The sequence below is a fragment of the Coregonus clupeaformis genome, chromosome 11 (genome assembly GCF_020615455.1).
Source record: "Coregonus clupeaformis isolate EN_2021a chromosome 11, ASM2061545v1, whole genome shotgun sequence".
Taxonomy (NCBI): domain Eukaryota; kingdom Metazoa; phylum Chordata; class Actinopteri; order Salmoniformes; family Salmonidae; genus Coregonus; species Coregonus clupeaformis.
The window spans coordinates 46,797,705-46,869,793 of NC_059202.1; the positions used below are offsets into that span (position 1 = coordinate 46,797,705).

At 42.7% G+C, this 72,089-nt stretch overlaps 1 protein-coding gene, 2 long non-coding RNA genes and 1 other non-coding gene across 5 annotated transcripts; 2 read left to right on the plus strand and 2 right to left on the minus strand.

Annotated features, from left to right (window-relative positions):
• The first annotated feature begins 2,431 nt into the window (after nucleotides 1-2,431).
• LOC121531251 lies at nucleotides 2,432-6,206 on the plus strand. 2 transcript variants are annotated; one of them, XR_005994101.2, is made up of 4 exons: nucleotides 2,432-2,698; nucleotides 3,626-3,674; nucleotides 3,770-3,836; nucleotides 4,958-6,206. It is a non-coding gene; the product is annotated as an uncharacterized LOC121531251 (long non-coding RNA). The 2 variants fall into 2 exon arrangements; XR_005994100.2 differs by having other exon boundaries at nucleotides 5,256-6,206.
• Nucleotides 6,207-28,495: 22,289 nt separating this feature from the next.
• On the plus strand, nucleotides 28,496-29,128 carry LOC121531250. Its single transcript, XR_005994099.1, has 3 exons — nucleotides 28,496-28,764; nucleotides 28,928-28,985; nucleotides 29,077-29,128. It is a non-coding gene; the product is annotated as an uncharacterized LOC121531250 (long non-coding RNA).
• Nucleotides 29,129-29,669: 541 nt separating this feature from the next.
• On the minus strand, nucleotides 29,670-54,940 carry LOC121531460 (eukaryotic translation initiation factor 4 gamma 2-like). The gene is made up of 22 exons (XM_045223599.1): nucleotides 54,759-54,940; nucleotides 54,174-54,292; nucleotides 49,101-49,209; nucleotides 44,027-44,092; nucleotides 43,609-43,734; nucleotides 43,258-43,360; nucleotides 42,981-43,112; nucleotides 42,708-42,774; nucleotides 42,447-42,598; nucleotides 42,144-42,254; nucleotides 41,770-41,952; nucleotides 41,112-41,247; nucleotides 40,688-40,863; nucleotides 40,334-40,447; nucleotides 35,332-35,460; nucleotides 35,004-35,108; nucleotides 34,699-34,914; nucleotides 32,741-32,999; nucleotides 32,301-32,505; nucleotides 31,760-31,995; nucleotides 31,421-31,542; nucleotides 29,670-31,109 (listed from the first exon to the last, which is right to left on the minus strand). The coding sequence occupies exons 1-22, from the start codon at nucleotides 54,938-54,940 to the stop codon at nucleotides 31,044-31,046; spliced, it is 3,114 nt and encodes a 1,037-aa protein (XP_045079534.1). The 3' UTR covers nucleotides 29,670-31,043.
• Nucleotides 35,494-35,647, minus strand: LOC121532398. The gene has a single exon (XR_005994302.1). It is a non-coding gene; the product is annotated as a small nucleolar RNA SNORD97 (small nucleolar RNA).
• Nucleotides 54,941-72,089: the final 17,149 nt, after the last annotated feature.

The window sequence follows — 72,089 nt, forward strand, 5'->3', positions numbered from 1 at the left end:
TTTTTCTGATGATTTAGGTGACCTACACACATTTAAAAAAAGATATGTCCAGCAACAACATGAAGACAGGGGCAGCATATAAGTCAATACCAGAAGCATTTATTGACTGATCTCAAAAGTGTTGGCTTACCAGGGTTGGTGGAGCCCTCAGTTTCATCTTTGCCTCGCAAAGCTAACTCAAACACTCCGCAAAACTTCACACACTGGATTAGCCGGCTGAGGATGTGGTGGTTCTTGCTAATGTCGTAGTAAATATATTTGTTATAGTGAATATGGAATATGATATGTTGAGTAAAATGTTGTGCTAAGATCTATTTGGTCAGGAGCTGGTTATAAGTTCTGTTCCTATCCAATAACAATGGACAAAAGGGTCCTATCTTGTCAGCCTTGTCAGCAGGTGGCCAAGGACAACACCCACGCCATAGGCCTCTCAGTTCTTCCAACTCACGAGTTCTTGCTCTGAGGACACACACACACACAAACACACACACACACACATCATCACTGTTAAACACACACACACACACACACACACATCATCACTGTTAAACACACACACACACACACACACACACACACACACAAAAATCCCCTCTCTTAGGCTGAACATTTGAAGACAGAGAACCCGACTCAGAGCCAATGCAACAGTGACAGTAGCCTGCAGGGGACCTCGCCCAACTCATCAGGACCAATCAGAAGATCAGAACTACTAGATTGAACCTACTTCATTTATTGCATAAAATGTCTGCACACAATGTTTCGGGGCTCTCTTCAGATAATAATAATAATAATAATAATAATAATATGCCATTTAGCAGACGCTTTTATCCAAAGCGACTTACAGTCATGCGTGCATACATTTTTGTGTATGGGTGGTCCCGGGGATCGAACCCACTACCTTGGCGTTACAAGCACCATGCTCTACCAGCTGAGCTACAGAAAGTGGATACTCATGGATGCGCATTGCAATTGTAAAATGTCAACACAATTGGAGACACCACGTCATTTTTGGAGACATGTTATTGACAGTAAACTATTGTAGATGCGACTGCTAACTAAATAAAACATTTTAGCTGGCTAGCTAATCATCTTAGCTAAATGTGGGGCAAACAATTCAGTTATTTACCGTTAATTTGAGGGATTGGGGTGAAAGAAATCGAGTTACATAGTGATACTTTACGATATACTGTATTGACAATATCGCAATATTTTAGCGCTAGTTGGCTGTACCTGCACCAAAACACCATTATTGTTCCTTCATAGCTTGTTCTCAATCTTTTCACATTGGGAGCAAATTTGTTTTCAGCACTTTTATTTCCATGACTGATCAAAACTTCGTTCTCATGGCTTTCTGATCCCTCTGCAACAGACATATGGTGCGCAATAAAATCACAGTATCGAATCGCAATACGTATAGAATCATGAGACTCGCAATGCTGATGCATATATCTTATCGTGAGGTTCCTGGCAATTCCCAGCCCAAGTTCATTTGCCACAACAAATCTCTTCGCTAGCAAACGCGATGTCTTCTCCAAAACGGCAATGTGTCTCCAGCAATGTTTACTTTTTTGACGTTCTATGGCATCTCCACTTTCCAAGCATATATGACCACATGTAATATTTTGGTAAGTGATGCAAATAGTGAACTATGTAGGGCCAGGATGTAAAATATATGTAGCTGCAGCAATTTCTCTTATCTGATATGGTAAGTAATGGGGCTTAATTTATAGCTCCCTAAGAGTTTGACGAACGGGTCCGTGAACGCGATTCCAGATATATTTACCTCTGAATAAACTGCCTTTATTACACCATATCCACATCCAGTAAACTTGTGATTATCAACACTAACCTCATCGTTGTGGCGACGGACAGCTAGCCTGTATCCCTCGTCATCCAGTTGAGTGAGTGGCAATGTCTTTTTCGTTCGTACCAATTTTTGGAAAATCCTCGGGTGTAGGACTTTCCGCCTTTAGTAGAAACCTGTTGAATTATTAAATTTGGTCTGGGAGGTCCTAATTGTTTCGTTGCCAATTTATCTTCATTTGTTCGCCGAATCGCCGACAAAAAGGAACTTCTTTCAAACAATCCACTCTTTTCTCAGTTACGTTCATGGTTACGTAACGTATGACGAAAGCGTAAGTGCAAGCCCACAGACACCCATTGAGATTGTATTGAAGGCTCTGAAATTTGAAAAAAATAGATTTTACATGGGAGTCTATTACAGACTTCTGGGCGATTTTCAACCTGACTGAAATCGCCCCAAAAGGGGGGGGAGCCATTTGAAGCACGACTTTAGCCTGATTCGACATTTAGTGGCAGTGTGGCACTGTGGCAGATCAGACGTATAGATTACAACACTGATAACTACTGTTGCCGTGATATAATTGATTAGAAAAAAAATCCCTTCCTTTTCCCGTTTGGCAGTGCGTCGCCCATATCGCCCTATTGAACAGGCCGCCCCTGAAAGCTATACCTCACGGAACAAGGAGCGAACAACCATCACTGTAGACACAGACCTCAGTTATTTAATGATAGTTATTACAGACAGATCTGGCATTTCTCCGTCTGTAAATTACTACTTACAACACAACTGTCCAAGATAGCTAGCTAGCTACAAAGCTAACTGGCTAGCTACTGTAGCTAGCTAGATAACTTTTGATCCAGTTCGCCAGCAGACCACCACTCGCCAAAGAGACAGGTAAGTCACTTTTGGTTTTAGAACTTTCTAATCATATCTTAAGTTGCTTGGCATGCAATCACACTAGCTACATACAGTATACAGTATTTAGCTAAAAAGACTGTTGATGAATTTGATTGTTTCTTTGTAGCTAGCTATATAGCTTGGTTGTAGGCTACAGTAGGCTAGTACAGTAATGTTACAGTAGCTAGCTACACCTTTACTGAATGACAACAATGTCAACACTGTTCTGTCTAGCTAGTTGGGCTAGACAATGTCAACACTGTTCTGTCTAGCTAGTTGGGCTTAGAAATTGATAAATGAATATATGGAGAAATCACACATTCATGCAGCTGTGGTGGTGTTTTAGCTATCTACCTGCTTTAATAAAAAGTGAAAATACTTCAGCCTTTATCCATACCAGCAGGTCTCCCATTAAAAAAGTGATGTTGACTTCAATGTCCAGGCTCTGTCATAGCCGGCCGCGACCGGGAGACCCATGGGGCGGCGCACAATTGGCCCAGCATCGTCCAGGGTAGGGGAGGGAATGGCCGGCAGGGATGTAGCTCAGTTGGTAGAGCATGGCGTTTGCAACGCCAGGGTTGTGGGTTCGATTCCCACGGGGGGGTATGAAAAATAAAAAAATAATGTATGCATTCACTAACTGTAAGTCGCTCTGGATAAGAGCGTCTGCTAAATGACTAAAATGTAAAATGTAATGGGACAACCAGGTAATTAAAGCTAAAATGTTATGTGCACTCTCACTAGATAGAAGTGTCTGGTTCAGTGGCAGATTTTCAAAAGAAAATAGACAAAGTATCAGCAATTCTCAATCAAATGAGACACACCTGGTCTCATTAATTTACATATGTTACTTAGATTGAGAATGATTTCCATATCTTTTATTGCTCATGGTGTAACTATGTGCTGTTGTTTTTAAACACACAGTAAACCAAAAGCAGCCACCATTACTGTGGGAGCCGGATAGAAAACGGTGGTAAATATCTCATTCAACTTTAATTAAATTCCTAAATGTAATTTACTGTGTGGATATATTTATAATTTATGTATACTTAATGTTAATGTATATAGGTACTCCATTCCCAAACGTGAAGCTGCCTGACCCTTGCATGAAGGACCAGAAAAAAGTTGGCTTAAGGTATGACTTCGTATTAAGTAAAGTCACTCAAGTTCATATTTAGATTTAGAGTGACTGACATGAATTGGAGCATGAACAGGCTTAGTCTACACTCAGGTGGAACAATGGATGTGCAATGCATATCACAGCGGTCGAGAGGTGCGTACATACTTGCAATGTAGCCTACATCCGTAGTTAAACTGGAGTGGTTGTCAGCATGCTTCAGTTCGGCTGGCACCTAGCCGAACTCTGCTAGCCGAACCGTTCGAGTGTGCTAGCATACTCCTTAAAAGATCTTCGCTTGAAAATTTTGAAAAAAGCAGCAATAGGTACTGTTTGTCCATTTTGAGATGCTGTAGCCAGTTATGCACTTCCTCAAAATAGTCAGAATTAATGTAAGATAACTCACGAAATCTGTCATTAATTGACAATTTTGCAGAATAAATCTTAGTCGCGCAATTTTACATCTAACTAAGATGTTTGATGCAGTATTTTTCAATGAAGAAATGTCCATGAAAACGAGATGTCTCTTGTTGAATGACAATAGACTTTATTGAAGAATCCCTACCAATCACCAACGAAGGGGCGTAGACTTCGGCTCCGAACTTCGGCTAGCCTCCAGGAAATTTGTGTGCCCGAACACCTGAAGAAACCCTCACCGCAGTCCAAAACTAACAAAAACGTCACAAAATATAATCATAATATATGCACAAACTCTACCGAACTGTTCGGCTGGGAAGCATTCAGACACCTTAAACCCCAGAGGTTTTGTAACTTCACATGATTAAGCCTATATCTACACCAATCTGAATGTTGAGATTCTTTTTAATGTACACTGTTGATAGTAGTTGATGCCAAAGCGAATCACTGAATGTCCTACTACAAGGACTCGGTCAGTTTGACAAACTTCTGTGTCATATGAACATGCACACACACACCAGGGATTGCCAGAGCGAGTACACTGAGCAGTCGGGAAAAGCTCATATTGTGTGTTTAGGGACTGAATGCAACAAAAAGAAACAGCACAGCGACATGATCACACAGTTCACTCTCTGCCTCTCAATCGCACCATTGCTCGCTCACTCTCACATAGTTTAGCTTTATGATTATTCTCATTTAAGGTCATTGGGGCTCTATTTCAGGAGAGGAATGACATGTATGACATTCTGGCTCTCATCTCTGCTGAGACCAAGCAGCGCAGGCCAAGCTCTAGCAGTGGTCCTCTCTACAAGCTGTCCTGTTCCACTCCCCTTTGGCACCAGCTTCTGCCACAACAAAAGAGGAATTCCTGCTGGATACAAGTCATTGAAATGATATCACACACACATACCTATGTGCGCAGGCACTAACTCATTCTGTCTTACACACACACAACACTTGATTTCGGTGAGTGTATAGTAAAGGCTTTGTCATTAAAATAATATTGGGCCTCTCTTTCAGATCTGCCAAACACACCTCTGCCAGCCACACCACCACTGCCCTTGACAGCTTCTCCACTGGGCCCATCAAGAGAGGAGGTTGTGCGTTCATCTTGGACCACGGCCGATGGACAGAGCCCATTAGAGCTGCCAGTGATGGGCTACTGGCCAAGCACCACGGGGAAGAAGAGATCCTGAAGTGGGTGGATCTGCTCTGCTCTTAACACCAACCCAGAGAAGCTCCTAAAGACACACAGCTATGGCATTATGTTACTGCAGAGTGAAACGCTCAGTGTCCCAGTCATGTACCCTGCCACCTGCACTTACACAGCAGAAGGCCTCACCAATTCAAGTATGCCATTTGAAGATTTTGCTGCCGCTGCCTTCTTTTAATGGGAGCTGGAGGCCTTGAAGCAGAGGGGGGTAGTGAGGAAGAAGTGAACAGAGGAAATAAAAAATCCTCAGAGCAGCATTCCTCCAGGCCGTCTGTAAAGTTTCTGCCACCAGCCGCTAAAACAAGATCTGGCTTTCCCTTATTGGCAGGAAAATATCGAGTTCCTAGCCAAAATGTTTTCCCTGTACCTGGCACAGGTCATTGGAGGGAGCTCCAACAGTCTGCCTTTTATGAGACTGAAAAGCAGAGATGGATGGCGGAGAAGGTGGAGTGACTCTACAGACACACACAGAAATAAATAGGAGCTGGAAGTGGTTTGGACTCGTTTGATTTGTATTTATTTCACAGTTACTGTCCATTCTTTTACATTACTGTACATACATTGTTGTATATCACTGTATATATTATTGTTCATTTCTATTTTGCGCAATTGTTGCACAAAAACCAACATTTTATTCTAATCCAGGTGAATATGTCTTGAATTATAAACACATTTCTATAATTAGTGTGCAAATAAGTTTGTTGTGCTCCAACACTATCATAAATATGGCTTTGATGTCATTAAATTAAACCTCAACATTTATATTGTCTTTATATACATTAAAATGGCAAATGCAACGTTCTCCAAATCGAAGACGTCCTCCAGCGATTTTCTGAAATTTTACTTTTGAAAAGCAATATCCCAACTTTAAATACAACATCTAACATTTTTAACAAGAGCGTTTTTTATACTTTTTAGGCATTCAATGAGTTGGTCTGATGGGAATCTGTGATGTCACCAGCCTCCCCCTTGCTTGAGGAACAATAGAGAACAAAGGGGGGTCGAAGATGGCGATACTTTGAGCGGGTGTATTTTAATGTATGTCCCGATAAACCAGGAAGATTATAATCAATACTTGAGGATTTTAATACTTTTTTGGGGTAAACTGACCCTTACTTATCTGAAGTAACAGAAGGTGATTGGAAAACACGGTGATCACACGACTACATGGGCAGAAGAAACCGAAAAAGGCAAGGCATGGCTGAACAGATGCTAATCACCTCAGGTGCTAGCAGCGAGACAGAAGCATGCAGCCCACGTGAAGACTTTCCAGAACTCATTGCAAAAGACTCCTCCTTTTCGCCACTTACGCCGAGTAAGAGCCCTTCTACCAAATACAGGGCAGTCGAAAATTGTTCTGCCAACCCTGACATTCTCAAGGCAATCTTTGAGAAACTGGCCATCATTGAAAGGACAACAGAGACTACCTCCAAATCAATGTTCTCTCTCAGCCACTGTGCAGCAGCTCCTCAACCAGGTGTCAACCCACAGCGAAAAAAGACTAACAATGGAAGCTGCGACAGAATGTCATTGAAATCCAGCGCCAGCGCCACAGCCGGAGATGGAACCTGAAACTGCATGGGGTGCGAGAAGAAGACAGGGAGAACATACGGAACGTTACCATTGACATCCTCTGCAAAGTAGCACCCAGGATTCGAGACAAGCTCCCGGACGTCGTCGACGTGGTGCACCCACCGCCTGGGAAAACGAAGGGATGACAGATCTCCGTGGACAACCATCATGCGGTTCACAATGAGAATCTACAGAGATGTCGTATGGAAAGAAGCAAAGGAGTCCAGGTTTCTCGTGGAGAATAAACTGCGCATCAAAGAGGCTCTCCCTCCAGAAGATGCTGCTGCAAGAGGAAAACTTTGGCCGGTAGTAAAAAAAAAAAAAAACTAGAGGAGAAGAGAACATCTTTCAGCAGCCCTTTTGCATTTATCGATGGAAAGAAGATCGATTGCCAGGACGTCGAGTGAATGTCATGAGAGTACTGAATGTTTTGAAAACACTGTGCTCAGGTACAGTGAGGAGAACAAGTATTTGATACACTGCCGAATTTGCAGGTTTTCCTACTTACAAAGCATGTAGAGGTCTGTAATTTTTATCATAGGTACACTTCAACTGTGAGAGACGGAATCTAAAACAAAAATCCAGAAAATCACATTGTATGATTTTTAAGTAATTAATTTGCATTTTATTGCATGACATAATTATTTGATCACCTACCAACCAGTAAGAATTTCGGCTCTCACAGACCTGTTCGTTTTTTCTTTAAGAAGCCCTCCTGTTCTCCACTCATTACCTGTATTAACTGCACTTGTTTGAACTCGTTACCTGTATAAAAGACACCTGTCCACACACTCAATCAAACAGACTCCAACCTCTCCACAATGGCCAAGACCAGAGAGCTGTGTAAGTACATCAGGGATAAAATTGTAGACCTGCACAAGGCTGGGATGGGCTACAGGACAATAGGCAAGCAGCTTGGTGAGAAGGCAACAACTGTTGGCGCAATTATTCGAAAATGGAAGAAGTTCAAGATGACGGTCAATCACCCCGGTCTGGGGCTCCATGCAAGATCTCACCTCGTGGGGCATCAATGATCATGAGGAAGGTGAGGGATCAGCCCAGAACTACACGGCAGGACCTGGTCAATGACCTGAAGAGAGCTGGGACCACAGTCTCAAAGAAAACCATTAGTAACACACTACGCCGTCATGGATTAAAATCCTGCAGCACACGCAAGGTCCCCCTGCTCAAGCCAGCGCATGTCCAGGCCCGTCTGAAGTTTGCCAATGACCATCTGGATGATCCAGAGGAGGAATGGGAGAAGGTCATGTGGTCTGATGAGACAAAAATAGAGCTTTTTGGTCTAAACTCCACTCGCCGTGTTTGGAGGAAGAAGAAGGATGAGTACAACCCCAAGAACACCATCCCAACTGTGAAGCATGGAGGTGAAAACATCATTCTTTGGGGATGCTTTTCTGCAAAGGGGACAGGACGACTGCACCGCATTGAGGGGAGGATGGATGGGGCCATGTATCGCGAGATCTTGGCCAACAACCTCCTTCCCTCAGTAAGAGCATTGAAGATGGGTCGTGGCTGGGCCTTCCAGCATGACAACGACCCGAAACACACAGCCAGGACAACTAAGGAGTGGCTCCGTAAGAAGCATCTCAAGGTCCTGGAGTGGCCTAGCCAGTCTCCAGACCTGAACCCAATAGAAAATCTTTGGAGGGAGCTGAAAGTCCGTATTGCCCAGCGACAGCCCCGAAACCTGAAGGATCTGGAGAAGGTCTGTATGGAGGAGTGGGCCAAAATCCCTGCTGCAGTGTGTGCAAACCTGGTCAAGACCTACAGGAAACGTATGATCTCTGTAATTGCAAACAAAGGTTTCTGTACCAAATATTAAGTTCTGCTTTTCTGATGTATCAAATACTTATGTCATGCAATAAAATGCAAATGATTACCGTACTTAAAAATCATACAATGTGATTTTCTGGATTTTTGTTTTAGATTCCGTCTCTCACAGTTGAAGTGTACCTATGATAAAAATGACAGACCTCTACATGCTTTGTAAGTAGGAAAACCTGCTAAATCGGCAGTGTATCAAATACTTGTTCTCCCCACTGTATATATAGCTACATTGACTTGAAAACGTTGTTGTCCTATTCTTTCTAAGTCAAATGAAATCGTTAAGAGTTAGCTAAATTACTCGAGTAATAAGTCGATTGTCATTTTTACATTCACCCCATTTTATATCACCAGGTTCATAAATGTGAATACGGGTTCATCATATTGATCACAACTACCTCGGTTTAGGGTAGTGCAGTTGTTTTTCAAAGCTCAGGTTTCCTTACTAGTTACCTAGCTTACTAGTTCAACTAGTTATCCAGTTATTCATATCACTACACTTTTGTTTTATTATTGTTTTATTTTTTCAGGTTATGCAAGGTTTTGAATTCAATGAACTAAATATTGTTTCTCTAAATGCCAGGAGTTTACGAAACATAACTAAAAGCAAAGCACTTTTTTATTTTGTAAACACTCTAATGCAGATTTCATTCTACTCCAGGAGACACACTCCTGCGATTCAGATTCTAGTTTTTGGAAATCACAATGGGGAAATAATGTTTATTATAGTCACGGGTCTAATCACTCAGCTGGTATTATGATATTGCTTCATAAGTTTAGAGGTGATATTTCAGAGTCTTGTGTGTCCAAAAATGGGAGATGGGTTATATTGCTCTCCAAACTAGATAATGCTGATTTATTATATGCAATGTGTATGGGTACAATTCTCACACCTCAAATAAGACTTTATTTTTGGATCTTGCTGATAAGCTTACTGAGCTGCAAAACAAGTATACAAATGCTTGGCTTATAATAGTTAGAGACTTTAATGAAACACCTGATAACTCTTTAGACAGATTTCCACCTAGAATAGCTCAAAGATCTCAGAATAGTGACATCATCATCTCATTTTGCAGTAAACTGATAGTGGTTGATACATGGCGTTTCTTTAATACAAACTTAAACGAATACACCTGGTGTAATAGGTCAATGATGGTCAGATCCAGAATTGATCTGTTTCTCATTTCTCCCCCACTTATACAGTATGTACAAAAATTAAGTCATAAACATGCTCCTTTCACTGATCATAAAATTATATTATTGAAGTTAGAATGTTCTGAAAAATCCAGTGGCATACGAGGATACTGGAAACGTAATAATTCACTTGTAAATGATCCAGTCTTTAACAAGAGCATAAAGAACTTGATCATAGACTCATTTAATTCCAATGATTTAGAACCAAAGCATGGAAGTAACTGGGAAATATAAAAATTCAAAGTAAGATCTAACGCCATTACACATAGTAAGGAACTAAAGTGCCAAAAATGTTTGAAAGAAGATGAGCTTATGAATAAATTGAATGTTCTTTTAGAAAAAAATAGATACCCTTTCAGCAGAGGAAGAAACAGACTTGAATACATCTTGAGTAGAACTAGATCAAATGTACATTGATTTAGCTAAAGGGGCCTTTATTAGATCTAGAGCTAAATGGGTTGAGGAGGTTGAGAAAAAAACAAGCTATTTTTTTGCTCTTGAAAAAAGGAACTATAAGAGAAATTCTCTTTTCTGCCTTAAATATTGACAATACCTTGTGTAAAAACCCTAAGATCATCTCGAGCGTTGTGTATTCTTTCTGTGAAAATCTGTATAAATCTAATTTTAATGGGATTGAACGTGAACATTTTATGAAACATGGTCATGTTCCAATTATTTCTGATGAGTTCAAGTCCATATGTGAAGATGAGTTTTCTATAGTAGAGATTAGAGATGCGCTTAAGTCTATGAAGAAGGGCAAAGCACCAGGAACAGATTGTCTTTCTGTGGAATTTTATTTACACTTTTGGGAACATTTAGAGGGACCAGTATTCAACATGTTCCAAGAATGCCTAGCTAAGGGTGAGATGATTACTACCACGAAACAAGGGGTTATTTCCTAAAACCTGATAAAGATTCCCTTTTCATAGATAATTGGACACCTCTTACATTATTAAATGCAGATTATAAATTGATAACTTTAGCATATGCTAATAGACTTAAAATGGGCCTAAACCACCTTATTAATGAAACCCAAACTGGTTTCTACATCAGCTGTAACATTAGATTAGTTTTAGACTTGATTGATTATGCTGATTCAATTGACTCAGAGGCTATTATTTTATTCCTCGACTTTTATAAAGCATTTTATACAATTGAACACAAATTCCTAATACATTCGTTGTACACTTTTGGTTTCGAAACTAGCTTTGTCTCTGTTATCAATACGTTTTACAAATATATTAATAGTTATATTATGATTAATCGTAACATCTAAAATATTTAATATTCACCGTAGTGTACGCCAGGGTTGCCCTATTTCAGCCTTCTCTAGAATTACTATCTATTAGAATTTTATACAACCCTGAATTAAAAGGTATTTCAATATTTGGAAAATAAATAAAAATATCTCAATTAGCAGACGATACAGCTCTGTTTCTAAAAGACAAGGATCAAGTTGCTATTGCACTTAATATTATCAAATAATTATCTTCTGCTTCTGGTCTGGAACTTAACTTAAATAAATGTGAAATATTGTCCATACATAACTCAAATTACCAATCTGTTGAGAATATTCCAGCGAAAAACCATATTGTCCTTCAACATCTCAATTTCTCTCAGAGATTAAAGAAAACAAAATCCATCTTTAATAACGGGCTCCAGCGTGACCTCTATTATTGGAAGGGTTTTATTGTCCAACGCAGAGGGTCTGTCATGGTGTCTACTCTGCTCTATCGCTATTTGTAGCTGATCAAACCAGCAAGGATATCAACAAACTTTCCTAGACTTTATATGGAAAAATAAACAAGTCAAACTTAAGAAGTCTGTAATATCAAACCAAAGAGCTGATGGTGGGTTTGAAGTACTAGACTTCATTGATATCAACAATACCTTCAAAGTAAACTGGATAAAAATATGTATGCTTAGCTCTGAATCTATATGGTACTTCAATCCGTGTCATATTTTTATGAAATTGGGTGGTCTTCAATTTTTGTGGAAGTGCAACTATTCTCCAGCAAAATTACCCATCAAACTGTCCAAATTTCATGAACAAGCCCCTTTAGCCTGGAAACTATGTTATGTCCACAACTTCTCCCCATACAAGGCACTTCTGTGGAACAACAAAGATATTGTTGTTAAAAACAAGTCTTTGTTCTTCCCTAAGTGCTTTGAAATAAATTATATATTTGTGCTTGATTTATTTGATAAAGTAGGAAATATAATCTCTTATAGAAAGTTATTGGAAACATACAACTTCCCAATACATTATAAAGAATGTAATTATATATGCAAAGCAATACCTTCAGGACTTACTCAATTAATGAAATCTCATTTGTGTTTTGGAGAACATGTCAAGGTAGATGAACAACTTCTGTTAGAAGGTTGCCTCCTGCTGGACAATAAATGTAATATTACATTCTTAAGATGGACAGATACTCCAATCTCCGCTGTGGAGCTTTGCAGCTCCTTCAGGGTTATCTTTGGTCTCTTTGTTGCCTCTCTGATTAATGCCATCCTTGCCTGGGCTGTGAGTTTTGGTGGGCGGCCCTCTCTTGGAAGGTTTGTTGTGGTGCCATATTCTTTCCATTTTTTAATAATGGATTTAATGGTGCACCGTGGGATGTTCAAAGTTTCTCCACAACTTTGTCCCTGACCTGCTTGGAGAGCTCCTTGGTCCTCATGGTGCCGCTTGCTTGGTGGTGCCCCTTGCTTAGTGGTGTTGCAGACTCTTGGGCCTTTCAGAACAGGTGTATATATACTGAGCTCATGTGACACTTAGATTGCACACAGATGGACTTTATTTAACTAATTATGTGACGTCTGAAGGTAATTGGTTGCACCAGATCGTATTTAGGGGCTTCATAGCAAAGGGGGTGAATACATATGAACGCACCACTTTTCCGTTAAGTATTTTTTTCATTTCACTTCACCAATTTGGACTATTTTGTGTATGTCCATTACATGAAATCCAAATAAAAATCAATTGAAATTACAGGTTGTAATGGAACAAAATAGGACAAACGCCAAGGGGGCTGAATACTTTTGCAAGGCACTTTATATAAGTACCATGTATTATTATTATTATTATTATTATGTAGATCTGAAAGACTTGGATAGGTTTAATGAATATGGTAGTAGTCACAATTCTTCAACTATCCAGTCCTCTCAGATTTAGGGGCTAGGTGTTGTTTTGGGACAGGTGCTATCTGTCTTCTAGCTTCTCTCTCATCCCTGACTCTAACCCTGGTGCAGTTTGATCTCATGTGTCAGATGAACCGATGTGGATGTGGTGGAGGAGTCAGGCGCAGGACACAGAGGCTTCGTCCAACAGACTTTACTAGTCGAAAGTGCAAAAATACAATACACGGCCTCGAAAACAAACAGAGGCGAGTGAATACGTAAACCATGCGTAAACACTAAACAAACAGAGCGTCAACACGCAGCTCCGAAATACAGGCAGACAACAACACACAATCTAACCAATACAAAACAGGGAACTTATAGGACACGTAATCAGAACAAAAACAGACACAGGTGTACAAGACAGACCAAAGCAATCACACCACGAAACATTCAACGGTGGCAGCTAGTACTCCGGGGACGGCGAACGCCGAAGCCTGCCCGAACCAGGAGGAGGAGCAGTCTCGGCCGAAACCGTGACAGTACCCCCCCTTGACGCGGCTCCAGCCGGCGCCGACCCTCGGGGACGGCCAGGAGGACGCGGACCCGGGCGCGTGGGATGCCCACGGTGGAACTCAGTCAGGAGGGATGGATCTAGGATGTCCCTCCCTAGGCACCCAGCACCGTTCCTCCGGACCGTACCCCTCCCACTCCACGAGATACTGGAGACCACTCAGCCGGCGCCTCGAGTCCAAGATGGTCCGGACCCTGTGCGCCGGGGCCCCCTCGATGTCCAAAGGGGGCGGAGGGGTCTCTCCTATCTCATCTTCTTGGAGTGGGCCAGCTACCACCGGCCTGAGAAGAGACACATGGAACGAGGGGTTAATATTCTTGTACTCAATAGGCAGTTGTAACCTGTAACACACCTCGTTCAATCTTCTCAGGACTTTAAAGGGCCCCACAAACCGCCGACCCAGCTTCCGGCAGGGCAGGCGGAGGGGCAGGTTTCGAGTCGAGAGCCAGACTCGATCTCCCGGTGCGTACACCGGTCACTCACTGCGGTGGCGATCGGCGCTCGCCTTTTGTTGATGGATGGCCCGCTGCAGATGGACATGGGCAGCGTCCCACGTCTCCTCCGAGCGCCGAATCCACTCGTCCACCGCAGGGGCCTCGATCTGGCTCTCGTGCCACGGTGCCAGGACCGGCTGATACCCTAAAACACACTGGAAAGGTGTTAAATTGGTGGAGGAGTGGCGGAGAGAGTTCTGGGCCATCTCTGCCCAGGGGATATACCTAGACCACTCCTCCGGCCGGTCCCGGCAATAGGACCTCAGAAACCTACCCACATCCTGGTTGACTCGTTCAACCTGCCCATTGCTCTCTGGGTGGTACCCCGAGGTAAGGCTCACCGAGACCCCCAAAGCGTTCCATGAACGCCCCCCAGACTCTGGAGGTGAACTGGGGACCTCGGTCAGACACAATATCCTCGGGGACCCCATAGTGCCGGAACACGTGGGTAAATAGGGCCTCGGCGGTCTGTAGGGCAGTAGGGAGACCCGGCATTGGGAGGAGACGACAGGCCTTGGAGAACCGATCCACAACGACCAAAATGGTGCTATTCCCCTGGGAAGGGGGTAGGTCGGTTACAAAATCCACCGAGAGGTGGGACCATGGTCGTTGTGGAACGGGCAGGGGATGTAACTTACCCCTGGGCAAATGTCTAGGCGCCTTACACTGGGCGCACACCGAGCAGGAGGAGACATAAACCCTCACATCCTTAGCTAACGTTGGCCACCAGTATTTCACGCTAAGGCAGTGCACTGTCCGGCCAATACCTGGATGTCCAGAGGAGGGTGATGTATGAGCCCAATAAATAAGACGATCACGAACCTCGAGCGGAACGTACGTCCGCCCCACAGGACACTCGGGGGGAGTAGGGTCGGTACGCAGTGCCCGCTCGATTTCCGCATCGACCTCCCATACCACCGGAGCCACCAGACAAGACTCCGGCAGTATGGAAGTAGGCTCTATGGCCCTCTCCTCTGTGTCATACCGCCGGGACAGGGCGTCTGCCTTACCGTTCTGGGACCCTGGGATGTATGTGATCTTAAAAACAAACCGGGTCAGGAACATGTTCCACCTAGCCTGACGAGGGTTCAATCTCCTAGCTGCCCGGATGTACTCCAGGTTACGGTGATCAGTCAGAATGAGGAAAGGGTGTTGAGCCCCCTCAAGCCAATGCCTCCACACCTTTAGGGCCTGGACTACAGCTCACAGCTCCCTGTCCCCAAAGTCATAATTGCGCTCCGCCGAGCTGAGCTTCTTGGAGTAGAACGCACAGGGGCGGAGCTTAGGTGGCGTGCCGGACCGTTGTGACAGGACTGCCCCAATACCGGTCTCGGACGCGTCTACCTCTACTTGGAATGGTAAAGAGGGATCCGGATGCGCCAGCACCGGGGCCGAGGTGAACAGGTTCTTCAGTTTGACAAATGCCCTGTCCGCCTCAGCTGACCACTGCAAACGAACCGGACCCCCCTTTAGCAGGGACGTAATGGGAGCTGCAACCTGTCCAAAGCCCCGGATAAACCTCCGGTAGTAATTAGCAAAACCCAAAAACTGCTGCACCTCTTTTACAGTGGTTGGAGTTTGCCAATTACGCACGGCCGACACACGGTCTACCTCTATCTCCACACCAGACGCGGACAACCGATAACCCAAAAAGGAGACGGACTCCTGGAAGAACAGGCATTTCTCTGCCTTGACATACAAGTCATGCTCCAACAGTCTTCTCAACACTCGGCGCACCAGGGCTACATGCTCGGCTCGTGTAGAAGAGTACACTAGGATGTCGTCGATGTACACTACCACACCCTGCCCATGCATGTCCCGGAAAATCTCGTCAACAAAAGATTGGAAGACTGAAGGAGCATTCATTAACCCGTATGGCATGACGAGATACTCGTAATGACCCGAGGTGGTGCTAAATGCCGTTTTCCATTCATCCCCCTCCCTAATGCGCACCAGATTGTACGCGCTCCTGAGATCCAACTTTGTGAAGAACTGCGCTCCGCGTAATGATTCTGTCATAGTCGCAATCAGTGGAAGAGGGTAACTGTACTTAACCGTGATCTGATTGAGACTACGGTAATCAATACACGGGCGCAAACCCCCGTCCTTCTTCTTCACAAAGAAGAAACTCGAGGAAACCGGGGAAGTGGAGGACCGTATGTATCCCTGTGCCAAGGACTCGGCTATGTATGTCTCCATAGCCGCAGTCTCCTCTTGAGACAGGGGATATACACAGCTCCGCGGAAGTGCCGCTCCTGTTTGGAGATTTATCGCACAGTCCCCCTGTCTATGAGGTGGTAGCCGTGTTGCCCTCGTTTTGCTGAACACAAGTGCTAAGTCCTCATACTCAGGGGGAATGCGCATTGCGGGCACTTGGTTCGGACTCTCTACCGAGGTCGCCCCTAAGGAAACACCTAGACATTTCCCTACACACTGGGCAGACCACTCCATAAGAGCCCTCTGTTGCCACGCAATGGTAGGATCATGGGCGCTTAACCAGGGAAGCCCCCAGCACCACGGGAGTACGCAGGAGAGTCAATCAGATAAAACTGAATGATCTCCTCATGACCCCCCTGCGTCGTCATCTTAAGTGGTGCTGTGACTTCTCTGATCAGCCCCGACCCCAACGGCCGGCTGTCTAGGGCGTGGACAGGAAAGGGGGCTTCTACCGGCCGAAGGGGAATTCCTAACCTATAACAAAATGCACGATCAATAAAATTCCCAGCTGCGCCTGAATCTACTAGCGCCTTATGCTGGGAATGAGGTGCCACCTGTGAAAATCTCACAGGAATACTCATGTGACCAACAGAGAGCTCTGGGTAAGTGGGGCGCCTACTCACCTGAAATGACTCCCCAGTGCGTGACCTGTTGTCCCCTCTCCCAGGAGACCCTCCCCAGCACCTGGCCGCGGTGTGTCCTCCACGGCCACAGTTGGTGCAGGGGATGGCCCCCCTCGGGTTCTCTCTCCTCCTCTCTCTAGCGCCAGCACCCCCGAGCTCCATGGGAATCGGCTCGGAGGTGCTGGAGGGTGGAATGGACGACCCCCACTCGGGACGTCCGCGGGTAGCCAGCAGGGTGTCGAGACGGATGGAGATGTCCACCAACTGGTCGAAGGATAGGTTGGTGTCCCTGCAGGCCAGCTCACGACGAACGTCCTCTCGTAGGGCTACACCGGTAATGGTCGATGAGGGCCCTCTCATTCCACCCCCGCATCCGCCGCTAGAGTCCGGAACTCCAGGGCGAACTACTGTGCGCTCCTCTTCCCCTGTCGGAGGTGGAACAGACGCTCCCCGCCGCCTTTCCCTCAGGTGGGTGATCGAAGACAGCCCTGAAGCGGCGGGAGAACTCCGCGTAGGTGATGGTAGCGGCGTCTATTCCCCTCCATTCGGCGTTGGCCCACTCCAACGCCTTGCCGGATAGACAGGAGATGAGGGCGGAGACGCTCTCGTATCCCGAGGGCGCTGGGTGTAGGGTAGCCAGGTAAAGTTCCACCTGCAGGAGGAACCCCTGACACCTGGCTGCAGAACCGTCATATGCCCTCGGGAGCGAGAGCCGATTGCCCCTGGGTTCCGGTGCTGAGAGAGGAGGACTGGCCGTTGGTGATGGGATGGTGTAAGAAGACGTGGGCACCTCCCCAGTAACCAACCGGCGCAGAGTGTTGGACACCTCGTCCATGGCGGACCCAAGTTGCCGGATCATGGTATCCTGATAGCTGATCCGTTCTTGGGTGTCGCAGCTGCTCCTGCTGACTCCATAGTTGGTGTGTTGTTCTGTCAGATGAACCGATGTGGATGTGGTGGAGGAGTCAGGCGCAGGACACAGAGGCTTCGTCCAACAGACTTTACTAGTCGAAAGTGCAAAAATACAATACACGGCCTCGAAAACAAACAGAGGCGAGTGAATACGTAAACCATGCGTAAACACTAAACAAACAAACAGAGCGTCAACACGCAGCTCCGAAATACAGGCAGACAACAACACACAATCTAACCAATACAAAACAGGGAACTTATAGGACACGTAATCAGAACACAAACAGACACAGGTGTACAAGACAGACCAAAGCAATCACACCACGAAACATTCAACGGTGGCAGCTAGTACTCCGGGGACGGCAAACGCCGAAGCCTGCCCGAACCAGGAGGAGGAGCAGTCTCGGCCGAAACCGTGACATCATGTTAGAAAAAAAAGAGCATTTCTTTGCAATTAATAGTTTGTATGAAGAGAAGGACTCTCCCGACAAGGTTGTTAAAAATATAAATATATTTTGAACCTTTGTATGTTTCCTTTGTATCTACAGTTGAAGTCGGAAGTTTACAAACACCTTAGCCAAATACATTTAAACTCAGGTTTTCACAATTCCTGACATTTAATCCTAATAAACATTCCCTGTTTTAGGTCAGTTAGGATCACCACTTTATTTTAAGAATGTGAAATGTCAGAATAATAGTAGAGAGTGATTTATTTCAGGTTTTTATTTATTTCATCACATTCCCAGTGGGTCAGAAGTATACATACACTCAATTAGTATTTGGTAGCATTGCCTTTAAAATTGTTTAACTTGGGTCAAACGTTTCAGGTACCCTTCCACAAGCTTCCCACAATAAGTTGGGTGAATTTTGGCTCATTCCTCCTGACAGAGCTGGTGTAACTGAGTCAGGTTTGTAGGCCTCCTTGCTCCCACACACTTTTCAGTTCTGCCCACACATTTTGTATAGGATTGAGGTCAGGGCTTTGTGATGGCCACCCCAATACCTTGACTTTGTTGTCCTTAAGCCATTTTGCCACAACTTTGGAAGTATGCTTGGGGTCATTGTCCATTTGGAAGACCCATTTGCGACCAAGCTTTAACTTCCTGACTGTTGTCTTGAGATGTTGCTTCAATATATCCACATCATTTTCCTTCCTCATGATGCCATCTATTTTGTGAAGTGCACCAGTCCCTCCTGCAGCAAAGCACCCCCACAGCATGATGCTGCCACCCCTGTGCTTCACGGTTGGGATGATGTTCTTCGGCTTGCAAGCATCCCCCCTTTTTCCTCCAAACATAATGATGGTCATTATAGCCAAACTGTTCTATTTTTGTTTCATCAGACCAGAGGACATTTCTCCAAAAAGTATGATCTTTGTCCCCATGTGCAGTTGCAAACCGTAGTCTGGCTTTTTTTATGGCGGTTTTGGAGCAGTGGCTTCTTCCTTGCTGAGCGGCCTTTCAGGTTATGTCGATATAGGACTCGTTTTACTGTGGATATAGATACTTTTGTACCTGTTTCCTCCACATCTTCACAAGGTCCTTTGCTGTTGTTCTGGGATTGATTTGCACTTTTCGCACCAAAGTATGTTCATCTCTAGGAGACAGAATGCGTCTCCTTCCTGAGCGGTATGATGGCTGCGTGGTCCCATGGTGTGTATACTTGCGTACTATTGTTTGTACAGATGAACGTGGTACCTTCAGGCGTTTGGAAATTGCTCCCAAGGATGAACCAGAGTTGTGGAGGAATACAATTATTTTTCTTGGCTGATTACTTTTGATTTTCCCATGATGTCAAGCAAAGAGGCACTGAGTTTGAAGGTAGGCCTTGAAATATATCCACAGGTACACCTCCAATTTACTCAAATTATGTCAATTAGCCTATCAGAAGCTTCTAAAGCTGTTTAAAGGCACAGTCAACTTAGTGTATGTAAACTTCTGACCCACTGGAATTGTGATACAGTGAATTATAAACAATTGTTGGAAAAATTACTTGTGTCATGCACAAAGTAGATGTCCTAACCGACTTGCCAAAACTATAGTTTGTTAATAAGAAATGTGTGGAGTGGTTGAAAAACTAGTTTTAATGACTCCAACCTAAGTGTATGTAAACTTCTGACTTCAACTGTATGTTTTGAACATTTATTTTAATATTTTTCAGATTTTAAAGAAATGGGCTCTGTATTATTTACATTTGCATCATTTAGCAGACGCTCTTATACAGAGCGACATACAAATTGGTGCATTCAACTTATGATAGCCAGTGGGACAACCACTTCCTTTTTTTTATGGGGGTGGGGGAAGAAGGATTACTTTTATACTATTCCAGGTATTCCTTAAAGAGGTAGGGTTTCAAGTGTCTCCGGAAGGTGGTCAGTGACTCCGCTGTCCTGGCGTCGTGGGGGAGCTTGTTCCACCATTGGGGTGCCAGAGCAGCGAATAGCTTTGACTGGGCTGAGCGGGAACTGTGCTTCCGTAGAGGTAGGGGAGCTAGCAGGCCAGAGGTGGATGAACGTAGTGCCCTCGTTTGGGTGTAGGGTCTGATCAGAGCCTGAAGGTAAGGAGGTGCCATTCCCCTCACAGCTCCGTAGGCAAGCACCATGGTCTTGTAGTAGATGCGAGCCTCAACTGGAAGCCAGTGGAGTGTGCGGAGGAGCGGGGTGACATGAGAGAACTTGGGAAGGTTGAACACCAGACTGGCTGCAGCGTTCTGGATAAGTTGTAGTGGTTTAATGGCACAGGTTGCAGTAATCCAGACGGGAGATGACAAGTGCCTGGATTAGGACCTGTGCCGCTTTCTGTGTAAGGTAGGGTCGTACTCTGCGAATGTTGTAGAGCATGAACCTGCAGGATCGGGTCACCGCTTTGATGTTAGCAGAGAACAACAGGGTGTTGTCCAGGGTCATGCCAAGGTTCTTTGCACTCTGGGAGGAGGACACAATGGAGTTGTCAACCGTGATGGCGAGATCATGGAGCGGGCAGTCCTTCCCCGGGAGGAAGAGCAGCTCCGTCTTGCGGAGGTTCAGCTTGAGGTGGTGATCCGACATCCACACTGATATGTCTGCCAGACATGCAGAGATGCGATTCGCCACCTGGTTATCAGAAGGGGGAAAGGAGAAAATGAATTGTGTGTCGTCTGCGTAGCAATGATAGGAGAGACCATGTGAGGATATGACAGAGCCAAGTGACTTGGTGTATAGAGAGAATAGGAGAGGGCCTAGAACTGAGCCCTGGGGGACACCAATGGTAAGAGCACGTGGTGCGGAGACAGATTCTCGCCACGCCACCTGGTAGGAGCGACCTGTCAGGTAGGATGCAATCCAAGAGTGAGCAGCGCCGGAGATGCCCAACTCGGAGAGGGTGGAGAGGAGGATCTGATGGTTCACAGTATCAAAGGCAGCGGATAGGTCTAGAAGGATAAGAGCAGAGGAGAGAGAGTTAGCTTTAGCAGTGCGGAGAGCCTCCATGACACAGAGAAGAGCAGTCTCAGTTCAATGACCAGTCTTGAAACCTGACTGGTTTGGATCAAGAAGGTCATTCTGAGAGAGATAGCAGGAGAGTTAGCTAGAGACGGCACGCTCAAGAGTTTTGGAGAGAAAAGAAAGAAGGGATACTGGTCTATAGTTGTTGACATCGGAGGGATCGAGTGTAGGTTTTTTGAGGAGGGGTGCAACTCTCGCTCTCTTGAAGATGGAAGGGACATGGCCAGCGGTCAAGGATGAGTTGATGAGCGAGGTGAGGTAAGGGAGAAGGTCTCCGGAAATGGTCTGGAGAAGAGAGGAGGGGATAGGGTCAAGCGGGCAGGTTGTTGGGCGGCCGGCCATCACAAGTCGCAAGATTTCATCTGGAGAGAGAGGGGAGAAAGAAGTCAAAGCATAGGGTAGGGCAGTGTGAGCAGGACCAGCGGTGTCATTTGACTTAATAAATGAGGATCGGATGTCGTCAACCATCTTTTCAAAATGGGTGAGACGAAGTCATCCACAGAGAGGGAGGAGGGAGGGGGAGGGGGAGGATGATTCAGCAGGGAGGAGAAGGTGGCAAAGAGCTTCCTAGGGTTAGAGGCAGAAGCTTGAAATTTAGAGTGGTAGAAAGTGGTTTTAGCAGCGGAAACAGAGGAAGAGAATGTAGAGAGGAGGGAGTGAAAAGATGACAGGTCCGCAGGGAGTCTAGTTTTCCTCCATTTCCGCTCGGCTGCCCGGAGCCATTTTCTGTGAGCTCGCAATGAGTCGTCAAGCCACGGAGCAGGAGGGGAGGACCGAGCCGGCCGGGAGGATAGGGGACATAGAGAGTCAAAAGATGCAGAAAGGGAGGAGAGGAGGGTTGCGGAGGCAGAATCAGGAGATCGGAGGGAGAAGGATTTAGCAGAGGGAAGAGATGATAGGATGGAAGAGGAGAGAGTAGCGGGAGAGAGAGAGCGAAGGTTGCGACGGCACATTACCATCTGAGTAGGGGCAGAGTGAGTAGTGTTGGAGGAGAGCGAGAGAGAAAAGGATACAAAGTATTGGTCGGAGACTTGGAGGGGAGTTGCAGTGAGATTAGTAGAAGAACAGCATCTAGTAAAGATGAGGTCAAGCGTATTGCCTGCCTTGTGAGTAGGGGGGGACGGTGAGAGGGTGAGGTCAAAAGAGGAAAGGAGTGGAAAGAAGGAGGCAGAGAGAAATGAGTCAAAGGCAGACGTAGGGAAGTTAAAGTCACCCAGAACTGTGAGGGGTGAGCCATCCTCAGGAAAGGAACTTGTCAAGCTCATTGATGAACTCTCCAAGGGAACCTGGAGGGCGATAAATGACAAGGATGTTAAGCTTGAATGGGCTGGTGACTGTGACAGCATGGAATTCAAATGAGGAGATAGACAGATGGGTCAGGGGAAAAAGAGAGAATGTCCACTTGGGAGAGATGAGGATTCTTATGCCACCGCCGCGCTAACCAGATGCTCTCTGGGTATGCGAGAACACATGGTCAGACGAGGAAAGAGCAGTAGGAGTAGCAGTGTTTTCTGTGGTAATCCATGTTTCCGTCAGCGCCAAGAAGTCGAGAGACTGGAGGGTAGCATAGGCTGAGATTAACTCTGCCTTGTTGGCCGCAGAACGGCAGTTCCAGAGGCTGCCGGAGACCTGGAACTCCACGTGGGTCGTGCGCGCAGGGACCACCAGATTAGAGTGGCAGCAGCCACGTGGTGTGAAGCGTTTGTATGGCCTGTGCAGAGATGAGAGAACAGGGATAGACAGACACATAGTTGACAGGCTACAGAAAAAGGCTACAATAATGCAAAGGAGATTGGAATGAAATGAACTAAACATCTGGGAAAGCGAGAGAGCGGGGCCTCCCTCACTTACGTTTCACTGAAACACTCATATATAACTCTCCCAACTTCCACTTTAGAAATTAAAATTGTTGTAAACTACAGCGGTTCAATGTTTTCTAGGAATAGACTCTAACTTAGTTTATTCGGCTAGCTAACTTGGTACAGTATTATTCAGTGAAAACCGCCCAGGGCACCATATCCTATGACGCCATAGCTAACTAACATGCTAGCTTCCAATAACACGGTTTAGCACCAATACTCGGTTACAACAAACTACCAATAGTGTGTTAACACGCTAAACAGATCATTCGTGTCCGTGTCTAACGTTGTGTAAAGTTTTGGGGTTAGTTTTGACAGTTTGAGTAAGTACGTTGTCAACTTATTCAGCCAGTTAGTTAGCTAGCTAGAATAGTTAGCATATTTGCTAGCCATTGCTCTTTGTCAACGAACCAACCCCTCCTCCCATGGTATGAAACACACAAAGAGAGCCAAGCTAACATTAACTAGTCACCCATGTCTTGAATTCCGTTTGAACGACTCTGGTTACCAGTATGTAAAAATTAAATAAATAGGAGTTCAGGTATTCCTATCTTTACTGGAGCCCCTTTATTGAGTTGGCAGTCCTCCAAGGAGTCAGACTAAAGTCTTATATATATATATGTAAATATTGTACTTTAATGATTTATGGGTGAAATTATCATTATTACACTAGTTGTAAGTTCTTCATTTCAGAAAATATAGATATTTCTAATGCAGAAAAATATATACAGTACATATATATTTTTTTATGAATCTTGAATATGCAGATTCATGTTTTTTATTTTCTGTTGTACATAGAGAATTCAGTTGTATTTTTCTTAATGAAACGTTTGGTATAGGAGATGTCTCTATGGAAGCCTCTTTATCTAATAGGTAATGCTGAAAGACAGCCTGTCGCTGCAGACCCTTCTATGTAGACAGGTATGCCCATTCTTAAACCCACCACTAGCCTCTACACCCAATGCACTTTCTGAGAACCGGGAGGATTAGGCAAGTATGGGCAATGTAGAAAATGCTCCACCTTTCGCTGAAAGATTTGATATAATTTAACATTTTAGTCATTTAGCAGACGCTCTTATCCAGAGCGACTTACAGTTAGTGAATACATATTTTTTTATACTGGCCCCCCGTGGGAAACGAACCCACAACCCTGGCGTTGCAAACGCCATGCTCTATCAACTGAGCTACATCCCTGCCGGCCATTCCCTCCCCTACCCTGGACGACGCTGGGCCAATTGTGCACCGCCCATGAGTCTCCTGAGTGGCGCAGTGGTCTAAGGCACTGCATCGCAGTGCTAACTGTGCCACTAGAGATCCTGGTTCGAATCCAGGCTCTGTCGCCGCCGGCCGCGACCGGGAGACTCATGGGCGGCGCACAATTGGCCCAGCGTCGTCCAGGGTAGGGGAGGGAATGGCTGGGCAGGGATGTAGCTCAGTTGATAGAGCATGGCGCTTGCAACGCCAGGTTGTGGGTTCGATTCCACGGGGGCCAGTATAAAAAAATATGTATTCACTAACTGTAAGTCGCTCTGGATAAGAGCGTCTGCTAAATGACTAAAATGTAAATGTCTCCCGGTCGCGGCCGGCTGCGACAGAGCCTGGATTCGAACCAGGATCTCTAGTGGCACAGTTAGCACTGCGATGCAGTGCCTTAGACCACTGCGCCACTCAGGCTAATTTTCACCACATTGCTTATACACCTATGTAATCCTCTCAGATTAGTGCACATGGTTTAGTGTTTAGGTGCTAGTGGTTGATTTGGGACTGGGCTGTACAGTCGTGGTCAAATGTTTTGAGAATGACACAAGTATTGGTCTTCACAAAGTTTGCTACTTCAGTGTTTTTAGATATTTTTGTCAGATGTTAGTATGGTATACTGAAGTATAATTACAAGCGTTCCATAAGTGTCGAATGCTTTTATTGACAATTTCATTAAGTTTATGCAAAGAGTCAATATTTGCAGTGTTGACCCTTCTTTTTCAAGACCTCTGCAATCCGCCCTGGCATGCTGTCAATTAACTTCTGGGCCATTCTTTATTCATGGCTGTGTTCTTAGGCAAAATTGTGAGTGAGCTCACTCCCTTGGCTGAGAAGCAACCCCACACACGAATAGTCTTAGGATGCTTTACTATTGGCATGACACAGGACTGATGGTAGCGCTCACCTTGTCTTCTCCGGACAAGCTTTTTTCCGGATGCCCCAAACAATCGGAAAGGGAATTCATCAGAGAAAATGTCTTTACCCCAGTCCTCAGCAGTCCAATCTCTGTACCTTTTGCAGAATATCAGTCTGTCCCTGATATTTTTCCTGGAGAGAAATGGTTTCCTCGCTGCCCTTCTTGACACCAGGCCATCCTCCAAAAGTCTTTGCCTCACTGTGCGTGCAGATGCACTTGCCTGCTGCCATTCCAGAGCGAGCTCTGCACTGGTGGTGCACTGATTCCGCAGCTGAATCAACTTTAGGAGACGGTCCTGGTGCTTGCTGGACTTTCTTGGGTGCCCTGAAGCCTTCTTCTCAACAATTGAACCTCTCTCCTTGAATCTTACTAGCAGCAATATCCTTGCCTGTGAAGCCCTTTTTGTGCAAAGCAATGATGAAGGCATGTGTTTCCTTGCAGGTAACCATGGTTAACAGAGGAAGAACAATGATTTCAAGCACCACCCTCCTTTTAAAGCTTCCAGTCTGTTATTCTAACTCAATCAGCATGACAGAGTGATCTCCAGCCTTGTCCTCGTCAACACTCTCACCTGTGTTAACGAGAGAATCACTGACATGATGTCAGCTGCTCCTTTTGTGGCAGGGCTGAAATGCAGTGGAAATGTTTTTGGGGGATTAAGTTCATTTTCATGGCAAAGAGGGACTTTGCAATTAATTGCAATTCATCTGATCACTCTTCATTACATTCTGGAGTATATGCAAATTGCCATCATAAAAACTGAGGCAGCAGACTTTGTGAAAACTAATATTTGTGTCATTCTCCAAACTTTTGACCACGACTGTAGACTAAGGTAGGAGCAGTCTAAATTCAGCCATCACTCAGAGCTCAGGTAAACCGGGGAAGACTAACGCTGACATAGTTCTCTCACCTATTAATAGGCACCAATACATAAAACATCTGTGTGAATTCACTTACCTACCTAGTATATAACAAATATGACTAAACCGGTGTTATGTGTGTGTGTGGGCTATGGCTGCTTCATGAGTTATGACAACTGAACTGATGACGAAAATGTGTTTGAACCACTGGCACTGTGTTGATAAACATCAATATTTGATGGCGATATATAAATGCTGGGGCCTGTTCAAGGGGGTGTGACATCACGAAATGTTCACATAGAAATGTATTGTGTAGCATAGATATGTATAGAACAGATATGGGAATATCTTTCATGTAGTATAGGGAATCGTGTTGGCCCAATTCATTACATTTCTACGTGCAAATTTCAGGGGCAAGTTTTCCCGAAAGTTTCATACAGATGTAGGATCTTAATTTGAGCCAGTTTGCTACAGCAGGAAAATAATCCTGCAGCATCAGCAAATGTGAATTATTATGTGGATTATAATTAATGGAATTTTTTTAAGGGATTGATACATTTTTCGTTAGTGCAAATCAAGTCTGAAATTTCAAAGTGGAAATGACAAACTTTAGAAGTCTTTTTAAAACTCAAATACACTACAAGTTTGCATTTCCTACATCTGTAGCACTAAGATCATTTTACAACCATTGCATACAATAGACTTAAATAACAAATATTGTAATGCTATAAATCTTCTGGGAAACTCACCCCTGAACGTTTCACCTCACAGGAGACGAGGGACCTATTTGTGGAAGGAGAGGTGGTGGAAGAAAATGAAAAATATTACCAAATGAAAATGTGGGTCCTTGTCAAAAGTAGTGCACTGTATATGGAATTGGTTGCCATTTGGGACGTAACCTTGGTCTGAGTAGCCGAGTCCCGCTGAGACTCACAGTTTTTCTCTGAAGACTGGGTGTTGCTGGGCTGCCCTGGAGCTGATATGGTCGTCAAGGTCATACTCCAGCATGTGAAACAGACAGACTGGTCTCAGAGCACTGGGGGATCAACTGGGACAGACCACAACTTATCCTCCGCAGAAAGTTAAATTACATTGTATGGCTGTGTGCATGCAGAAGTAGGCAGGGCTGCTCCCCGCGACTGGCCCTTTCCACAGTCACCTTGAACTCTCCCAGCTTTCGCCCCCCCCCCCCGGACACTGTCACCAGAGTCTTCAAACACACACTGCTGCACCTCCATGGCCCCTACACACACTCTATTGAAGTAGCTATCAAGCTCACATGAGTAGTAGCCTATAAGTAAATATGCTGTGTATAAATGGTTAGTTATCTTTTTCACAGAGACACACAAACTCTTACTAACGCTGGCTAAATAGCAAGTAGCAAGCCTACCATTACAGTAACTTACAGTAGCATTAGCTAGCTAGCTTCAAATGCTAGTTACAGAATCTAGCTAGTTATGTGCACAGCCACTAGGTTAACGCAGTTATATACGTTAGATGGCTCTGGGTTAACGTTAGCTTGCTAGATTACCATTATCAAGTCAAGCAGATAACGAGCAGTGAAATTATTATCAGTCTCTTCCTGTTTAATATGGCTAGAATATCATCTGGCCAGGATATACATGGACCATCCTATTAGAAATATATCATTTTAAATGACACACTAGTCAGAGACGAAGATTCTGTATAGTGAACTTTGGTTGCACATGGTCGATGATCCGTTTTCTTTGCAGTTATAACTAGCTAACATTAACGTAACTACTACCGTAGCCTCGTCAACTCGACCACTGCTGAAGTGTAGTTGACGAAGCAAGCTAACTACTAACTAGCTCTATCTTTTCATATTAACATGTAATCAAAAATACATCTTGGCCTAACAAACAACACAAGCTACAATTGAAAGCTTTACACATTTAAACTCACTGGAGGTTAATTTGGAGTAGCCATTCCAATGTTGTTGCTTTGTGGCCATATGGCTATCCTGTGATCATTGTGTCTTTCTGGCGTTCAGATGTGATGACAACTTCTGCCAAGAATTTCTAGTTCAATGGAGATAGCCAACTGAGAGAAACCCATTGCATTTGTGCATTATTGACACTAATCTATCTCCATAGTACAACACCTGAAAAGACTGATACAAGTCCTGCTGAGACTGGCTGTACTAACATGGACACCATAACCTTACATGCCAGCTGACCAGGAGAAGTGCCTGGCAGAGGAGAGGCGGCAGGAGTGCATGGCCGAGTGTCTCTCAACTGGAGGGAGAAACAACAGGCGTTTGCAGACATCTTCAGCGCTAAGGAGGACCTCAAGTCTCAGAGGCAGAACAGCCTGACTCCAACCCCTTCTGCAGCACCCAATGTATCAGCAATAATCCTACTTTTCTCAGGTAGTTGAGATGTTAACAGAATGACGACAATAGGGCCATCTAGCTGTTATTGTCAGGCCAGGGGTAAATTCCTCACTTACTCACTAGTTGTTCATTTGATTTGTGTTGACTGATTTCTCCCCAGTGTCAAGCTAATATCAAGAGATTTTTCTTGTGCATGAAGGAGTGACCAGAGGGTGAAGATTCTGAAAAACCAAGATGGCACTCCCAGGAACTTAATGGTGAGAAGGTTTAAACTACCATTTGACAGAACATCACTGTCAAGCGATGAGGTTTGTGCAAAGGTTATTCTATCCCCCCGCTCTCTCTCAGGAAGGGGACCCAGTCTTAATCTCCACACCAGAGACTGGGGCTGAGGATGCTGACAGGAGCTCATCCAGGTAACCAAGCACATTATCGAACTTGGCACTCTTTTTTCTAGAATCCCAGTGAAGTTGTTTTTCCATCCCTCTATATATTTTTGTTCCAAGTCACGTTCAGTTTAGATGTACAGTACTAAATGTTGACACTTTTGTGACTGCTTCCTTTTCCCAAGAGCATGTTCAGAGTATCTGCCCCGCGAGAGGGAAAGACCTGTCTCCCGGCATGGGAGAACGAGGCTGGACAGACACGGAGGAGGAAAACTGGAATACTTCTGGATCCAACAGATGAGGAATGACGGCATTACACACATCGTTCAACACTGACGCGGTACAACCCACTTCAGAATAGCCTCTTTATGATCTAATGATATATTGCAACAAGCTTTTGTTTGTTATCCTTTTCTATTTACAAAGGGAAAAATGTGAAGATGAGTCAACTTATCATGCAAAAGTTAAAACTACAATTAATCATGAGAAAATGGAACACCATTTGTAAAGAAACGTGTAATAGTTTTAATTAAAATAGTGCAAATAACAAAAATGTGTCAGTGCTCAAGTATTGGACTTTATTGACGGTTATGCAATATCGGTGCACAATACTCATCACTTGAATACATGAACAGAATCCATTGCTTTCTACATACACATGGTTTGTGAGCACATTGGCTAATCTTGTTGGGCAAAGTGAATATCTTATTTCATGATTTCATTAAGATTTAAGTTAGCATGTATGCCTTTTTTCGCTATACAAAGCAAGATTACTTTCTCACGTAAGCTTTCATTCGCCAAATTAAAAGACAGTATAGAATTCACTTAAATGTCTGATTTGTGAAATAAATCAAACATATCAGTATACATTTATAAACTCAATATGCTGGGGAAAATATATTCCTGTACCCCACCCTTGACAAACGTTACAGGCAAAAGGGATGGGGAGGTAACAAAAGGTATCCAATTAATTTTGTGTTACGTTCTTAGACGTTCACACTATTAAAACAGATCGAGCTTCATTGGAAGACCAATCCAGGGGTTGTATTGTGTTAGTAGACCAGGATATATATACTTCTGCATTTGCTTGGGCTTTCTTGTATAGGTATTTCTCTAAAAAAAAAAAACTTCTGTATCCCAGCACGAAACGCAAAGCCCATCTAAGAGGTAAAAACACAGGAAACTTTTGAAACGTTACAGCAGCACACCAATGATTAACTTAGTTTATGATTTTATGTAACAATTGAAGTATGACAGAGTATTGCAACCACTCGGGTACGTGTGTATCTTAAGTCTACAGCCTTGCTTGGGAAGAATATAATTCCCATAAACAAAATGCAACATGTCTCCTTATCAGCAAAAGGGCATTGAAGAGAACTTTGGTTTGAAACAAAATTGGAAAATGGATTTCCAGACAAGCGTCGGTTGACCAAGCACACAAAGACCATGGTTTTGTTGACTTGCTCTCTAGATTGGACATTTTTTGTATGGCCTGTCAAATACAAACCTTTTCTTCAAAGGGGATAACAACTGATATCACATAGTGTTAATGCAATACTAGTCACTCAATTAGTTAATGTGGCAAAACAAATAAGTACAGATGTGGTTTGAGTCAGTCCATAGGCTACATTAAATTCATATTGCAGAAACAGGACATGGACCCAAAACAAATCAACCATTAAAAGAAAGGTGAAAGGGAAGATATTTCTCAGCCTATAATACAGGGGAGGCTTCAGTAGCCTATATAGAGCACATAGACTATGCCATGATAACATGCTTGGCTATATATTGCAGGACATAAGCAGTCTCTGGTAGTGGTTAGTTTAATAATAAGGGGTGATGAGGGTGGTAATATGTAGATAGCTGTACTGTATGTCAAGGTATGTTTCTCTACTCTATGGTGCCTGACAGTTCTGGTTGGTTAGTTTCTCAGTCGGCCTCTTCTTCTGACTCCTCTTCCTCAGCTGTTTCCAGCCAGGTTAGCCACTGGTTGACCTAACAGGGGAGAGAGGTATAGAGGGTTAGCAACTGTTGACCTAACAGGGGAGAGTGTTATACAGGGTCATGTTAAATTGGGCAGTGTAGCAGAATGTTAAGCAAAAATCTGTGTTGTTATTGGACAAGTTCAGGTAGTAGGCTACCTCCCTGTTTCACTCAGTTTCAAAATGCTTTCCAACTACTGTGGTTGCAAGCATAAAGACTTTTCATGATTTACTCACAAAATAATAAAGGACTGGGTACACATGTTTTAGTGTATAAAGCTATCAGTTAGTCAAATTTGACAGATTTCTCTTTTTAAAAATTACCTGGAATAAAGCTTTTCCCTTTCCAGGGAATTCTTGGGTAATATCTTCTTTCCATGCAAGGAAGGCTTCTTCTTCAATGATCTCCATGTCGTAGAAGTGGACATAGTAGCGCAGCAGCATGCCTGAAATAAATACACACAACACTATGACAACTACACACAGTATGCAGCAGCAGATACAGTTGCAATGAAGTCTAGATAGTATTTGGACATGAGAGTAGGATATTCTTCTATCAAATAGCTTCAAACTGACAGCTGAAGCAAAAGTTAATATGTTTCCACCAAGTTGACACTAAATGATTAGTTTCAATGACAGCCTGGCAAGTGGCAGTAAACCTACCTTTGGGAAAGTGGCTGGCGTGGCAGTGCACCTGCAGGGCGTACAGGGCTGAGACCTGCAGCTGGGGCTGGTCGTGTAGGAACTTCTGCATGACGGGTTTGAAGGCCAGAAGCAGCTGCTTCTCCTGGTCCAGCTGCTCTTTGGAGGGCCCCGCCGCCTGCTCCTCTCCACCACTGCTGCTGCCCTCCTCCTCCTCCTCCACACAACACAGCTCCCCCGAGATGTACTGCAAGAAACTGGGAGGAGAGGGGAAGTGTGGGTAGAAACAGTAAGAGCATGGTCAAATAGATACACTTTTGGAAGCATTCATTCGTGTATTTTCCACATTCCATTCGTTTATTTGTGTCTTCCCCCACCCCGGTGTCCATTAAATATTGTGCAAAAATAGACTGAAAGGGTGATTCTATATTGTGACAAGTACAGTCCAGATGCCACTGTCATATTGGTCTCAAGCCTTGAATGAATACTTTTATTCAACCATAAGCAGTCTAAATAAAGTGGAATTCAAAAGTAGTCTCCATCCTGGAGGTTCAGTACCTACCTGGTCATGAGGATGTTGACAAAACCCTTGTCGGTGTGGAGCTTGGGGGAGATGTTGTCTTTGATCCACTTGTAGATGGCCTGCGGAGAGGGGTCTGCCTTGATCTGCAGCAGCAGGTCCTTTTCTAGCTTCAACAGGGGGAACAGGAAGCTCAGGCCCTTACCCTCCAGGATCTCCAACATGCGGTCCTTGTTCTGGTCAATCTCTGGAGGACCAGAACGGACAGACAGGTCAGATTAGCCATAGCATCACAATGATTACAATATGTGAACAGTATCAGCAGTCTTTTTCGTTGGTCATCTGTGATATCAAGTGCCTTTAGTATAATGATCACGAGACGTCATCACATGACAAATTTAACATCGCAGTGAAATTCTTACTTTTCAGTCACTAAAGCGCCTTAAGAGGGAGTATGTGGGGAGGGAGGGTTATCGACCTACCGGGTAGCATCTTTTGCATGTTGACCTTGCTCTGTTGGAAGAGGTCAGTGAGCCACTCCTTGTCCTTGAGCTTGGCAGTCTGCTGCAGGCAGAGCAGGAAGAGGGGGAAGTGGGTTGCGTTCTCCAGAGGGTGGGCCAGCTCAGCCACGCTCACCAGCTCAGATATGAGGGCCCGGGCTGCAAACTGGGCCAGGTAGGATTTCACAAGCGGCACGTCCACCTCGATCTTAGGGCACTGGTCCAGCACGTTGAGGAAAGCCTTGGAAGCCAGGATGGAGGAAGAGAGAGAAATAACGTTAGGCAAAAGACATTGGTGAGAGGAAAACAAAGCTATATCAAGCGCATCAGAAGTATTTGACATGAATGTCAAAAACATTGCATGGAAGAGACACATACACTACCGTTCAAAAGTTTGGGGTCACTTAGAAATGTCTGTTTTCCATGACAACATACATTAAATGGAAATATAGCAAAATGAATAGGAAATGTAGTCATTGACAAGGTTAGAAATAATGATTTTTAATTGAAATAATAATTGTGTAATTCAAACTTTGCTTTCGTCAAAGAATCCTCCATTTGCAGCAATTACAGCCTTACAGACCTTTGGCATTCTAGTTGTCAATTTGTTGAGGTAATCTGAAGAGATTTCACCCCATGCTTCCTGAAGCACCTCCCACAAGTTGGATTGGCACTTCTTACGTACCATACGGTCGAGCTGCTCCCACAACAGCTCAATAGGGTTGAGATCCGGTGACTGTGCTGGCCACTCCATTATAGACAGAATACCAGCAGACTGCTTCTTCCCTAAATAGTTATTGCATAGTTTGGAGCTGTGCTTTGGGTCATTGTCCTGTTGTAGGAGGAAATTGGCTCCAATCAAGCGCCGTCCATAGGGTATGGCATGGCTTTGCAAAATGGAGTGATAGTCTTCCTTCTTCAAGATCCCCTTTACCCTGTACAAATCTCCCACTTTACCACCACCAAAGCACCCCCAGACCATCACATTGCCTCCACCATGCTTGACAGATGGCATCAAGCACTCCTCCAGCATATTTTCATTTGGTCTGTATCTCACAAATGTTCTTCTTTGTGATCCGAACACCTCAAACTTCGATTCATCTGTCCATAACACTTTTTTCCAAACTTCCTCTGTCCAGTGTCTGTGTTCTTTTGCCCATCTTAATCTTTTATTGGCCAGTCTGAGATATGGCTTTTTCTTTGCAACTCTGCCTAGAAGGTCAGCATCCCGGAGTCGCCTCTTCACTGTTGACATTGAGACTGGTGTTTTGCGGGTACTATTTACTGAAGCTGCCAGTTGAGGACCTGTGAGGCGTCTGTTTCTCAAACTAGACACTAATGTATTTGTCCTCTTGCTCAGTTGTGCACCGGGGCCTCCCACTCCTCTTTCTATTCTGGTTAGAGACAGTTTGCGCTGTTCTGTGAAGGGAGTAGGACACAGCGTTGTACGAGATCTTCAGTTTCTTGGCAATTTCTCGCATGGAATAGCCTTCATTTCTCAGAACAAGAATAGACTGACGAGTTTAAGAAGAAAGTTCTTTGTTTCTGGCCATTTCGAGCCTGTAATCGAACCCACAATTGCTGATGCTCCAGATACTCAAGTCTCAAGAAGGCCAGTTTTATTGCTTCTTTAATCAGCACAACAGTTTTCAGCTGTGCTATCATAATTGCAAAAGGGTTTTCTAATTATCAATTAGCCTTTTAAAATGATAAACTTGGATTAGCAAACACAACGTGCCATTGGAACACAGGACTGATGGTTGCTGATAATGGGCCTCTGTATGCCTATGTAGATATTCCATAAGGAAATCAGCCGTTTCCAGCTACAATAGCCATTTACAACATTAACAATGTCTACACTTAAATGGACAAAAAAATTGCTTTTCTTTCGAAAACAAGGACATTTCTAAGTGACCCCAAACTTTTGAACGGTAGTGTACCTGCATGAAGTTCTCCCCGGTGACGAGGCCTTCTGTGCGTAGCGTATGTATGAGGGTGCTGGCGTGCTCCTTATCCTCGTCTGACCGGTCCAGCGACACCACAATGATCTTACTCAGCATCTCCGGCAGGAAGTGCTTGGGAGCCTTCATCTCTCTGACACCGTTCACAGCGTCATTAATGTTTTTGCTGTTCAGGTACTCCGTCACAACAGTCTCCTAAAGGGGGAGGAATGAAAGGTGAGCGTTGTTTAGTGTTGCGCGGTGTATCGGTGCCAATGGTATATCATGATAACAAAGCTTAATACCGTCATTTTCAGCAGCTCCTCCCTAGCCGGCGGTGGTTTCTTGCTGGTCTTCTGAGGTTTCTCATGAATGGGAGGGGGGTTGCTTTTGAGGCCGAGCTGTGGAGACTGGGGGAGAAGGGGGAAGACTAGGTGATGAACTACACTGGAACAACAAACAGGGCAAGCCCTCAAAACCCCAGTTGGAAATCGGGGTTGGGGTCAATTCCATTTCAAGAAGTTCCCATTGCTTTTTAGTGAAGAATTGAAATGGAATCGACCCCAACCCTGGTTGGAACACTGGGGGTTAAAAAAGGTGAAAGGTGAGGGGTGTGCTCTGCTGATCCCTTACCTGTCCCAATGGAGGGGTGTTGGTGCGGGGGGGCTGGGCGCTGGGGGGGATCATGGTGGGGATTTGGGGCTGCAGCTTGGGAACCTGGTTCTTATTCAGGAGGAACGACTGAGCTGGTCTCAGGCTGATCTACAACACGGGATCAGCAGAGATCAGAATATCATGCCCTCATATCTCATAATCAGTCAACAGACCAGATACCATTTGTAGAGAGATGTAGCATAGGAGAGGAGAGCAGGATGGAGGGAATAGGAGATGAGACTGCCAGTAGGTTTTTTCCCTCAGAATAATACGTATTTTTATCGTCACAGGGCATGATCATACAGGGATGCAAACTGGTGAGGGCCAAAAAAAAGGTGACAAAAGATGTTAGCACAGAAACACGCAAACATTTTACTAACAATGTCAAGTATCACGATACCGAGTAGTATCGTCATACCACAGGGTTTGCTCCGGCCACCCCTCCCAAGGATGCCTGTTCCCGTTTTCTATACGTTCTGCATGTGTGCTGCACAAAAACCTGTTCCTGATAGTCACACCTCTAATAAATACAACACATTGAATTTAACTTCACACTTTTTACTGTATAATAGAAAAGGCAGAACAAATCTGACCATTTTGCTTAAAACGTTTTATTTTGTCATATTATAAACTCAACAATGGGCACATGGCTGTAGGCTGTGTGATAATGTTCCAAAATGCAACTAGCAGGAAAACACTTCTCAAAAGCACACAGCACACCGAGCGGTTTCATGTGACACAGATGAAAATATTTGTTAGAAATTAAGAAAGGGGAGATCTAAAGTTGCATCAACTAGCATGGGTTACTACTGTAATATGACTATGATTATGTCTTTGGCTGCTGGACAATAAAAGGAATATTGATTTGAAAACCAGTAGAATATGAGAACAATTCTGGTTTCAATGGCATATTAAGTGTTTATAAAATAATTCCCTCAACATTTCTATGGTTGTATTTTGGCTAGGCTACTTTGAAGGTAAGACATGCTTCAGAAAATGACATAAAACGTCCACGTTTTAAACAATTAGGTTCATGGTTAAAAAGGAAAGGTTGCACAATATAAATCACACAAATGTAACAACAGATTGATTATTTTCCATATAAAAAACTGTCTTTATGCAAAAGTTTATTTAAAAAAGTATATAAACTTCTCATATACCAAAAATACATTGCAGCTTTGACGACAAGAAAGGAACAGCATGCCGGTGGCTTTGGTGCGTACTTATTATACCTCAGTGATGGAGGCGAATCGGGTAAGTAGGTACTAAAGTGACCAAAGAGTTGTAATGTTATGTTGCTAGTAGATTATAGGCACCCCAATGGTGGAACAAGCTCCCTCACGACGCCAGGACAGCAGAGTCACTGACCACCTTCCGGAGACACTTGAAACCCTACCTCTTTAAGGAATACCTGAGATGGTATAAAAGTAATCCTTCTTCCCCCACCCCCATACAGTGGTTGTCCCACTGGCTATCATAAAGTGAATGCACCAATTTGTAAGTCGCTCTGGATAAGAGCGTCTGTTAAATGACGTAATTGTAAATGTAATTATAAAAAAACTAAAGACAGCCAGCTATCTAAGTGCACCGGGACATGCAAAACGAACTGGCCCACTCGGACCTAGCATTGTGTTTGGGGATGGAATAAGCTAGCTAGCTAGCTAGCAAGCAAACAAGCTACAACAACTTCATCAACACGGCATGTTTTACAGAAATGGATGGTCAAATGCAGTATATCATGGTAGCCAATGTTTGTGTTAGCCATTATACCTGGATGTACTGTTACTGCTGCTAGTAACGTTAGTACTCAGGTTAGCATGTGGCTAGCTATAGCTACCATCGGACAATAACAGTTTTAGCCAGTTTGGTTATAGATGTTCAATGTCTACTATAACGGTAAAGGTTTATCTTGATTTTGTCTAACAATGCGAGAAATGCTGATGTGCTTAACTGCTAATAAGTGATGTCTTTCAAGGCTGCTAGTGGTTAGCTAGTAGGGGTAAGCCAGCAAGGGTGTAAAGGGGCTATGCTAGAAGCCTGTGCGCTGTATAAGTCATAAAAATATTTTTAGCCGATACAGAATAAAAAGAAATCACAAGATATGGTCAGATAATTTGGCTTTATTCAGTGCCAAAATAAATTTCTCAACAATGAGGACTCAGTATGAAATGGGTCTTCACCGTCTTATGTGGACACTCCTGCTGTGTATTCACTCGTGTTCTTAAATGTCACTTTTCCGACATGACTTTGTTCAAATTTGGATAAAAAGTGATATGTCGTATCGGGAGTTTTAGTTGGAAGGATGAAACCAATCAGAATGTTTAACAGCAACCTAATTCTGCAATCTTCCCTTTAAATAGTTTCAAAATACTGACCACCTCCGCTCAGATTTAAAGTGGGTGATGTGCGGCGCACTCTCCGGTCTTGTGACCATTTGATCTGAACGAACCGTGCCTCGAATATGTCGACAGAATCAAGCCTTTAGACATGTTAATTATCCTTCATTATATTTGTCAAACATGACTGGCGTTTAGCCTATATTTATGTAATTAAAAGTCTTAATGTTTGGCTACATTTTCTGGTGCCTCCCTCATGTCAGCATCGGTTTGGATATGAGGCTGTAGCCAACATGCATATCACCTACACTTTGACATGTAGTCGTTTTTACGTATACACATGAAAAATTTATTTGAATTTAATTCCAATGTTGGCCTCTCTTATTCAATTCTGATCTTAGTAATTGTTTGATAGTCATTTGTTACTTGTCCCGGACAAGAGGACAAGCTTTAATGTCTAGACCTGAAAGGCTACTGCAGAAAATAGCTGATTTGCTCATATCCAAAAGGCCTAACTGTGATTGTCCAGGATGAATGTAGTAAGGAATATAAATCTGCATTTTCATTGTGGCAGTAAGGTGAAAACACACTAGGCCTATATGAAACCATCTTTAGCCTACTCTTCAGACAACTTTACACACTCAGCCTACACATGCTCCCTCGCTCACTAATTTACTCCCTCTACGTTAGGCACCATACATAATTTAAGGAACTCCAGAAAGAGATTTGATTCAAGTTTAGCTTAGAATTACATTGATTAGGCACATGCATCCTACCTTTGAAGCATCTTGGAGTATTTCATGTGCAATCCAAATTTGTGCATAGCCAAGGTACCATGTTTGCTAGCTAGCCAGTTAACATGACTAAACAAGGTTGTTTGTTATCAAACCAAAAACTTGTGGTCTGTAAAAACAGCACGCAACATGGTTTAGAAAACTATATAAAATGTGTGCCAATTCGCGGTAGAAAGGGGAGAAGGTAGCTCCAGTGGTTTTGGCTAGAAACTTGCGGTTTTCAGTGATGTAAAGGCGCAAGCATGACGGTCACTGTGCTCCGTTTTTCCTCTATGGCAGTGGCACTCGGCCTGGTCAGACTGGCCTGCCTGTTCTTACAGGCGAAATTCAAAGATACGTAGCCACTTCGCTCGCACCGCTCCAATAATTAAACAAATGTAACAAACCCCATCACTGTCTGCAAACCCCACCTCGCCATCACGGCTAAATAACATTTAAAAACTGATGGGAGATGCGCAGAAAGAACGAACGGAGAGAAGCAGCTGAGTATGCTAATGGCTGGTTAGAGGATGCGGCTGGCTGCTCACAGCTGTCAGACGTGATATTGGATGAAGCACTCATTCTGACGTGACATATCTGACATCACGCTCTGAACTCTGATATTCTATTTGTGTAGGGATGCATTCTGTGCTCAGTCATTCATTTTGATATGAGAAACATACAACACTATTTAATGATCACACAGGGAGAAGATCTGTTCGGGCCTCTCTTTTATAGCTCAATGGGTGATACACTCTGCCTACCTTGTCAGGATCCCCCCCCTCCTGAAACGTTTAACGGATCTACACAATTCATGGGGATGACCTAGTTTGAGATCAAAACGGCCAATATTGCCGAAAAGTGACAAGTTTGCATCCCTGATTATAGTCTGCTTTGAGTAGACCAAAAACACCTTTACAATAAGAAGTTTAGGGCTGGTTTCCTGGACACAGATTAAATTTAGTCCTGGACTACACGCTCTCAATAGAAATTCTACAATGAGAATGCTTTTTAATCCAGTAAGGGAAACCAGCCCATAGAGTTTAACTTGTGCTCTGGTTCTTCCTCATTCTCACTAGGAATGTGGCAAGTAGTGCTGAGCCATTAACCGAAATGTCGGTTATTTTTCGGTGTTCAAAACAACTAATTTAAAACAACTAATTGACAGAGGTCGGTTCAATTATTTGAATTCCATTTCATTCAGTTTTGTTTTTGTGTGAGCTCAATGCTAGATGCACTGCAGTTTCTCTAGAGATAAATCAGATCATGCCCGAACTGTGCGATGTAGTAGGAAGTTTTAGTTTACAACAGGCGAATGTTCTACATAACTTAGCACAGAAAACATGATAATTAACCACAATGACCACAATCCATTGCACAGCTACTTGTTCGGTCTGTGTTTCTTTTATGCCTGCTATGTAAGAGAAGAACGCGCGATCAAGAGGGGATACAGAGAGCAGTTGCTTCGTGAGGTATTGGTATTCAGCAGTCATAAAAGTATGCCTTATTTACTTTGAAGACCTACTAAAATAGTGATTTTGTCAGACAACATAGGCAGCAGCTCTATAGAGATGATAAAGTCATAAAATAAAACAAATGTAATACACAATTGAAATATTTTATTAAAGTAATGTGAATAACTGATGGTTAATAAGTGATAAACTGTCATGGGCAGTCACTACCATCATGGGACTTGTATTAATTGTTTTATTCTGTGTTGTTACAGCATTCAACTCACATAATGCATAGTGCAGTTAATGTTATTTTTTAATTATCGAAACGGATTATTTTTTAAATAAATCGAACAGACCTCATAAAGCACTAATCGCTCAGCACTAGTAGCCAGACTAGTGCTGAGTTGGGTTACTGTACCTCTTCTAGGTTGAGTTGTCCCTTCTTGCTGAAACGTGGAGGCATGTCCTTGTTGGACTGGACCTGCTGTTGCTGGCTCTGGTGGTTCTGGTTCTGGAAATGCTGATTCTGCACCTTTAAAACAGACCAGACAAGAAACATCAATAGGTGGCACTAGCGGGAACACGTTTCCTTTCCACAAGCAGGAAGAAAGGACAGATAATCTCTGTTGTGTATACACGCTGCAAATTGACTAAACCATTAAAATTATGCCAAAACACTTGTTCTTAAAAATAAAAAAATTGCATTGAATCAAATTAAATCAAATCCAGTTATTTACTGCTAGTTTGATAATAATCAAGGCTGCTAGATTACCTGGTTGGACTTGATAAAAGGCTTGTTGGCGCCCATTTCGAACTGAGACTGTGGTTGGGGGGCGGTGTTGTGGCCACTGTGTCCGTTGACGTTGAAGAGCGGGTTGGAGCGATGACGTCCCAGAGTGGGAGAGAACCTGTCCTGAATGACCCCTGGGCCCGTCCCGATCCCACCGCCTGAGGAGACGGGTTAGAGGAGGAGTGAGAATTTACATCTGGCTGTCACATTTTCTAAGTCGCAGAACGTGTTTGAAGTAGACTACATTAGTCAGACTGGGTAGAATCACTGGTCAACAAAATCACGTTCCATCCCAAATAACTACTTATTATGTGATAAATGATCCATTCGAACATGCTGGCAGACAATTAGTGGTTAACGGATGAGACCTAGACAAGCAGATAGACAAACCTATGCCCATGCCTACCTGGCATTTGTCCAAACATGTCAGCCAATCCCCCGAGAGTCTCCATTTTCATCCGGTTAGGCATAAAAGGGCCTTCCAGGAAGAAGTCCATCCTCATTCCCTGAGCCATGGTTGCTGGGATGAAAACACCCAAATCCTGGGGAGGAGACAAAAACACACTTCAGTGAGTAGTGCTCAAAAAGGTCCTAAAAATACATCCTATTTGTTGGTTCTTGATGCTGTAACTATATAGCCATGCGAATTCTCTGCCGCCAATCACGCTTAGATACACTGAGCAACTCCAGACATCTACTAATGGAAGCATGTGATCATTCAGAATACATTTTCTCTGGTGTGTAATATGTGTGAGTTGCTTTTTAAAAAAGAGACCTGGTGGGGTTGTCAGGAAGCTCCAGTTATAAACAGACCTAAGGTTGCTGTAGCAATGCTTGGCCTGAGAAACCACGGGTAGGGCATCACAGGTTCAAAGATGCTACTTTGACTTAGATGGTCATATACACAGGCTCATTCTCAAATTGGTCTTTCCTCGATTTCTCTTTCCTCGCCTCCTCAACTGTATTGGATGAGAAGGTCCAAGGTCTCTCCTCCTTTTGAGGAGGCGGCAAGGAGAGAGGATGCGATGAACAGGCCATAATTCCAGTTCTCTCCACTGACTCACTTTCACTGCCTCCTGACGGATCTGGTTGATGGTCTTTGGTCCGTTGTCGATGAAAGCTTTGCGGGGAACCCAGTTGTTGTCTCGCAGCTCCACCGTGTCCTGCAGCAGGAAGCGGATCCTGGCGGGCAACTCCTTGTTGTTCATTAAGGATAACATACGGCCAAAGTACTGGTCCATTAAAGACTGTAGGGCAGAGATGGACAGTGGTGTTAGGAGATAAGACACATTCTCTCACACACCGGCACATTTGGCCAAAATACTGATACATTTCAAACTGGGGGAGAGATGAAGAGCTGTGTCATGACAGAGAGAGAGACAGACATACAGGCCGTAGGGATGACAGCAGACAGACTGATAGGGACAAGAGAATGTACCTTAGCTTTTTCATGGTCGAGTCTAGGCCCCACTGTTCTCATTATCTGACAGAGGCACTCCAGATCCTCCCCCATATCCTTGAGCTGGACTCTCTTCTTCTTTTCCAAAAGCTGGGGAGAGGAGGATGACAGTTTTATACAAGTGGCATCAGGGACCTGTGCCAGTAGAAAGGTGAACGATAAAGATTGCCAAGCAAAGCAGAACTCAACTGGACACAAAGTTGTATCTGAAGTTGTCAAACAATGATAAAAAGTTATGCAAAACTAAATCCAAAAGAACTAGACTGAAATGGTTGAACATACTGTTTTGATGCACTTATGAAGGATAGATTCATGGATAAGGTTGAGTTTGCCAAGTTCCGAGATGAATTTAATGTTGCCAAGCATCTTGATCTTGGCAATGGCACGCTGCTCCTCCTCCTCAGTAGTAAGAGGGTTGTCATGTTTGTCATAGACTAGTAGAAGGAAAACATCAAGTTAGTACAAGTACAATAGGGAGTCCATGAGTGGACTGGTGGTGGGCCTTTTCCCAAAGGAGCCGTGTAGGGGAGTATTAATACTCACTTTCGACATTTCTGCTGCGGTTTTCAAATTCATCTTGAAGCTTGGAAATAAGAAGTCTTCTGAAGGTCTGCAAAAATCAGGACAACATTTGAGATTGAACATCAGGACCAGTTACATTCTAAACAGGCACTTGGGACATAAAGAAGAGGAGACCAGAGTTGGTTCTACGCTATCGTACAGCACATACAGATTACCACACAACTAGATTCAAAGACATAACCGTGCAGAAAATACAGGGAGAATAAAAACACGGTATCTAAACTTGATGCTTACAGTGCTCTGCTTTTGGGATGTTTGGATCTCGGGTGAAGGGCCATCAAAGTTTGGTGCGTCCTCTGCCAAACGCAGACATAGCTGAGCATAGAGTGAGCTATACTTCGGCTCTTCTAGGGCTTTGTCTACAATCTAGATGGGAGGGAGGAGAGGGGAAAAAAATGATATTTTAAAAAGTCATTAAAGCATCAGTTATACATGGAGGATGCCAGGAAATTATGGAATACATTTGCAAAGAGCAGACGGTTAACAGGAAAAAAATAAGAGGCATACTTACCAGCAAGATGATTGCTTTAAGGACGAGTTTTGTATCTACGCCCACATTCAGGAGCTCAAGGCATAGCTTGTCAAACTTCTCAGGCGTGAGCTTGTTGAGTATGCTAAAGAGGAAAAGGAGGAGCGGGGAAAAAGAGAGGGGAAAGAGAACAGAGGTACATGCATAATCAAGAGGGGTTGAGAAAGCAACAAGAGTCGCTTGTTAGCCAAATAAAAGTTGCAGTGGTCTGCTCTTGTAAACATCTGATAGAGAATCATGTGCTCATGCAGGCGGCAAGGGCACAGAGCATAAAACCAAACCACACACACTGAAAACATCTGAGGCGGCCAAATTGCATTTCTTGACACTTACCCTCTCACTTTCCTGAAGATTGCATCGTGTCGCTCTTTTTCATTGCTGGAGTTGGCATCTCGTCTAGTGCTTCGTGAAGGAACCCATTTCGGAGCGCTGTGCCCGGGGGTTTTCCCCAGGAACTCGCTGGAGTCACAGAAAGGAGACTTTGTTGAGCTATGGCACTAAGTGATCATACACCACCAGTACTACATACAGGTGACAGCAAATCACAACTACAATGCTGGAGAGCAAACACACTGAGGATGACGTTTATCATTCTAAAGAGCATCAATTCCACTCAGACACATAACCCTCCAGTTCACATACAAAAATGCCTTTTAGCTGAAACAGGGCAGATGGCTCCTGTTCCCAGTATTTATTATTTGTGGATCCCTTAGGATGATTTCTGGGAATCATGCCTGTGTGGTAGGCCTACCTGTTGCCGACAGTCTTGGGATAGTGCTGAGGTGCACCCCTACCAACACCTCCCCCCGAAGAAGCACTGTTAGGGTAAACGGAGAACAACATTGAGTATGCAAGAGCACTGCACAGGAATTGTACATGTTTAACTAATTGAAAGAGTTGATAGCAGCTTCACACCCCCCTCCATAGGTCATTCATGTCCTGTAAGTGTAAGCTAAAAAAGTGTTGATTGTGATTTAAGCAACATATGGTTGGTTCCCCAAGATAAGTCAATACATTGTCATCCTTATATTTGGATACAAGGCTCCGTTGGCATCTATTCATCTAGGACTATAGCCTTCAAGCTATAGTTACTGTCTAGATTAATCTGGATATTCACTGAACAAATATAAAACGCAACATCCAACAATTTCAAAGACTTTACTGAGTTACAGTTCATATAAGGAGATCAGTCAATTGAAATAAATAAATTAGGCCTTAATCTATGGATTTCACATGACTGGGAATACAGATATGCATCTGTTGGTCACAGATATGTTTTTTTTAAAAGGTAGGGGCGTGGATTAGAAAACCAGTCAGTATCTAGTGTGACCACCATTTGCCTCATGCAGCGCAACATCTACAGTGAGGGAAAAAAGTATTTGATCCCCTGCTGATTTTGTACGTTTGCCCACTGACAAAGAAATTAGTCTATAATTTTAATGGTAGGTTTATTTGAACAGTGTGAGACAGAATAACAAAAACAAAATCCAGAAAAATGCATGTCAAAAGTGTTATAAATTGATTTGCATTTTAATGAGGGAAATAAGTATTTGACCCCCTCTCAATCAGAAAGATTTCTGGCTCCCAGGTGTCTTTTATACAGGTAACGAGCTGAGATTAGGAGCACACTTAAAGGGAGTGGTCCTAACCTCAGCTTGTTACCTGTATAAAAAGACACCTGTCCACAGAAGCAATCAATCAATCAGATTCCAAACTCTCCACCATGGCCAAGACCAAAGAGCTCTCCAATGATGTCAGGGACAAGATTGTAGACCTACACAAGGCTGGAATGGGCTACAAGACCATCGCCAACCAGCTTGGTGAGAAGGTGACAACAGTTGGTGCGATTATTCACAAATGGAAGAAACACAAAAGAACTGTCAATCTCCCTCTGCCTGGGGCTCCATGCAAGATCTCACCTCGTAGAGTTGCAATGATCATGAGAACGGTGAGGAATCAGCCTAGAACTACAGTGGGGGAAAAAAGTATTTAGTCAGCCACCAATTGTGCAAGTTCTCCCACCTACCCACTTAAAAAGATGAGAGAGGCCTGTAATTTCCATCATAGGTACACGTCAACTATGACAGACAAATTGAGGAAAAAAAATCCAGAAAATCACATTGTAGGATTTTTTATGAATTTATTTGCAAATTATGGTGGAAAATAAGTCTTTGGTCACCTACAAACAAGCAAGATTTCTGGCTCTCACAGACCTGTAACTTCTTCTTTAAGAGGCTCCTCTGTCCTCCACTCGTTACCTGTATTAATGGCACCTGTTTGAACTTGTTATCAGTATAAAAGACACGTGTCCACAACCTCAAACAGTCACACTCCAAACTCCACTATGGCCAAGACCAAAGAGCTGTCAAAGGACACCAGAAACAAAATTGTAGACCTGCACCAGGCTGGGAAGACTGAATCTGCAATAGGTAAGCAGCTTGGTTTGAAGAAATGAACTGTGGGAGCAATTATTAGGAAATGGAAGACATACAAGACCACTGATAATCTCCCTCGATCTGGGGCTCCACGCAAGATCTCACCCCGTGGGGTCAAAATGATCACAAGAACCGTGAGAAAAAAATCCCAGAACCACACGGGGGGACCTAGTGAATGACCTGCAGAGAGCTGGGACCAAAGTAACAAAGCCTACCATCAGTAACACACTACGCCGCCAGGGACTCAAATCCTGCAGTGCCAGACGTGTCCCCCTGCTTAAGCCAGTACATGTCCAGGCCCGTCTGAAGTTTGCTAGAGTGCATTTGGATGATCCAGAAGAGGATTGGGAGAATGTCATATGGTCTGATGAAACCAAAATAGAACTTTTTGGTAAAAACTCAACTCGTCGTGTTTGGAGGACAAAGAATGCTGAGTTGCATCCAAAGAACACCATACCTACTGTGAAGCATGGGGGTGGAAACATCATGCTTTGGGGCTGTTTTTCTGCAAAGGGACCAGGACGACTGATCCGTGTAAAGGAAAGAATGAATGGGGCCATGTATCGTGAGATTGAGTGAAAAGCTCCTTCCATCAGCAAAGGCATTGAAGATGAAACGTGGCTGGGTCTTTCAGCATGACAATGATCCCAAACACACCGCCCGGGCAACGAAGGAGTGGCTTCGTAAGAAGCACTTCAAGCTCCTGGAGTGGCCTAGCCAGTCTCCAGATCTCAACCCCATAGAAAATCTTTGGAGGGAGTTGAAAGTCCGTGTTGCCCAGCGACAGCCCCAAAACATCACTGCTCTAGAGGAGATCTGCATGGAGGAATGGGCCAAAATACCAGCAACAGTGTGTGAAAACCTTGTGAAGACTTACAGAAAACGTTTGACCTGTGTCATTGCCAACAAAGGGTATATAACAAAGTATTGAGAAACTTTTGTTATTGACCAAATACTTATTTTCCACCATAATTTGCTAATAAATTCATTAAAAATCCGACAATGTGATTTTCTGGATTTTTTTCCTCTCATTTTGTCTGTCATAGTTGACGTAATTGATGAAAATTACAGGCCTCTCATCTTTTTAAGTGGGAGAACTTGCACAGTTGGTGGCTGACTAAATACTTTTCCCCCCCACTGTACATACGTTATTACTAATTATCACAGTAGGCAGATCATATTCTTTGGATAACGTAATCTACTCCTGGGTGGGTAAGCCAGTGAGGCCAAATAAATGTATGCTCCCAGGTCATAACGATTCATTGCAGTATTGACTGTGAAACAATGGTGGAAATTGGGAGAAATTAAGTATTGCCATCCCTGGTTTTACCGTTATCCATAAAGCTCAGGCTGTGGTACAGAATTCAAAATCAGTACATCCGAAATGGTAGTGACAGGGGAAACAGTGACCCTGAAATCTTTATTGATAAACATTGCTGATTACCATCGCCAACATACAGAGAGGACGCAAAAAATGTGTCACTGTCTGGTACGACAATGTGCACATTCAGAGTAGGAGAAGGCCTACTCATTGCAGCAGTACATTTACCAACGCAGGCACCACCTAATACTGTAGCTACAACCCCTTACTAAATCAATGGTGCTTGGTACATTGTTGGTGCTCAGGACATTACAAAGTGGCACCCACCCACATACCATTGCACCATTCTTAACAAAGGGCCCATTGAACACAAACATTCTCCATATTTGGAAAAATCTTACCAGAGTCGACGCTATACTATTTTATGTTATACAGTGTCCGCTTAGGCCATTTTTTTTGGCCATGGCTTTCAATGTGAATGTGGTTTGACTGCATCCTAACCTGACCCTAAAGCCTCTGGATGACATCAATGTCAAGTGACATGTCCTAGTTTCGTAGATACACTATATAGACACAAAAGTATGTGGACAACCCTTCAAAATAGTGGATTCGGCTATTTCAGCCACACCCGTTGCTGACAAGTGCATAAAATTCGAGCACACAGCCATGCAACCTCCATGGACAAATATTGGCAGTAGAATGGCCTTACTGAAGAGCTCAGCGACTTTCAAAGTGGCACCGTCATAGGATGCCACCTTTCCAACAAGTCAGTTTGTCAAACGTCTGCCCTGCTAGAGCTGCCCCGGTCAACTGTAAGTGCTGTATTTGTGAAGTGGAAACGTCTAGGAGCAACAACGGCTTAGCCGCGAAGTGGTAGGCCACACAAGCTCACAGAATGGGACTGCTGTGTGCTGAAGCGCGTAAAAACTGTCTGTCCTCGGTTGAAACACTCACTAACGAGTTCCGAACTGCCTCTGTAAGCAATGTCAGCACAATAACTGTTTGTCGGGAGCTTCATGAAATGGGTTTCCATGGCCAAGCAGCCGCACACAAGCCTAAGATCACCATGCGCAATGCCAAGCGTTGGCTGGAGTGGTATAAAGCTCGCCGCCATTGGACTCTGAAGCAGTGGAAACGCGTTCTCTGGAGCGACTAATCCAGCTTCACCATCTGGCAGTCCGACGGACGAATCTGGGTTTGGCGGATGCCAGGAGAACGCTAACTGCCGCAAGGCACAGTGCCAACTATAACGTTTTGTGGAGGAGGAATAATGGTCTGGGGCTGTATTCCATGGTTCGGGCTCCTTAGTTCCAGTGAAGGGAAATGTTAATGCTACTGCATACAATGACATTATAGAGGATTCTGTGCTTCCAACTTTGTGGCAACAGTTTGGGGAAGGCCCTTTCCTCAGCATGACAATGCCCCCGTGCACAAAGCGAGGTCCATGCAGAAATGGTTTGTCGAGATCGGTGTGGAAGAACTTGACTGGCATGCACAGAGCCCTGACCTCAACCCCATTAAACACCTTTGGGATGAATTGGAACGCCGACTGCGAGCCACGCCTAATCGCCCAACATCAGTGCCCGGCCTCACTAATGCGCTTGTGGATGAATGGAAGCAAGTCCCCGCAGCAATGTTCCAACATTTAATGGAAAGCCTACCCAGCAGTGGAGGCTGATATAGCAGCAAAAGGGGGACCAACTGCATATTAATGCCCATGATTTTGGAATGAGATGTTCGACGAGCAGGTGTTCACATACTTTTGGTCATGTAGTATAGTTTGATAATCAAGGCTACTAGATTACCTGGTTGGTTGGTTGGTCATCTGTGGTACAGAGACGATGCTGTTGGATTACTGTACTATGCTGTAATAGCTACAATATCAGACATTATAAGGAGTCAGGGACCTTTTTTTTCTTCAGAAAAACAACATACTGATCCATGACGAGTGGGGTATGAGGTACAAATGCCACAGCAAAGAGGATCCTGCTTGATGAAAACCCAGTGTGTCAGTATTTGGAAATGTCCCTTCAATTTCTAAAGGGATTCCTATTGAGGGAAGAACATACCTGAAACGAGAAGCACCCCCTACTGCAATCACACTCTCCACTTTGGCGGCTTGACAGAGATGAATCTTTAAAAGAATAATAATAACAGGGAGGGGTGGGGAAAACTGTGCTGTAGGAGAGAAAAATATGGATCATACATTAGTATCATGAGTTTCATTAGTTACCAAAAATGACAAGATCTATTAAACTAAGATGGATTCAACTGCTGCCTTTGTCATGTACAACGACAAGGTAGCTAGCTAACTTTAATTACACTGAACAAAAATATAAAACGCAACATGCAACAATTTCATTGATTTTACTGAGTTACAGTTCATATGAGGAAATCAGTCAATTGAAATAAATTCATTAGGCTCTAATCTATGGATTTCAAATGACTGGTAATACAGATATACATATGTTGGTCACATAACAATTTTTTTTTTTTTTTTTTTTTATGGGTTTAACAATATTTCTGTGCATTAAAATTGCCATTGATAAAATGCAATTGTGTTCGTTGTCCGTAACTTATACCTGCCCATACCATAACCCCACCACCACCATTGGGCACTCTGTCCACAACGTTGACATCAGCAAACTGCTCTCCCACACATGATGTGGTCTGTTGCTGTGAGGCCGGTTGGACATACTGCCAAATTCTCCAATAAGACATTGGAGGCGGCTTATGGTAGAGACATCTATGTTAAATTCTCTGGCAGCAGCTCTGGTGGACATTCTTGCAGTCAGCATGAGAATTGCACGCTCCCTCAACTTGAGACATCTGTGGCATTGTGTTGTGACAAAACCACACATTTTATTGAGTGGCCTTTTGTCCCCAGCACAAGGTGTACCTGTGTAATGATCATGCTGTTTAATCAGCTTCTTGATATGCCACACCGTCAGGTGGATGGATTATCTTGAAAAATGATAAAATGCTAAATAAAACAAGTATGTACCCGCTTTGGTAACGTGATATCAGAAATTGGTGATACTAGCTACTTAACGTTAGCTCATGCTAACTCTAACGTTAACTAACCCGCAAGCTAGCATACATTGAACGTAGCCTCGAGTTAGTTAGCTAGTAGGAAGTGTCATGTTCTGTATATTGTGTTCAACTGCTGGTCATGTGTCATTCATTTGTGTAAAACAAAGTTGTTCGTACTGTTTCAATATATGTCGATAAAACGCCGGTAACCGCATGGTAGCATTAAAACATGACCATTTTATTCCACCACGACGCCATTTTATGCAGTAATCAGCTGGCGAGACTAGCTAGCTTGCATCGGGTAGCCATTTTGGATAAACTGATGCTAATTTGTGAGAAAATTGCACACTTACCTTTACTAAAAGAACTTCAGTTTTGTTGGTTGGGTGGCCACCAAAGAAGAAATGTTAAATATTGAAAAGAAAAGCTAATTTGGAAGCGTGAGACAGCCAGCGATATCAGTTACGACAAAGTAGCTAGCTAGCTGGATTTACACTATCTACCGCTTCGTGCTAGAGAATAATGGTGTGTTCAACACAACTGGGAACTCGGGGAAAACGAACTCCGACTGGGAAAAATCGATTAGAACGGTAATCCAACTCGGGCCTCTTTCGAGAGCTCTGACTTTCCGACCTGAAGATCACTGACGTCATGGTTCGAGCTAGTATTTTTTCGAGTTCCCAGTTGTCGTGAACGGACTGAAGTCAGAAGCAGAGATTTCTGAGTTCCCAGGTGCTTTGAACGTGGCATTAGACTGTAAAAAGTAACCAATCTACGACGTCATTCTTGAAATGTCACAACATGCATTGTCATATTTTTAAGAAATTGGGTGGTATTCAATTAATTTGGAAGTGCAACTATTCTCCAGTAAAATTACCCATCAAATTGTCCAAATTTCACGAACAAGCTCTTTTAGCCTGGAAACTATGCTATGTCCACAACTTCTCCTCATACAAAACACTTATGTGGAACAACAAAGATATTGTTGTTAAAAACAACTCTTTATTCTTCTCTAAGTGGTTTGAAAAAATATTATAATTGATCTTGAATTTTTGATAAAGACGGGAATATACTCACTTATAGAACATTTTTAGAAACATATAACTTCCCAATGCATGATAAATAATGTAATTCTATTTATATGCAAATCAATACCTTCAGGATTTACTCAATTAAATCTAATTTGTGTTTTGGAGAACATTTCAATATATAAAATTTGTTAGAATGTTGCCCCCTGCTGGATAAGACATTTAATAATACATTCTTAAGGGAACTTTTTCACTCCAAGAACAAGATCTCTCCTAGAGGGAAATTCTTCTGGAACGCACATATTACTGAAATTGAATGGAAGAAAGCTTGGTTGCTCCCTCACAAATGTTGTATATCAAATAAAGTAAAAGAAGTTCACTTTAAAAACTTGCACAAAATATACCCCTGTAATAACGTGTTGTCTAAATTCATGGACTTAGAGGACATCTGCCTTTTTTGTGATAAAGAAGGGGAAACTATTATACACATGTTTTATGTGTGACTGTTATTTTGGAGCGGGCTAAGTAATTACATTTTTTTATTTCATTAATAAGGCCCATGTATTTACAATTAAAGATGTAATATGTTATTATTGAAATGAAAACAAAGCTACTGAATTAGTTAATTTTTTCATTCCCTCTGGTCAATTTTACATATACAAAAACAAACATTTGAAATCTGTCCCCAAATGCAATATATTTTTTATTGATATTTACTATTTAATAAAATGTATAGAATTAGTCAACAAAAAATGTATTCTTACAACTCTATAATAGGTTTATTCAATTGTAACCCCTGACCTTATTCCATTTATTTTATTTTAGGTACTTTAACTTTTGAAACTGCAATTCACGTGTAGTGATTTTTATTTGTTGTTTTTTGTTTATTTGCTTTAATTTAATGTTATTTTGTTTCTTAAGAAAACATTATACTTATACTAATGCCCTATTTTGATTTGTTATTGTACTGTAATTTAACATTTAATAATAATAATAATATAAAATATGCATTGTTCACGCAATTCGTTGCTATGTCTCTTTTAGCGAATCACAACTAATACATCTTTTTTTGTACACGCTGAATGAAGGTGGAAAGGATATTCGTGAACACACAGATGGAGTGGTCAAAGTGAAGTGGTCAACGTGTTTGAGATTCAGCCTAAAACTAGAAATGACCATGATTTGAAGAATGAGAAGTTGTCTAAATCCCTCAGTCACTATTACTAGTGGTGGGGCAGAGATAGGCTAGTACAGTGGTTCCCAAACTGTGGGTCGGGACCCACTTCTGGGTTGCGGCAGTGGTCCAGGTGAGTCGTGGGATGATTATAATATTTTTTGTTAAAATACATGTTCGGGATGGAAAAACGCTTTCAGTGTAAACTTAAACTAATACAACCAAATAGAAAGTATGTAGAGAACATAATGGACCTATACAGTATATTTTAAAATAATAGCCTATAATCTTTGAGAATTTACAATCAACTAAATAAAAGCTAGAAAATCAGGCCCCCATTGATTTAGTTATAATGTTTGAGCATAAGAACACAGCATTAGCCATGGCAAAATGTATAGAATTGCAGAACATTTTGCTTTAAAATCGCACCATTTCTTTTCAGCTCCATGGCAAAATATGTAGAATTGCAGGAAATTAGCTTTAAAACTAAAACATTTTCTCTCCCCTTCTAAAACAATATTTTTTACTTATTATTTGGTCTGTGTGAGGTTTTTCACCGCTCAGCCCTTATGGTGAAGTTTGTGAACCCCTGGGCTAGTAGACCTATCTCTGTCTGGGTTCCGTAGATGATAGATGATCAAAACCCAGCTTCCACATTTGGTTCCTTGGAAGCTGTGGGAATGTACATTACAGATCAAAAGTTTTAGAAAACCTACTCATTCAAGGATTTTTCTTTCTTTTCACTATTTTCTACATTGTAGAATAATAGTGAAGACATCAGAACTATGAAATAACACATATGGAATCATGTAGTAACCAAAAAAGTGTTAAAAAAATCAAAATATATTTTATATTTGAGATTCTTCAAATAGCCACCCTTTGCCTTGATGACAGCTTTGCACAATCTTGGCATTCTCTCAACCAGCTTCACCTGGAATGCTTTTCCAACAGTCTTGAATGAGTTCCCACATATGCTGTGCACTTGTTGGCTGCTTTTCCTTCACTCTGCCGTCCGACTCATCCCAAACCATCTCAATTTGGTTGAGGTCGGGGGATTGTGGAGGCCAGGTCATCTGATGCAGCACTCCATCACTCTCCTTCTTGGTCAAATAGCCCTTACACAGCCTGGAGGTGTGTTGGGTCATTGTCCTCTTGAAAAACAAATTATAGTCCCACGAAGCGCAAACCAAATGGGATGGCGTATCGCTGCAGAATGCTGTGGTAGCCATGCTGGTTAAGTATGCCTTGAAACCTAAATAAATCACCGACAGTGTCACCAGCAAAGCACCCCCACACCATAACACCTCCTCATCCATGCTTTACGGTGGGAACTACACATGCGGAGATCATCCGTTCACCCACACGCGTCTCACAAAGACACGGCGGTTGGAACCAAAAATCTCAAATTTGGACTCCAGACCAAAGGACACATTTCCACCGGTCTAATGTCCATTGCTCGTGTTTCTTGGCCCAAGCAGGTCTCTTCGCGTTGATAGTGTTAACTAACGGGGAAAACTCTAGAAAGTTGAGTGAAATTAAATTTTGTGCTTCTCTGCGCGTGCTGATATTTCTTCTGCGCATGCAGCTTAGAGGGAACATTGCCTAGAGTTACTGACTGTTTTGCTAGCGCTGAGGCAATTCCTTCCGATGTTGGAGGGCCAGCATGTGTTGATAAGGTCCGACAACAGGACGGCGGTGGCGTACATCACCAGGCAGTGGGGGACTCGGTCTCTCTCTCTCCTAAACCTGGCCCGTTATCTGCTCGTATGGAGCAGTACGCATTTCCTGTCGGCCGACGTAGATGTTCACGCATTGCAAGAAAACGTGCATTGTCGTCTGTTCTTCTCAATGAGGGATCTGGGCGCTCCGTTGGGAACGGATGCTTTGGCGTATCAGTGGCCTCTGACCCTGTTCTATGTGTTTCCTCCGGTGGACCTGATTCAGGCCACCGTGGAGAGGGTCCATCAAGAGGGTGTATTGTTGATTCTGGTGACCCAGACAACCATGGTTCCCGGAGATCATCTGCCTGTTGGGCGGGGACCCATGGAGGGTTCCGTGTCATCGGGATCTATTGACCCAGGCACAAAGGAGAGTTTGGCACCCACGACTGCAGATATAGAATCTGTGGGTTTGGCCCCTGAAAGGTTGAATTTGATGGCTAGGGGTTTACCCTCGAACGTGAGTACGACTATACAATCGGCGCTTGCGCCCTCTTTGGGAGGGTTGTATTCATAAATGTGGTACGCGTTGGAGGGTTGATGTCAGGTTAAAGGAATTTCTCATTTGCAGAGCTCTTTGGTGGACATTTTGATGTTCTTTCAATAACTTTTGGAGCACAGCCTTTCTTTTTCCATATTGAAGGTTTATATGGCAGCCATCTCGGCGTGTCATGTAGGGATTGACGGCTCTACCCTGGGGTCTCATCCTCTTGTGGTGCAGTTCCTGAAAGTCATGCGTTGGCTCAGACCAGTGTCTAAGCCTATGGCACCAACCTGGGACCTGACTTTTGTCCTGGACACTGTTTGAGCCTCCTTTTGAACCATTGGAGTCTGTGGACCTGAAGGTCCTTTCGTAAAAGACTGCCCTGCTGACGGCCTTGGCTTGTTGGGGAGCTCCATGAGCTGTCAATACACTCTTCCTGTTTGGAGTTCGGGTCTGGCATCTCCAAAGTCATGTTACGTCCTAATGCAGCTTTTGCTCCTAAGATTATGCCTATGTCTTACAGGTTCCTGGCTTTCGAGCTGTTCTCTTTCTCACTTCCTCCGTTTGCTTCCAGGGAACAATGGAGGTTGAATGGCCTGTGTCCGGTGCACGCTTTACACACGTATATGGATAGGACCAAGGATATCCATGTTTGTGACCAGCTTTTTGTCTGTTTCGCTAATCCAGCTCAGGGTAGGGAGCTTTCTAAGCAGCGTATTTCTCATTGGATTGAGAACAGCAAAGGACAGCAAAGGACAAGGGTTGCCTAGCGGTGTGTGTGCTCACTCCACTGGCGGCTCCTTGCGCATTGTTCAGGGGCATGACGATCTGTGATATCTGTGCTGCAGCGAGTTGGGGTTCCCACATTCCTTTGTGAGTTTTTGTCGCTTGGATTCAACTGCTCCCAGTGTGGCTCATAGTGTTCTTATGGCTATGTCCGGGAGTGGGTGTTAGGCAGCGTGCATTTATCCTTCACAGTTCCCTGTGGGTTTGAACCTTGGGCGGCCTTGGCAGCGCGCAAGTAGACAGTTTCCAGGTTACTGCAGGTTTGCTGTGGGTTTGAGCCTCGGGCTGCCGTGGTTCATTGACTCTGGTCGATGCTATGCAGCGCGTGTGCACTTTACCAAGTCACGACAGGTGTTCTGTTGTTTTGGACTTGCGGTTCCTTGTACGAGTTTTTCCATTTCAGGCTGGCAACGTAAGTATTGTTTTTGGAACCGTGGGGTCTATGGACTTTTGCTGCAGTGGCAGCGTGTCAGTGCGCATAGCCAAGTTGCGGCAGATTCTGGTTCCCTATATGGGTCTCTGACAGTTCAGGCTTCTCAGGTAACTATTAGGAAAAAAGTTGCTTCTATAACCCTTTTTTAGAGCCGGTGGAACCTGTGTGTGCTTGGGCTGCCGTGGGCCTTCTAGTTTGGTACCCTCTGAGCCGGCTTGGGGTGTGATTGTATGTTATACCGAATGACTGACTGAAAGGGAAATACAGTTATGAATATAACTACTGTTCCCTGAAGGAGGGAAAGAAGTATAACATATTTTGGACCGTGCTGTCAAGGGGTTTGTGCTCGCTGAAGAGCGGTACTGAATTGAAGAAATGAATGCGAGCGCCGGTATTATAGCCAGGAAGTCGGGGCTTCCGAGGGCGGGCTCAGTATTCTTCAGGTGAATATGATTGGTCATTGACTCCCATAGTATGTTATACTTAATTCCCGCCATCAGGGAACAGTAGTTATATTCATAACTGTCCGTTATTTGGAGGTTTTTGAATAACTTCCTTAAAACTTTCACTGAATGTTTCAATAACACTGCTAGGTTCTTTTGTTTTTACTTTTTTGAACTTCAAGCACAGATAGGACACATGGAAATGAATTTCCTTAGGCATTAATAATGCAAACACATTTGTTTTTTTATTGTGACACAGCATCAGTGCGATTTCAACCTATAATATTCTGTTCAAAATCCATGGAATTAATCCACTGCGCCACCAGGATGGAGCTACCATGCCAGGTTTTTTTACCCATCCAAAGCTGTTCTATTCAAACAGATCCCATTTCCAAGGAAACAAGCATTCATTAAGCCCAGGCATGGCCACACCTGAACACAACACTTAACAAGATAGAGGATAGTTTTGTTGATGCTGAGAATGGAATGTATATGTTTTTAAATAACATTCATAGAATGTTCTCTTAAAATTACTCATGTTTTCTTGTGTTTTTTATGGACAGTGTTTTTCATGTTCTGAGAACGGAATGTATGTTTTTAAATAAAATTCTTAGAACGTTCTCTGGACGTTACTTAAGGTTTCTTGTGGTTTTTATGGAAACTTTTCGTGACGTTCTCGGAACAATTTGCAAACAAGACTTTAAATAGAACCATGAGGAAACCTGTAGGAAATGTTATGCTGAAGTACTGAAATTCTCACAGAAAAACGTTGTTTCTAATGTTCTTGGAAACATTCCCAATGTCAAACCAGTTGGAGAACATTCCTAGAACATTGCCAAACTTTTAATTAAATGTAACAATGTTTGAACCTTTAGTAAACTTTCTGTTAAAGTAATGAAATACCAAGTTCCTTAAATGTGCTGAGAATGTTCGTAAGCCAAGCAATTACATTTTACATTTACATTTTAGTCATTTAGCAGACACTCTTATCCAGAGCTACTTACAGTTAGTGAGTGCATACATTATTTTTTGTAAATCATTTTTTTCATTCTGGCCCCCCGTGGGAATCGAACCCACAACCCTGGCGTTGCAAGCGCCATGCTTTACCAACTGACCTACACTGGCCCTTTTTCCAGTACTGGACACACTGACGTTACGCACAGATGCGTGAGACTCTTGGCGGCAGTAAGAAAGCCATTTGCGACCATTCAACATAGATTAACGTTTTTATGACTTCTAAACAAAATAATTTTTAACGTTCTCATATGCTTACAATGATGTTTTGATTCTTGCTTGAACAGTCGCTATGACTACATTTGGTTGTGATCTTTGCAAAATATATATTTTGGATGCAGCAGTTGTTAGCTAGAATGCTAACGCTCATTGATATAGGCTGTAGCAAAAGCTAGCTAGAGAGCCATTTTACTGGTTGAAGTATTTTTTAAGTATAATGCCGTTGATTTTCGATGATGACACAAACATTATATTAAGCAGGACAGTCATACAAGCCTTAAAATCGAATTATAATCCACAAGTAGTGTGAAATGCACTCATAAGCAACATGTAAAAATAGGCTTTTTCTGCTGGCGTTCTTAAAGAACTCCTCCTTGTTCTGCCACCAACTTGCGCACAAGTTCAGATAGTACCTCACCGTTTCACTGTTTCGAAGCGTTTTCTTCCATTTCGTGCCTAGTGAACACAACCCTGTCCAGCACAATCTCTGGGCCGTAGTTGGAGCGTATAACTAACTAGGCCTGGAGACTTTCACCCAGCCACGTTAAGGTGAATTGAAAACTCATCCTGCCCTATTTCCAGAAAGTTGTATGCAAAATAACCATAGGACAACCACGCTCTCACCTAGATCTATGAAATTCTCAGAACGTTATTTTTTTTTCTCTCTCTCTCTCTCTCTCTCTCTCTCTCTCTCTCTCTCTCTCTCTCTCTCTCTCTCTCTCTCTCTCTCTCTCTCTCTCTCTCTCTCTCTCTCTCTCTCTCTCTCTCTCTCTCTCTCTCTCTCTCTCTCTCTCTCTCTCTCTCTCTCTCTCTCTCTCTCTCTCTCTCTCTCTCTCTCTCTCCCTCCTCCCTCCCTCCCTCCCTCCCTCCCTCCCTCCCAGGGAAGTAGTGCTCCAGCTACAGACAGAGCAGCAATATTAGAAATGGAAAAGGAAGCGAAACATCTCACTATCCTTTTTTTCTGGTTCATATACAGTCAATGAACTAGCATATCAGACACAGCTGCTATGGCATTGGTGACTATAGGAGAGGCACCCCTTAAAGGACAATTCCGCCACTTTGTAAGAAGTTATTATGCTGTTAGTATATACTGTATGTACTACTGTCAGATTTTATGTTTTATCGTTTTTGTTAGTCTCTTAGTTAGCCTGCAGTTAGCTTAGCTAGCTGGCTATTCATGATTTTGCCCAGAAGGATACAGCCTTTACCAAAATTGACTTTTCATAGCAGGTTTAGAATTTACGCAGCAGGTTAGGATAATTAGGTTAAGGTTAGGAAAAGGGTTAGGGCTAAAGTTAGCTAAAATTCAAAAAATGTAACTTTTGACGTCAATTTGACAAAAGCTGTATTCCATCTAGACATGACCGCTATCAAGCATAGACAAAGCTTAGTCTAAATATATTGCTTATGTCATAAGTTATGAGTACATTTCACATTACTCTTGGGTTGTAAATATATTATAATGCTTGCATAAATGTCATGCTGAATATATGTTCATGTCATTGTCACCAATCAACTATAATGCACTCAAAATTAATTTGAATTTAGATGCTAACTAGCTATGCTAACCATAACATAGAGTTACTGTATGTAGATAGCATGCTAGCTAGCCCGACTGCTACATCCAAAATAATAGTGTTTGCTACAATAACGGCCGACTTTCATCTTAGCGACTGTTTTTAACAACAGTCCAAAAAACATGTAGGCGTGTTAGAAGAACACAAAATGCATTATGAAATGTACAGGCAAATCATTATGGAATTCTAGTCGCTCAGCCTGTATCTTTGGTGCTAACGTTAGCAATGCTAGCTAGCTAAGCATCTAAACCTGTTGCATCTGAAATAAAGTGTTTCCAACAAAAACGAACAAAAACAGCCTCCGCGACTGTCCAAGCAAACACTGGAGGCCTTTTGGAACAAACATTTGGAAAGGGCACAATAGCTGCCGGAGCTGCAACTCTGGTCGGTGATGGTGGGAGTGGTTTTGCCGAATGGAGTCGTGGGAGTTTGAGCCTTGAACATTGGCGTACGCTACCTATAAATATAAAACTATAGGTTTTTGAGCGTCTATTTAAAATATTTACAGATGTTATTAGACAAAGACAACCAGAGTAACATATAGCCTAGCAGGGTGTTCCAATATGATCAGAAAACTACAGAAGGGTTATATATATAGCTGAAAATGACTGTCCATAATTTATTGTAGAGTTCTCATCAGGCTTGAAAATTCGAGCCTGGTGTTACCCAAGTCCGGTGAGCTGAAGCCCAAGCCCGACATCACAGAAATGTAATGAGCCCAAACATGAAAAAAAGCCTGATTTCTAGAATACAGTATATTGATGTAAACTGGTGTTGAGAACAATGCGGCAGAGGTGGACGGCAGCGGAGTGAGGAGACGAGGAAACAGCCCTTGTCTTACAAAAATGCGGAGAGAGGAAAACTGACCTTAGTTATGATCAACTGAATGATGAAAATATTGGAATAAAGTTGGCTAATGCAATTGAAGGCATGTATCAAATTCTTGCTTATACTGAAACTCCCAAAGTCCAACCGTTATACTAAATTTAAAGCAATAGCTGTGTGTGGTCAATTATCAATTCAGCACTGTTTTGATTGGGACAGCTTCATCGCGCTGCTTTGAGACAAGCGTGGAGTACTTGATAAATCAATCAACATCAGAATTGTTTTTCACTGAATCTTAGTTTTTTGGATATTTGGTAATAATTAAGATGGAAAAATGTTAGGTTGAGGTGAGTGCTCATGATCATCTTTACTCTAGTTTGCTCATGTTTTAGCTGATCAGAACATTTAGCAAGCATGTTATGCAACTTAACAAGTGGATTTTGCTCTTCACTCGTGTAGTATCCTGTCCTACTCAAAAGCCTGTGACTAAAATAGTAATCAATCAATGTGAAATAGTTTCAATGGCATTATAAAAAAAACATGCTTCTGGCAAACAGTTGAGGCAAGCTCATATTCTCACATGCAAACTAGTTTTTTGGCAAACTGTTGCGGCAGATTTGCAGCGACTTCTTTCCTTCTGGCAAAAAATGATGTGAAATTTGTGGCGAACATTCTACAGTTTGTGTCACGACTTCCTCCGAAGCTGCCTCCTCTCCTTGTTCGGGCAGGCTTCGGCATTTGTCGTCACCGGCCTTCTAGCCACTGCCACTCCTCATCTCATCATTCCATTTGTTTTGTCTTGTTTATTACACACACCTGGTTCATATCCCCTCATCAGTACCTGTATAAGTGTTCCCTCGGCCCCCTTGTCTTTGTGTGTGATTGTTTATTGTGGAGATGATTATAGCTCGGTAGAGCTCTTTTGTATTTTGTATCGCCGGGATATTCACCCGTGTGCCTTGTTGTTTTCCAGTGCGCCGTATATCTGCACTGGAGTGTTTTACGCATAGCTGCGTACCGCTGTGTTACGGAATAAACCATTTATTCTGTGAATTACCCTCCGGCGCCTGACTCCTTGTAAATCACTCACCACAGTTTGCTGAAAACTCAGTATGAATATGCAAATTATATCAGGTAGTAACAACATTGAAATGCTGTATCTACATAAACCAAATCACATATAACTTTAAATGAACTTTCTTCTCACAGAGAAAACTAAACTAAACATACAAAATTTACTAAATATACTAAACAACATGTATTCAATGTCTTAACAGATAACAATACATCCAATACAAATTGAAATCATCAGCATGCTAAAGAAGAAAAGACCATTGACTGGATACTTCCCAAATAAATTGTTTATTTAATCTTTTTATGTACAGTTGACGTTGGAAGTTTACAAACATTTAGGTTGGAGTCATTAAAACTCGTTTTTCAACCACTCCACACATTTCTTGTTAACAAACTATAGTTTTGGCAAGTCGGTTAGGACATCTACTTTGGAGGTGTACCCGCGGATGTATTTCAAGGCCTACCTTCAAACTCAGTGCCTCTTTGCTTGACATCATGGGAAAATCAAAAGAAATCAGCCAAGTTGTAGACCTCCACAAGTCTGGTTCATCCTTGGGAGCAATTTCCAAACACCTGAAGGTACCACGTTCATCTGTACAAACAATAGTACGCAAGTATAAACATCATGGGACCACGCAGCCGTCATACCGCTCAGGAAGGAGACGTGTTCTGTCTCCTAGAGATGAACATACTTTGGTGCGAAAAGTGCAAATCAATCCCAGAACAACAGCAAAGGACCTTGTGAAGATGCTGGAGGAAACAGGTACAAAAGTATCTATATCCACAGTAAAACAAGTCTTATATCGACATAACCTGAAAGGCCGCTCAGCAAGGAAGAAGCCATTGCTCCAAAACTGCCATAAAAAAGCCAGACTACGGTTTGCAACTGCACATGGGGACAAAGATCGTACTTTTTAGAGATATGTCCTCTGGTCTGATGAAACAAAAATAGAACTGTTTGGCCATAATGACCATCGTTATGTTTGGAGGAAAAAGGGGATCGCTTGCAAGCCGAAGAACACTATCCCAACCGTGCATCATGCTGTGGGGGGGACTGGTGCACTTCACAAAATAGATGGCATCATGAGGAAGGAAAATTATGTGGATATATTGAAGCAACATCTCAAGACATCAGTCAGGAAGTTAAAGCTTGGTCGCAAATGGGTCTTCCAAATGGACAATGACCCGAAGCATACTTCCAGAGTTGTGGCAAAATGGCTTAAGGACAACAAAGTCAAGGTATTGGAGTGGCCATCACAAAGCCCTAACCCAAAATGTGTGGGCAGAACTGAAAAAACGTGTGCGAGCAAGGAGGCCTACAAACCTGACTCAGTTACACCAGCTCTGTCAGGAGGAATGGGCCAAAATTCACCCAACTTATTGTGGGAAGCTTGTGGAAGGCTACCCGAAATGTTTGACCCAAGTTAAACAATTTAAAGTCAATGCTACCAAATACTAATTGACTGTATGTAAACTTCTGACCCACTGGGTATGTGATGAAAGAAATAAAAGCTGAAATAAATAATTATCTCTATTATTCTGACATTTCACATTCTTAAAATAAAGTGGTGATCCTAACTGACCTGACAGGGAATTTTTACTAGGATTAAATGTCAGGAATTATGAATTATGAGTTTAAATGTATTTGGCTAAGGTGTATGTAAACTTCCGACTTCAACTGTACATGAGAGAAATGTGAACGCTATGGGGATTTTGACCTTAGAATGTTTAAAAGGGCAACTACAGAATTTACATGAGCCAAGTGATAACTGAGCAATAGCGTTCAACCAATGTAAGTTTAAAAAATAATTAACAAAATGTTAATAATTAAAACAACGAAAACTAAAGCAAACCCAGTACATTTTTGAGTGAACTTTGGAGGTGGTGGCCCTGTGGAAGTTCTTCAGCCAAAGCTTGTTGAATGTATGCACTGAAACAATCAGAAAACACAAAACAAAAACAAAATGATGATCCTGAAAACAAGTAATGAAAATATTTTCTATTTTGGTATCTTAAAAGTAGACTCAGCAGCTAATGGGTGGGGTTGGCTTTGGAAAAACAAGGTGAGTTGTTACAAAGTTGTCTTCATGTTGCTATGCTTCTCACTGAAACTGGCATTCTCTCTATATTTTTCAGCAAGGAAACAATGTTTCTGTCTTGTATAAATGCTATATAAACAAATGATGTACAGTAGCTAGCATGAACTGGGACTTAGTGTCACACCCTGGCTCTGTGGACTCTATATGTTGAGCCAGGGTGTGTATATTCTATGTGTTTGTGGTCTATGTTCATATTCTAGTTGTTCTGTTTCTATGTTGGCCAGAGTGGTTCTCAATCAGAGGCAACGAGTGTCAGCTGTGGCTGATTCTCTCTGATTGGGAACCACATTTATACAGGCTGTTTTCCCACAGTAGTTGTGGGATCTTGTTCCGTATGGTTTATGTTGTAGCCAAGGACTTCACGTTTCGTTATCGTTTGTTGTTTATCGTGGTTTCTTTTAATAAATATAAGTATGTTCGCTCATCACGCTGCGCCTTGGTCCACTCACTCTAACGATCGTGACACTTAGGCCTACTAAATCTACCTTTAAATGTGTAGCCAACTGTTCATAGGGAGCCACAGTATACAATATTTTTCTCCAGCTAAGCCTCAACACAATTGATTCAAACTAATCAACTAATTATGATATTCAATCTAGACTGGAGACTTCATAATTAAGAGACGGTTGTCTACTAGTTGTCTCTTTTTCCTGACTCAGGTGTATAAGGCATTGGTGGAAGAAAAGCAACAGAAAATTGAGTTATGCCTAATATGGCAATTCATATTATTTTTCCAAAATGAATTATTGGTAACTTACATCAAAAAAGCCATGCATGCAAGAAGCCTTGACCTGGTGCACACATATTTATCTGGCCTCAATCTGTCTTTTTGCCTTGTAACTGATTGCTTCTAAAAAGAGAAAAGAAACAACACATGATCAAGATGCGCTAGATTAAAGCAATAAAATATCTCATTGTTACAATGAATTAATGTATGGGGTACATTTATGAGAATAATACATGCATTTGCTTATCTTATCAAGCTTGAAGACAATACATTCATTTATCACTCAAAAAGGTGTTATGAGTGAGTGCACCACAAACATCTTTCCAGGGTGTTGATGCATCATCCTACCAATACATACAGCATCTTCCAACACCACGGGTAGGGGAAGGGTATCCATCTGCAAAAATAAAGTTTTGCTTGGATGTCAAGTCAGCTCATATTGTTTCTACCTTAGCTGTTGCGCTAGCTAACATGCTACTGAACAGTGACACTAGCATATTGGCATGACATTAAAAGACAGCAGCATATTCACCAAAAAATATAAAATTTAGGAAAATAATTAATTAGCTAGCTAGCTATCACATTAATTGTGCAAAAATATGATAGCTAATGTTAGCTACGCTAGCCAGCTAGCTAAGCACTAGCCAGTCACTAGCACTGAAAGATTGAAACTGGTATCAACACAATGTGTTTCACTCTATCCCATAAAACATGACATTGCTAACTAGCCATCAATTAGCTAAGTTTATTAGGAAGTTTAATTAATAGGTTAGACACTCACAGGACAACTTTGGTAGATAGCTAGCTAGATCGCTTGGTTTCCCTTTTCCAACAGATTTTTCAAATCCCCCTGATTGGTTGTCAATCGTTACAGGTCTAGGAATTCATGTGTTCATTAGAAACAGCTTCTGGTAAACTGTTTGCCACAGGTTTGCCACAAATTCAAATAGAATTTTGAGAGAATTGTTTGCCAGAAAAAACCCTCTAGCGAGCTGTTTGCCACTAGTGGCAATAAATATTATTTATTGCTCATTTATTTGTTTACTCATCTATCACTGATCAGAAACATTTAGCATGCAATAATGTAGCCTAAATCAAGTGTATTATTTTGCTCTTGACTCGAGGCGGGCGGCAGGTAGCTTAGTGGTTAAGAGCGTTGTGCCAGTAACCGAAAGGTCGCTGGTTCTAATCCCAGAGCCGACTAGGTGAAAAATCTGTCAATGTGCCCTTGAGCAAGGTACTTAACCCTAATTGCTCATGTAAGTCGCTCTGGATAAGAGCGTCAGCTAAATGACAAAAATAAAGCGTATCCTGTTTTATCTAACGTAACTTACTTCAGTATAATAAATCAATTGTTGATTCATGTCATCACACAGCATAGAAGTCATTCATGCCTTTAAATTAAGCTGTGCTGCCTGTCGTGGTCTTGTGGATTATCATTCTCCCGAGTGCACTCCAGGCTATTCGTATCGCATCATGGCCTCAAATATTGGAATCCTGGCGCCGCTAGTGGCTGCAGCTGTTGCTGAGAGGGAGCCGTAGTAAAAGGTGCGCAGACACGCACATTTTAAAACTAAAACTAATGAAATCAGTTTTAGAATAAGGCTGTAATGTAACAAAATGTGGAAAAAAGTGAAGGGGTCTGAATACTTTCCGAATGCACTATACAATGAGGGAAAAAATTATTTGATCCCCTGCTGATTTTGTATGTTTGCCCACTGAAAAAGAAATGATCAGTCTATAATTTTAATGGTAGGTAAATCCACACATTCTATTATAATTCAATTCCCTCTCCCTGTAAATTCCATTTAATTGAATTACATTTCAGGTCAGTCTTTGAATTTAGAGATAATACATTTCCTCTCAATTCCAATGTTAGGTAAATTCAAAGAATTCAATTCCCAATTCAATATTACTCCCAATTTACAATTCAAATTATATTCCTTCAGACTTTTAGGCTGATCATGTCATTGTTCAGACAGCCTAGCTATACTGAAAATATAGAAATACAAGTGGAAATGATTTAAAACAAATCCTTCTGTCTATTTTTGATACTACAGTGAGGGAAACAAGTATTTGATCCCCTGCTGATTTTGTACGTTTGCCCACTGACAACGAAATGATCAGAATAACAACAACTAAATCCAGGAAAACGCATGTCAAAAATGTTATAAATTGATTTGCATTTTAATGAGGGAAATAAGTATTTGACCCCCTCTCAATCAGAAAGATTTCTGGCTCCCAGGTGTCTTTTATACAGGTAACGAGCTGAGATTAGGAGCACACTCTTAAAGGGAGTGCTCCTAATCTCACCTTTTTACCTGTATAAAAGACACCTGTCCACAGAAGCAATCAATCAATCAGATTCCGAACTCTCCACCATGGCCAAGAACAAAGAGCTCTCCAAGGATGTCAGGGACAAGATTGTAGACCTACACAAGGCTGGAAGGATGTACCGTCAAATCTAGGGTGAGAACCTCCTTCTCTCAGCCAGGGCATTGAAAATGGGTCGTGGATGGATATTCCAGCATGACAATGACCCAAAACACACGGCCAAGGCAACAAAGGAGTGGCTCAAGAAGAAGCACATTAAGGTCCTGGAGTGGCCTAGCCAGTCTCCAGACCTTAATCCCATAGAACATCTGTGGAGGGAGCTGAAGGTTCGAGTTGCCAAACGTCAGCCTCGAAACCTTAATGACTTGGAGAAGATCTGCAAAGAGGAGTGGGACAATATCCCTCCTGAGATGTGTGCAAACCTGGTGGCCTACTACAAGAAACGTCTGACCTCTGTGAATGCCAACAAGGGTTTTGCAACCAAGTACTAAGTCACGTTTTGCAGAGGGGTCAAATACTTATTTCCCTCAATAAAATGCAAATCAATTTATAACATTTTTGACATGCATTTTTCTGGATTTTTCTGTTGTTATTCTGTCCCTCACTGTTCAAATAAACCTACCATTAAAATTATAGACTGATCATGTCTTTGTCAGTGGGCAATCGTACAAAATCAGCAGGGGATCAAATACTTTTTTCCCCTCACTCTATATATATATATATATATATATATATATATATATATATATATATATACACACACACATAAATACATACGTACATACAGTATATATCCTTTAAAAATACATATATTTTCCTTTATTACTTTCCAACCCCACCACCACTCCCCTAGTTTTAGCAAACTAGTGAACAGCAACGCTTAGGCCTCTACTTCCAGCTTATACTATACACATTTTATGGACACAGTCAATTTTACAATAGCTCCATTTTGTTTGTTTCTAGTCCTGAACTTCCTCTACCCTCAACCTCTCCGATCATTTTCATCCGGTTTGCTTCTATATGCCATATCTTTCAAACTGTGCTCTTTCACAAAAGTTCTTAACCTATAACCTATATACTTATTATGGACACAGTATGTTTTACATTGGTTATGTTGTTGTTATTAGTTGTTATTAGTCCCAACCTTCAGCTCCATTCAACACCTCCCATCTATCTCTTAACACCATCCATATTGGATTTCTATTTGACATATATTTTTCAACTGTACTGTGATGTTTCACAAAAGTTCTGAACCTTTCTATTCTCATTGTTTCTACAGATTGTAAATTGAAAATAAACATTTTTGCTAAAACTATTATTATATTATATTATTGATCGATTGACTATGACTTTTCAGATCACCCAGTATTGCTATCTGCAGGGTTAGTTCCAGGTAAATATTGCAATAATCATCCATTCCTGGACCTGTGACCAAACACAAGCTACAAATGGACAGTACCAAAACAAATTATCTAATGATTCTGTCTCTTCGCAGCAAAATCTGTAGAGCTTGGAAGATTGTATCCCCCATATAAATAACATTCAATTGGTAGCAAGAATTTTGTATAATAATTTAAATGGAAAAATTCTAAGTTTTGGATCCAGCGTCGTTTGCGTATCAGTTCATAAACCATGTGCCATGGAATCGGTACGTCAAAAATCTCTTCCCAACTATTTTGCAATCTATATGGGATGGCTGCCAATCCTTTGGTCCTTAAATGAAACTGGTATACTTTTTTATTTATCACAATTTTCTTTAACCAATTATGATCTTTAATGCAGGGCCGAAAGACTAGTTCCTTCATTTTCCCCCTTCCACTTTCCTCTTCCATTTTTGCGGTAATGCTGCAATTATTTGGTTGTAATTTTGGGTAGAGCAGACATTTCCATATGTTTTTGTTAGCTGCAAGTGCGACATAACTCCACCAGTCCTACCTATGATATAATTTAAGAAGATTATACCTTTTCTTTTTTTTTATTCAAAACATAATGTTTTTTTAATCAATTAGTATATTTGAGTTTAACCACAATATTTGTTGCATTATTTGTTCTGTCGTTTCTGGAGGATAAAATTGAAATTGCAACCAACTTTCTATGGCTTGTTTTAGAAATAGTGATATTTGGGAGATTATTTCCTTTTCAAATAACTGAAAGTGAGAGGTTGTAATCTGAATAAAGGGAAAAAGGCCATTCTTGAACATGGGGTGAGACAATCTTACTAATTTGTTAGAGAACCAGTTCGGATTGAAGTATAACTTTTGTATGACTGAAGCTTTTAGTGATAGGTCTAATGCTTTAATATTTAATAATTTCTGTCCTCCTCCTCATTTGAATTCCATGCTGTCACAGTCACTAGCCCATTTAAGCTTAATATCCTTGTCATCTATCGCCCTCCAGGTTCCCTTGGAGAGTTCATCAATGAGCTTGACGCCTTGATAAGTTCCTTTCCTGAGGATGGCTCACCCCTCACAGTTCTGGGGGATTTCAACCTCCCTACGTCTACATTTGACTCATTTCTCTGTGCCTCCTTCTTTCCACTCCTCTCCTCTTTTGACCTCACCCTCTCACCGTCTCCCCCTACTCACAAGGCAGGCAATACGCTTGACCTCATCTTTACTAGATGCTGTTCTTCTACTAATCTCACTGCAACTCCCCTCCATGTCTCCGACCACTACTTTGTATCCTTTTCTCTCTTGCTCTCCTCCAACACTACTCACTCTGCCCCTACACAGATGGTAATGCGCCGTCGCAACCTTCGCTCTCTCTCTCCCGCTACTCTCTCCTCTTCCATCCTATCATCTCTTCCCTCTGCTCAATCCTTCTCCCTCCAATCTCCTGATTCTGCCTCCTCAACCCTCCTCTCCTCCCTTTCTGCATCCTTTGACTCTCTATGTCCCCTATCCTCCCGGCCGGCTCGGTCCTCCCCTCCAGCTCCGTGGCTTGATGACTCATTGCGAGCTCACAGAACAGAGCTCCATGGAAATGGAAGAAAACTAGACTCCCTGCGGACCTGGCATCTTTTCACTCCCTCCTCTCTACATTTTCTTCATCTGTTTCTGCTGCTAAGGCCACTTTCTACCACTCTAAATTCCAAGCATCTGCCACTAACCCTAGGAAGCTCTTTGCCACATTCTTCTCCCTGCTGAATCACCCCCCCGCCGTTCCAAATAAAATTGAATATTTTTTTTCTCATATATTTTTTTTAACTGTTCGCTCGGCGTAGGCAAGTCCATAGGCAAATAGGTAAACTGGGATAATACTAAAGAGTTAAACAGGGTGATTTTTCCACAAATAGACAGGTATTTACCTTTCCATGGTAGCAAGATCTTATCTATTTTTGCTAACTTTCTATTAAAATGTATTGGAGTGAGATCATTTATGTATACCAAGTATATCCACATCACCATCAGACCATTGTATTGGTAAACTACATGGTCATGTAAACATTTAATTTTTTAGTGATCCAATACGTAATATAGTACATTTATCATAATTTGGTTGTAATCCAGAGAGGATAGAAAATGTATCTAGATCCTCTATGAGGCTGTGGAGGGATTCAAGTTGTGGAATTAAAAGAACATGAATCATCAACGTACAAAGCCCTGGATTTCTAGTCCCTTGATATAATTGATGGATCTGATTTTAATAGCTAACATTTCGATGGCTATAATAAATGGATATGCCGATAGTGGACAACCTTGTTTTACTCCTCTTGACGGTTTTAAACTTTCTGGAGAAATAGCCATTATTTACTATTTTACACCTAGGGTTACTATACATGATTTATATATTTTTATATATTTATATACACTGCTCAAAAAAATAAAGGGAACACTAAAATAACACATCCTAGATCTGAATGAATGAAAATAATCTTATTAAATACTTTTTTCTTTACATAGTTGAATGTGCTGACAACAAAATCACACAAAAATTATCAATGGAAATCAAATTGATCAACCCATGGAGGTCTGGATTTGGAGTCAAAATTAAAGTGGAAAACCACACTACAGGCTGATCCAACTTTGATGTAATGTCCTTAAAACAAGTCAAAATGAGGCTCAGTAGTGTGTGTGGCCTCCACGTGCCTGTATGACCTCCCTACAACGCCTGGGCATGCTCCTGATGAGGTGATGAGGGCCAACTCCTGGACAGTCTGTGGTGCAACGTGGCGTTGGTGGATGGAGCAAGACATGATGTCCCAGATGTGCTCAAATGGATTCAGGTCTGGGGAACGGGCAGGCCAGTCCATAGCATCAATGCCTTCCTCTTGCAGGAACTGCTGACACACTCCAGCCACATGAGGTCTAGCATTGTCTTGCATTAGGAGGAACCCAGGGCCAACCGCACCAGCATATGGTCTCACAAGGGGTCTGAGGATCTCATCTCGGTACCTAATGGCAGTCAGGCTACCTCTGGCGAGCACATGGAGGGCTGTGCGGCCCCCCAAAGAAATGCCACCCCACACCATGACTGACCCACCGCCAAACCGGTCATGCTGGAGGATGTTGTAGGCAGTAGAACGTTCTCCACGGCGTCTCCAGACTCTGTCACGTCTGTCACATGTGCTCAGTGTGAACCTGCTTTCATCTGTGAAGAGCACAGGGCGCCAGTGGCGAATTTGCCAATCTTGGTGTTCTCTGGCAAATGCCAAATGTCCTGCACGGTGTTGGGCTGTAAGCACAACCCCCACCTGTGGACGTCGGGCCCTCATACCACCCTCATGGAGTCTGTTTCTGACCGTTTGAGCAGATACATGCACATTTGTGGCCTGCTGGAGGTCATTTTGCAGGGCTCTGGCAGTGCTCCTCCTGCTCCTCCTTGCACAAAGGCGGAGGTAGCAGTCCTGCTGCTGGGTTGTTGCCCTCCTACAGCCTCCTCCACGTCTCCTGATGTACTGGCCTGTCTCCTGGTAGCGCCTCCATGCTCTGGACACTACGCTGACAGACACAGCAAACCTTCTTGCCACAGCTCGCATTGATGTGCCATCCTGGATGAGCTGCACTACCTGAGCTACTTGTGTGGGTTGTAGACTCCGTCTCATGCTACCACTAGAGTGAAAGCACCACCAGCATTCAAAAGTGACCAAAACATCATCCAGGAAGCATAGGAACTGAGAAGTGGTCTGTGGTCACCACCTGCAAAACCAGTCCTTTATTGGGGGTGTCTTGCTAATTGCCTATATTTTCCACCTGTTGTCTATTCCATTTGCACAAGAGCATGTGGAATTTATTGTCAATCAGTGTTGCTTCCTAAGTGGACAGTTTGATTTCACAGAAGTGTGATTGACTTGGAGTTACATTGTGTTGTTTAAGTGTTCCCTTTATTTTTTTGAGCAGTGTATATTTATATTTAAACATTATATAAGAGATTCTCCAAAATTGAAATGCTCCAGGCATTTATATATACACTCCAGTCGTACTTTTATCAAATACATTTTCAACGTCTGCTATGAATAGCAGGCCTGGTTTACCAGATTTTTCATAGTGTTCTATTGTTTCCAGTACTTGCCTCATATTATTAGTCTGATTAGAATGAATAATGTCCGACAATACCTTTTTAATTCTATGTGCTATACATTTTGCTAGAATTTTTGCATCACAACACTGAATGGACTGGATCTTTATATTTCCCACTTGTATCCTGTTTCAGTAATAATGAAATCAGACCTTCTTCTTGAGTGTTTGATAATCTACCATTTACATAGGAGTGGTTAAAGCATGCTAATAACGGTCCTCTGAGTATATAAAAAAAGGTTTGTTATACCTTGACTGGTATGCCATCCAACCCTGGAGTTTTCCCGGACTTAAAGTCTTTAATTGCATCCAGAAGTATGTTAATTTTACATTATCAATAGAAAACAAATCCCTACAATTAGCTTCAGTTAGAGGAGATGGAGGCGACTGAATCAAAAAACAGATGCTTAAAGTACTTTGCTTCCTCCTTCAAAATATCATTTGGTGAATCATGGGTGACTCCGTCATTTGTAACCAGTTTCAGTACATTATTTTTGGTAGCATTTCTATGTTGAAGATTAAAAAATAATTTGGTGCATTCTTACCCATGTTCCATCCAGTTTGCTTTATTTTT

Bases quoted from the DNA above. Each gene is read 5' to 3' on its own strand.
- LOC121531460 (XM_045223599.1), bottom strand. From the start codon at position 54,940: ATGACTTTGGAGATGCCAGACCCGAACTCCAAACAGGAAGAGTGTATT. The intron at 43,361-43,608 runs GTAAGTGTCAAG...TTTCCTCTTTAG, and splicing joins ATCTTCAGGAAAGTGAGAGG to CATACTCAACAAGCTCACGC. The intron at 31,996-32,300 runs GTAGGTACTGAA...CTCTCCTCCCAG, and splicing joins GTCAACATCCTCATGACCAG to TTTCTTGCAGTACATCTCGG.